This window comes from Podarcis erhardii (assembly GCF_964252035.2).
Source record: "Podarcis erhardii genome assembly, chromosome: Z".
Taxonomy (NCBI): domain Eukaryota; kingdom Metazoa; phylum Chordata; class Lepidosauria; order Squamata; family Lacertidae; genus Podarcis; species Podarcis erhardii.
In genome coordinates, this window is record NC_138504.1 from 11,832,366 (window position 1) to 11,904,454 (window position 72,089).

A 72,089-nucleotide genomic window follows, 5' to 3' on the forward strand; every position below is an offset into this window, starting at 1 on the left:
AAAAACCATGACTGTAGATCTGTCCCAAGTATTTAGCCATCTTACTTGGAGCCAAGAAGATATAACAAACAGGTTTACGTATATTAATTTGATTTCTAACATTTTTATGCCTCCTTTTCTTTAGACATTCCGTTTGTCCCCCAGGCCACCCCACACATTGATCTTGCTCTGCACCCTTCCTGAATGCTTGAAATGTGATAATACCACCTTATTTGCCTACATGCAGGATGGAGAGAACATGCGTGCAGCTTACAGGATAAAGGTAAGAGTCATATCCATTGTTCTGTCCAATTTTGACCCCTGGAAGACTGCTGAGAAGAGAATGCAGCCCTCAAGGAGAAAAAGATTATCCACCCCCATTAACATCGCCATAAGCATTATGTGCCAACGAGTTCAGATGTCAGCAAGGCCTATGAATTCTTAAACCTCAGATGCTGCCCATTAGCCTTGGCTTACCCACCTGCGTCTTGTGTTACAGTGATTGTTTTTGTTAAATTCTCTTTTTATTTTATCATTCATTTGCTGCACTTCAGTGATGAGAATGAAAGCTTTTACCAAAGAGTGTGAAATTAGCATCCCTGTTGCTTGGGGGTAAATGTGAGAGCTGATTTATAATGTCGCAAACTGAAGACAGATGGAACTATTAAAAAAAAAACCCCAAACCCCTCACTTCTTTTCTCTCATATACATAAGTAGTCTCATTAATACTTGTGTGCCAACATGGGTCTCCAACTTTAAACTCCAATAGGTCAAATTCAAACTGTTTGACATACAAAAAGAAGAAGGTGAGGTGTCCAGGTTTGATTCCCCACCCCACCCCGGATTTATGAGGTGTAACTGAAAAGGCCCCTGGTTACAAGAAAAGTTGCTGAAGGTGAAATTTGTAGGGGGAAATGGCAACGATGAGAAATGTGGGAAACCTACATCCTGGGGGCTAGATGTAGCCCTCAAGTCCTCTTTGTCTGGCCCCTTCCCCAAGTCACACCAAGTGACTCTGCTCCACATTCTCTTCAAGTGTTTTTGCCTGGCTGGAATGTGCCCTCAAATGATCAAAATGCCTTTGGGTGACCTTGATAGAGCATCAATAGATGAGTACACACTGACCTTTCCATGGCTGGGATGTAGCCTATGTATAAAGGTAAGAGTCACATACAGTGCTCTGCCCCCTTTCACATCTGATTCTGCCCATCACTGGAATGTGACACCCAAAAGATTGCCCAGAATAAAAAGCAGCCATCTGGCTGAAAATAAAGTTCAGCACCCCTTGGTCTTTCCCAACTCCCCACAGAAAGTGGCAGTCTCCCTCCACTGATTTGCAGCTATTTAGTGTAGCGGCTCAAAGTATTGGGGGTAAAAGATAGGAATTGTTGTTGTTTAGTCATTTAGTCGTGTCTGACTCTTCATGACCCCATGGACCAGAGCACGCCAGGCACTCGTGTCTTCCACTGCCTCCCGCAGTTTGGCCAGACTCATGTTAATAGCTTTGAGAACACTATCCCACCATCTCGTCCTCTGTCGTCCCCTTCTCCTTGTGCCCTCCATCTTTCCCAACATCAGGGTCTTTTCCAGGAAGTCTTCTCTTCTCATTGGAGCCTTAGCTTCAGGATCTGTCCTTCCAGTGAGCACTCAGGGCTAATTTCCTTCAGAATGGATAGGTTTGTTCTTCTTGCAGTCCAAAAAGATAAGAAAGGATCCCTTAATTCAGAGATTAGAGAACCCTTTTCAGGTCACGCACCACATAAACCTGATGGGCAACTTTCTGGGGAGGACAGTGCTTACCAATCATGGGTGTTGCCAGAGGCAAAAGTGGGTGGAGCAACCAATGTGACAGCTTTGTACAGTAGGGTATGTTCTTGCCATGGAAAAGTTAGAGGTCAGCAAAAGTCATCCAGATAAGCAGGAAGCACCTTCAATCCAGATGGAACCACTCCTGCATGGCACAAATGAGTGTAGCTAGAGAGATTTCCAATAGTTGGGTAAAGGTAAAGGGACCCCTGACCATTAGGTCCAGTCGTGACCGACTCTGGGGTTGTGGCGCTCATCTCGCTTTATTGGCTGAAGGAGCTGGTGTACAGCTTCCGGGTCATGTGGCCAGCATGACTAAGCCGCTTCTGGTGAACCAGAGCAGCGCACGGAAAAGCAATTTACCTTCCTTCTGGAGCGGTACCTATTTATCTACTTGCACTTTTGTGCTTTTGAACTGCTAGGTTGGGAGGAGCAGGGACCGAGCAATGGGAGCTCACCTAGTCGCAGGGATTCGAACCGCCAACCTTCTGATCGGCAAGTCCTAGGCTCTGTGGTTTAACCCACAGTGCCACCCGCGTCCCAATAGTTGGGTAGAGGGGTTCAAATTTGGCTCTATGACCAGAGGTTTCCCACCCCTGGCTTAATGAAATCTACAAGCCACATCTCTGGACACCTACCAGTTTTAGCCAACTCAGACCCCCACCCCCACCCCTCTGGTAACCATCTAACTCACAAAATGGAAGTATGCCAGGGTCCTCTGCTACCCGCACCCCTTTAATGTAAAGAGTGACTCAGCCAGGAGCTGCCAATCTTAGAATGATCTCAGCCCACTGTTATTCTCCCCCTATTGTTGAATTCCCTTTCGTTTTTTAAGACATGCCTATTTCTTCTTTGCCTTTCAGATTATATTAAGATGTTGACTCTCACGGTCATAGCACAGAGCACAAACAGCCCATCAGCACTATTACAGAGGCCTGCTGCCCCTAAGTCAATAAATGAGTTGGTTTGGGTTTTGTTTTGTTTTTTTAACCAACTGCATTATAAATGGCTCACAGTGAGAGAATGAGAAGATGCGTGGGGGGAGAGTATTTTTGCAGGACCATGTGGTTAGCATTTGGGTTGCAAATCAGTTCTAGTATATTAATCTTATACTGTCACTGTCCATCAGCATCTAAAGCACAGCATGACATAAACAGCACAGAGATGGAGGTAGAAATGGTTTTGAACAGATGTGTGAGTGTGGGCTCCTTCCTCCAGTGGTAAAAATGTGTTAGGTCTGTTGTTTGAATTTATATTCCACCCTTTCTCACCAAAGAGCCCAGAGCAGCAAACAGATATACAATTTCAAAAGAAGAAGAAGAAGGGAAAACCATTCTAAAAGACATCAAAACATTGTGAAAGCAATTATAATTAAAAATATACTTCCATACAATGATCTCAAACATTATTCTTCTGTGACCAAATGCCTCGGTAATCAGCAATGTTTTCAAGTTCCTCCTGAAAGTTAATAGTGATGGAGACAGGCAGTGGCGTAGCGTGGGTTGTCAGCACCCGGGGCAAGGCAAGTGATTTGCGCCCCCTAACCCGTGGATTTGCGCCCCCTAACCCGTGGATTTGCCCTAACCCCAGAAGTTGCGCCCGGTGCGGCCGGCCCCCCCTGCACCCCCCAAGCTACGCCACTGGAGACAGGCACATCTCACTAGGGAGAGCATTCCACAACCAGGGAACCAGCTCTGAAAAGGTGCTGCCATGAGTCAGTGCCAACCAGACAGCCACCAGTGGTTGGTATTTGAAATGGTTGGTATTTAGGTATCCCATACTCATTGTGAGAAGGAACTGGGTTGTTATGAGAAAATATGGGGATATTTAATGTGTTTACCATTCACGTGAAAAGGATAGGATCTCACAAATGTTTCCTGAAGGAAAGGAAGGGAGGGAGGTTGTTTGATCAGCCCTCTTAAGCCCAGGCCTGCAACACCTGAGTTCATCATCTGAAGCCCTTCTATATGTGCCTCCTCCACGAGAGGTCTGGAAGGTGTCAATAGAAGAACGTGACTTTTCTGTGGTGGCTCCCTATTTGTGGAATGCTATCCCCAAGCAGGTTTGCCTGGCGCCTTCATTATACACATTTGGGCACAAGGTGAAAATGTTCCTGTTTAACCTGGCCTTTGGCTGATTTACATGTGCCTTTTAAATGTGTTTTGAGCAAGGCATTTTTTCAGCCGGAACTCACTGGAACTGAGTTCCGGCACCTCTTTTGTGCATACCAACATCTCTGTAGGTGGCTATGGGTGACATGACAGAGGCTGTGGGTGGCAGCCATGGAGGGGGCAATGCAGAAACCCGCGGTAGGGTGCTCCCCCCCCTAAAAAAAGGTCAACATGTCCCAGCACCTCTTTTTCTAGAAAAAAAACCCTGGTTGTGAAAGGGGGTATTATTGTGTTGTCTTCATTCTTCTTATTTTTATTATGTATTTTGTGTTTTTTATATATTGTAATTTTATGTTGTGAATCACCCTGGGATCTACAGATGAAAGGTGGTATACAATTTTTAATGATGATGATGATGATGATGATACAAACTGAGTCCATATTTAGTGGGTGTGATTAGCATTTCAAGAGACCCAGATGTCATGAAGCCCTTGAACAGAGGTCCAGTCAGTCATCTCAAGGCCAGCACCTATGACCATAGAGCACATGGGAGTTTATAGCCTGCTGTCTGTTCTTAGGTGCCACCTGTTGCCAGAATGCAGAGCTGCAGCTCTCGACTGAGTTATCAGGGGACAAAAAGGGACCATTCCGTCGTCCTACAAAGCCTAAAACTTTATGAGCTATTCATTGCCTGAGCAGTTCAGTGCCTTCAGTAAAGACTGAGCTGCTCTTGTCCTTTTTTTGTCTGTGTTGTCAATGCCAGTTGCTTGGTCAGTGCTTGCTTTGCATCCAGAGGAGCTTGCCAGGCTTGGCAGCACGTTTTGTTCATCTCCATTTAGCTAACATGCTATATTCCATAAAATGCAGTTGGCTCAGAGCAAAGAATTTTTACTTCTTGGCCCGCTAAGATGAACCGTTTGCTCCTTTTCAGTGCCGCAGCCTAGTAAGTCCCCTCTTGCGTGTTGCAATGAGATACCACATGTTATTTTCGAAACCTGACTGTGCCGTGTGTGACAATAACTTGTTACATGTGGCAGACCGAACAGTTGGCTCTCAAGATTAGGTTGGGCAATAAAAGGTAATTTTATATGTCACTGAAAAGATAATTAATTTTTTTTCCGAAGGGAACTCATCATCTGAAGAAGTAATCTCTGCATCAGGAGCCTGAGGCTACCTCATCTGCTTCCAGTACACTCTTCATGTTCAAGCGACACAGCAAGGTCACCCCTCTATTACAGCTTCTCTTGTTAGGCATGATTCTAGTGATGACAGCATGTGCCTTGACTGTTTGCCTGCTTTTTTGTTTCTTATTTGGGTATACACAGAAAACGTTCCTCAAACAGCAATGATCAACGATGCTTTCGCTATGTGGAGTGCATTGCTGTGCAGGAAAATCTTCGTATATTGTCACTTTGAAAGGGTGGCAATGCACAAGGGCTTGTTTTACTATGAGTATACAATTTCCCAATATTTCAAAATACATGGGATCTGTTCCTTTCCTGGTTACTGCTCATTTTTCCCCCACCAGGAGATGCTCAAAGAATTGTTGCATTGAAGCCACAGACACAGCAGTTATTTATTAAAAGTACCAGCTGGGACTGCTCAGCACTGCCTGGGTGTTTTATTTTATTTTATTTTTGATGTGATTTTAAAATGGATAGTGCAATTTGTGAGTTTGGATCTGTCAGCGTCCTGAATTGGATAAATCAATCCAAAGTCATGTTTGGGTCTACTATCTTGATTCAAAATGACAGCAGGCACTCAAACACTAATAAAGAGTGCCGCCCCCACCTTAGGAACGTCCGTGCCAAGTTTGGCAACAATATCTCAAGAGTCAGCAGAACCTATTCCCGAAAGCAGGTGAAGCCATGTGAAAATCATCTTGGTCTGCCGACTTAAAATAAAATGTTGCCCAGGCCTCAAATATAAATAGAGACTGTTGCCTCTACCTAAGGACCCACCATGCTGAGTTTGGCAGTGATATTATGAGAAACACCTGAACCCATGCCAAAAATGGGCAAACTTATGCTAAAGGCATGTTTTGATTCAAAATGGCACTTGGCACACAGATGTCAAGGTAGGCCCTCACCCCTATCTTGGTGATGATAACTTGAGAGGCAATTCAGCTTGATTATTGCAACATGCTTTGCTAACTTCAAGTTAACCAACCTTGGGTGGTGAAAAGAAAAAGGAACAAAAGATTGCAGCTGTAAGTATGGACTCTTAGAAATCTGATCATTGGTGCTGCCATGAGGACTATGAAACAGGTGAAATAGATGGCACCTAGAGGATGAAAGGCAGTTTTGTAAATATCAAGTCATCTCAGAGTGAAGGCAGGAGTGCAAGTTCACCTACATTTCAAACTTATTTGTGGGAAGTACCGTAGATTCATTTCGGCTCATTAGTAATGTTTAAAGCCAGTCAGGACAGAAAACTTTAGGAATCAGCTGCAATGTGCATCCAAGAGTGACTTGGGGAGTTCAAAATGAAACCTTAGATACTTGGCCTGCTATGGCCAGGCTAGCAGTCCAACTAGCAGTCTTTTCACAGCCCAACCAAGTGGAACTCCTCACAAAACACTTTACCACACAAGGCACATGTTTCTGTGTTTTGCTGACAAGATGACTCAGAGGCAACCAAATGCACCAACATTAGCTCCATTTGAGGCCAAGACATTTTTTGGCACAATCTAGCATCACCAGGAGACGCCATACAATGGGTGCTCTCTACATCTTGACAATGTCTGCATTGCTGAGACACTGCATTCCATGTACTCCGCTCTAATGTGAATGATTTGCAATGGAAAATCATAACAATTTGGATTGTGTCTGCTGTCTGCATGTGTATTCAGGGACTTTAATTTATCTACCCTCTCTTCTTTGTTCATTTTAGGGTGATTATAATGTTGGAAAACAGCTGCCTAAGATAATATTGTGTGTGGAGGGGGGGATGCTCTTGAACTTTCTGTACACTTTGAGAACATTTAAACAACTACTGCCATTCACTGGGATGTTTATTTACAGAGGCTAATACACATAAACAGCTTCTGTGGGAAGATGCCCTGTAGCCTCTAGTAGCTTTTAAAGAAATGTTAGCAAACTGTGCATGGCAAATCTACACTAATCTTGTATGCTAGAGTATATTATTACAATTTTGTTTTAAACATTTCTATACTGCCTCTCACATCAAGTCTCAGAGCAGGGTATAGCAATTGCATATTAAAACATTAACAGGAAGAAGATGCAGCTGAAAAAATTGGGCAGAGTTAGAACTATGATGTATCAAGCAGAGGCCTGGGAGCACAGATGTGTTTTTAAAAAGACATCTAAACTTTATTGCGGATTCTAGCTGCCATCAAGTCAGGGGCTGATGGAAGAATTGTGTTGCAGGGGCCGCCCTGTCCTACTGGCCTGGCCATTGTCACAAACTCTGTTCCTTGATCTGAATTACAGCTCCCATCATTTCTGGCCACTGGTCAAGGTGATGGGAGTCAGAGTTCTGCAACATCTGAGGTCCAGGTTGCCCACACTTACAATAGCGTGAAAGGCACTCCTTCAGGTATCTCACCATATTCAAGCATTTTACTTACTGGCTTTTTTTTTTTAAAGATACTTTATACACTAAAACGTTCTATGTTTTTATATGTTAAAAAGAAAATTCTCTTAACAGTTCACAGGTATTACTGTAAAACCAAAATGCAAATGAAATAAGATATTACAGATAAAAAATTTACAATTATAATTAATACATTGCAGAAATTCCATTAATTAAAATAATTAATTTGCATTAGATGATCTCCGTAGTCCCTTCCAACTCTACATTTCTATGATTCTATGATTCTGTGTATTGTTATTGGCCAACCCAATCCCTGCCAAGCCATTCATTATAATCTAGGGGGCATGACTCTCAACCAGGGTCTGTACTCCTTTGGAGAATTGAAGACACAGTGGCAGATTGTGCTCTCCCTAAAAGAGGGCACATGTTGCGGTGAGACCTGGAGACCGACCTCCTGTGTTGTGGGTGAGTGAAATTGGACAGCCACAACACCCAACTGGTAGGTCCTTTGATGTTGGGTTTAATCTGGCCAATGGGGTGCAGTCCAAACGGATTGAGGGACCTACATATACCCATGCATGTGACCCAGAGCTTCCTCTTTCGGCTTGTGCATTCGGAACACCCGCCTACCTCTCCCTACTTTTAGGGAATTTTTTGCGATTGATCTTGCTATGCCGTCGTGTGTTGTCTGTCGCTGGACAGCGGCATGACAGGGATTTCACCCACTTGGCTGATTGGCTGTTGTCATTTGGGTTTCGCCTGCCACGTAGCAAATTGTCACAACTTGTAAGGTTGTGGATAGGCACTGGTTCAGGTGATAGGGATGGGAGGAATTCAGGGACTCAACTGGTTTGGTCAACACCCGAGAGGGGGCTGTGCCCGTGCCTGAGTCCAAGGGGGCATCTGGGTGGTGAACATAGTGGCTTTTTGCCTACTCAAGTGTTCACCCTTGGCTGATCTATGCTGGTGCCCTGGGTCAGCACTACCTCCAAGGCAGGGAGCTAGTCAAACCAGAGCCTATGCAACCACTCACTTTCTGTAATCAATAAAGTTGTGGCCTAAATTCTGCCAAAAAAGCAAAACTAAAATTTGAGTCAAATGTGTCTTTATTTAGGTGGGAGATCTCTGGGTCTGAACATGCAACACCCCCATTTGTGCCATGCCAGGCGCTGCTGCTGCCGGGGAAGTGAAAAGTGATGGCTGCTTCCGGCAAAATCTCACAAGATCTCATGGAGCTGCTGCCTCGCACTAAGTGAGGTTTTAGCAAGGGACTGGGGAAACCTCCCTCTTTCACCTGAGGTGGTAAAACAGGATGGGCCTTCCCCGTGTGCTAATGATGAGTCCAAAAGACACACTCTGCAAACTTTGAGAGAAAGAGAGATAATGTGGATGCTGAATACAAGGAGAAATTGTAGGCCCTGCAGGTATAAACAGTCACATTTATGAAAACAGTTCCCTGACACGATTCTATCTCTCCTCTTCAGATTTCGACTGCCATTATCTTGAAGTAGGGGAAATGCTATCTCTTTGTGGAATACATTTGTTTCTCGGGATGCTCAGTACCGATATTGTAAGACTATGAGACAAGCGTCCTTTTGGCAGACGTTCCAGTTTGTGCAAGAGGGGCCATTCTGTTAATCAGAGCCCATCGTGCTGCTTCTTTTTAAGCAAACTAATCGTATTATAGAGATAATATGTACATGGAGCTTGCTTGAAGCCCCAGTTTGTTCAACATGAGAGAGATTTGGTTGATTCCCCGTGTTAGTCCTTTGCAGCACAAACCCACTGAAATTGATAGAAATGATTAAGTTAGGTTTATTAATTTCAGTGGGTCTACTCTTGACTAAAACGTAAGTTAGATACAACCTGTTATAAATAAAGTCCATAAACCAATGTTCTGAACGCATTGCTTTCGGGACTTTATAATAGGTTTCACAACAGTGTTCTATATTTGCATAATGCTATTCAGCTGCTCCTTCCCTTTAAATATATAACCTCTTGTACTCTTCTGTAAACCTCTCCTATGAACATAGGAAGCTGCCATATACTGAATCAGACCACTGGTCTAATTCAGTAATGTCTACACTGACTGACAGCCCTATCTGGAGAGTAAGTATGGAAGTTTCTGCATGCAGCACATATATTCTACAGCACAACTGTGACCCCTTCAAATGTGTACTTAGGCAAGGTCCCTCTTAGGAACAGAAGTAGCTGCTTTATGACACATTGGATTATTTGTCCACCTGACACAGGATTGTCTACTCTGACTAGCAGTGGCTCACGAAGGTTTCAGGCAGAGTTCATTCACGACACATCTTACCTGGCATTTTAAACTGGAGATGCCAGGGAAGGAGGGTGGAACCCCTTTTGCATGCCAAGTATGTGCTGTTCAGCTGAGCTACAGCACTTTTCTTCTGAAGGTCTGACACTCTCCAGAGTGGAATATGATGGGACACTAGGGGCTACAGATGGATGAAGGAATCAGCAATCCTTCTGTGCAAGTAGAGAAGTTCCTAAATGGCTGCAAGGGGGTTTTTCAGATCCTGGCCAGAGTTGGAAACAAACATGGCTATTCCATGTTTTATAATAGCTGGTGCATTGACCTTCACAAATAAAAGATGCAATTGCCATATAGGGCACGGGACTTTATTATTATTATTATTTTAATAATATTTATTCAAAATTTTGAAAGTTACAAAAAGAAAAAAATAAAAAATAAAAATAAAAAGACAGAAAAAATACAATCATTTTAAAAAGAAAAAGAACAAATTAAACCTTTACATAGCTTTCTTCCTTTACTTATTTCCTTGACCTCCTCACACCTCCCATTTTTGTATTCTAGTTCAAGTTATTATTTCAGCAAATCCTTCCAACCTTGTTTTTATCTTAATAATTTGTTTTAATATACTGTAATTTTACGTTCTCTCTTTCATCAATTCATTTTTACTTAATCCTTTATATCATTTCTGCCAAAACCACATAATTTTCTTTTTCCAACATCTTTCTAACAATCCTTAATTTTACAATATTTTTGAAGATAAACTTTAAATTTTTTCCAATCTTCTTCCACCGACTCTTCTCCTTGGTCCCAGATTCTGCCAGTCATCTCAGCCAGTTCCATATATTCCATCACCTTCGTCTGCCATTCTTCCTGGGTGGGTAGATCTTGTGATTTCCAATACTTTGCAATAAGTACTCTTGCTGCTGTTGTGGCGTACATAAAAAAAGTTCTATCCTCCCTTCGCACCAATTGGCCGACCATGCCCAAAAGAAAGGCCTCTGGTTTCGGGCACGGGACTTTACATGCCTTAACTAGGCTTCGCAGTGCCACAGCTGGTTGAGAACATATATATTAGTGATGAATCCAGTAGACTTTTAGTGAAAAGAATAAAGCATGAGAACAGTTGCATTAAAAATGGAATGCACAGCATCCTATTAGCAAGAATGTTGCTGCAGAAGACATTGTTCAGATCCAGTAGGGCAGATTCAAAAATATATTTCATAAATTATTCCTCCCATGTGAATATATTCCATCAAAATTGCGGCTGTGTTAGGAACTCCTCACATATCCAGTTCCACTTGCACCCCAAGTATAAATCTCAATCCTCAGAATCATAACTATAGAATGCCAAATGAAGCCATACAGATCCAACTTCCCGCACCCTCTGCCAAATATAGGACATTTAGCATGTATTAAATTTTAAGTCTTGACACTTACATTTGTATGCAAGTAGGCCCAACACGTACTGTCCTTTCATGACATTTTACAGTGGGCATGAGTGGGAACTATTTGTTAAATCTTGGTTCACATACACCCATAAGTAGAGAAGGAGAGCATGCAAACTTAAGGATTCCTCCACAAGAAGGATCCATAACTCTTTAATAAAGCAGCTGTTTGACATGCAGAAGGTCACAGGTTCAATCTCTGCCATCTCTAGCTAAAAATGAAAGAAAAAAGAAACCAAATGATATGGTTTCTTGATATGGTGATATGGAAGACCTTTCTGCTGGAGAGTCACTGCCAGTCAACGTAGAAGATAATTGGTTTTCATCTGGAAGGTTGAAACTAGGGCTAGACCAATACATGGGTAAATAAGGTGTCCTTACTCCATCATAACAAGGCTGGGAGTAGACCAGCAACACCTCCTATTCATTAAGAGGCCACTGTAGAGGTGATATCAAAGGGGAGATCTGGCCTCCAAGGAATGTGCCACAGCTGTTGCTGCCACTGTGGCAGCAGCAGTGAGTGATGGATCTCTTGCCTCATGGATAGGCCAGTCTGGCTGGGACCCAGTACCAGGTGGGTTGAAAAACAGCACTACCCACATATAAGTCCATGGGGTGGGGGTGGGGGTGGGGGTGGGGGTGGAGAGAGATATGGGTTCCCAAATGTATGTTTGAGTTAAAGGTGAGTACTGGGTCAAGAAAGGCTGGATACTACTGGTGTAGATAATCTGCACTAAATAGATGGTTTGACCTGGAATAAGGCAGCTTCCTGTGTTCTCATGTGAAACAAATGCACCCAGGAAAAAAAGAAAATCAACAAAAGGCTTTATTGCATTCCCAAAGCATCATATATTTGAATATTCAAAGGACACATTTGCATATCTGCAAATGTAATTATTAACTGCTTAATGAGAGATTCAAGATGGTTAGAACACAATTTGGTTTCAAATGTTTGCCTTAAAATTCCTCCTCTTGCCTTTCTTCCTTAACGGAATATTGCTATGCATTTTGGTAAGACACTTGTCATTTTGAGTGGTTCTGATTTTTGTGTGATCTCAGATGAGGACCCAAAACGAGAAACCAAAGAAATTACAAAGTATAAGGCAAATGAGCAAGTCGTGTAAATGATCAGCGAAAAGTCCATTATGAATGATATTGCTGATGTCAGTTTAATGTTGAGCTGCTCTAGTTATTGGTGCCCCGAGGCAGACACAGAGCTTCTGTCAAATCCAATTCGCTCACACAGCCAGTGACCTTCATGCTTTTGTACTGTGGTCTGTGCTATACATAGGTGGCCTGATGCAACCAGCATCAAAGGGTAATAGTTAGAGGGGTCCCTACTCCTTTCTTCCTGAAGCTTAAACAACAGAAGCAGCCTTAATTTCCCAGGAATAAATTCAACATTGGGGGAAGGGCTCTGATTTGCCCAGTTTATCTGAAGTTAATATTTCCTGCTGCACTGGACATGGGAACAAGGAATCCAGATTCACTTTCTTCCTTTTCTTTCATTACTACAACTGTGTTCAAATGCAATTTTCACACTTAGCAAATGGGAATACACAATTCATTTGACTTTCAAAACCACTACCAGGTGAAATTGGTCTGGAATAGGTATATGTCTCTCATTGCCCTGTCCCACCTCTGCCACATCCTCACTACACTCCTGGAATGCCCCTTTTTGGACTCACACTAGCATAAGTTACATGGTCTTATGGGCTGCTGACTGAGCCAGGGTGACTTAGCCTGGTGCATCTCCAGCTCAGCTGAGGTAAAGGGCTTTAGATCCATGTAAGCCAAACTCTCTCATCCTTCTCATATCTTGTGTGTGGACTGTGCTGTTAGTGTAACTAACCCAAAGCAAAACAATCACTTCCCCTTTCCCTGCCTACTCATGCCTCTTATTTCCCCACTTCCTCTGTGTCTGTTTTGGATTATAAGCTTCCTGATGAAGGAATTCCATATATTAAAGGTCCATGTACATAAATAACATTATTATTATTATTATTATTATTATTATTATTATTATTATTATTATCTCTCCTCCCTGCCCTGTCTCTCCTTTCCCCCTGCTTGTCCTGCCACTGCAACCTAAAACAACTTCCTGAACTATTCAAGCTATTGCAAATCATAAGGACTGAGGCACAAAAGCTGAAGGTAATGCACAGCTACCGTGGCCTCTGACAGCCTTCATGAAGTTGTCTATACCATTTCTAAAGCTATCCAAGTTGGTGCTGGTCACTACTATATCTTGTAGTAGCTTCATTTGACTATGCATGGTATGATGAAGCATTCTCTTCTGTCTCTTCTCTTGAGTATTCCGCCGTTCAACATCAATGGATGGCCCTAGGTTCTAGACTTATGTGAGAGGAAGAAAAAAGCAACAACTATCTACTTTCTCCACGCGATGCATCATTTTGCACATTTCTATCATATTCCCAATTACACAGCTCTGCCTCCTGCCCTGCATCACTTCTGGCCTGACTATATTGACAATTGGTCAGGCTCATTATGCTGCAGCATTGGCAACAAGCCCCAAACTCTCTGGCTCCTGGCTAGGGTTGGCAGAATCTATTCATTTCAGTTTGTCTCAGTTTCTCATATTTGTTTTTTTCCCCAGTCTTGCATTTAGTTCTTCACATTTCCTTGTCAGATTGCAATTTATTTATTTTTTTAAAAAGTACCCATGAAAATTCACCAGCATTTAGATGCAAGTTTATCCCAATATACACATACTTTTCTTTTAATATGTACATTTTTGAAAAGCAATTTCCCTTGATGTAATGCATTTATATATGTTATTTTCTCTGATATATACATTTACATGCACACTGTACCCTCATGTATTGTGTTGGAAAATGTGAAGTAGATGTGTTTGCCTTTAAATGTGAACTGAGTTGAATTTCTCACCCAGCTCTGCTCTTGGCACAACCTCAGAATGAGGCTGAAAGAAATAAAACAGCAAGAAATATACAGAAGAAGAAAAAGAAGACAGCGGTACACTGTTCACAAAAGGTACAGAATACACAAAAGAAGTGCAATAAATAATATAAAGAAGTTACCAATTCAATCATAAACACAAACAGAACTAGGCAGCAGTAAGAATGATAATTAAAATGTCCAATTTAAACAGATAACAGGAAAAAATACCAGGGTATTTGAAAACAACCAGATGTTGGAAATGTTACAAGAAGGGAATTATTGGACAAGGCCTGCTGCTGCTGCTTGCATCTTCTGGTGAAAGATTTGAGACGCAGTGTTGGTGCTGCTGGTGAAAATTGTTTATAAGCCAGTCTTAAGATAGTCAAGTGAACATGAAGAGAGAATGTGTGGTGATAAACGTTGGTGCCTCAAATTTCAGCGACATCCTGTGTGATGCCAAAATTTGGTGTCCTCCCCCTTTCCTGCTGCTTATGCTCCACTCTAAATCATAGTTGTGGCACCCCCCAAGGTCTGGTGCAACTGAACCGGTCACGCTCCCCTAAATCTGCCTCTGTGAGCACTGATATCATGGCTCAGTGCGTAGAACTTGAGACTCTTTATCTCATGGGTTTCAACCCACACTGGGCAAAAAAAATAATCCTGCATTGCAGAGGGTTGGACCAGATGGTCATTATGGTGCCTTAAAATCCTACAATTCTATGATGATCAACACACCATCATCAGTAAAAGAATTCCTTGCAACCTTGGTTTTCTCCTGCAAAATGCAGGCATCTAAAGGCTAGGCCAGGAGTGGGACCCTCCAACTGTTTGTTGCTCTACCTTCCATTATCCTTTGCAACTGGCCATGCTAGCTGGAGTTGACAGGAGGTTGACTGCTACAATGACCAATGAGCTAAACATTTCTCACCCCTGCTCTAAGCAGTGACAAAATTCCAGAAACTCTTGAAAAGCTTTCTGCTTTGCTCTGCCTCTGCCCCACTGCACTTTTATTTCTGGTACCATAAGGTAGCAAAGTGTTTCTTCTAAATTGTAGACCTCAGCAAAAGCACCCTTTTCTACTCTCATAATGGGTTTTTAAACGAAGATCCTCTTTCTCTCTCCTGAAGATGTTCCCTTTCTTTGATGCTGTCCCCTGCCATCCCATGAATTATTTAAATTCCCTCAGCAGATTTAATTTGTTTAGTGTTTAAAAGTTGTTTGTGTCCTAAGGCAAGGAAATGTCCCTGCCCTGAAAAACAAAAAAAGATTAGAAGTCTTGCATATCTCCCAGATGTACCAAGGGGGTACGCCTTGGGACAGGCTGCACTGTGATATATAGCAAGGTCTGATGACTCCAGTGTCTATGCAGCAACCTGAATGTGCATTTGGATCTCTAAGTGAATAGAGGTTGCTTTTTTATCTTCAGTGTTGGGGACTGGTCCATGTATAGAATTGCACTTAGGTAGAGCATGCCCTACACACATACACCACAAGCCTGGTTAGAGTTCCATATGTGCAAAGGGGACCAAGAGCTTCAGATCACAGTAATTCCATTTTAGAATGGAGAGACTCCATCAGGCAAGGCCTTCTTCCACCTGCCTTGTCCCACCCTCCAGTCTCTGCTTCTCAATTTGTATTGTATTATTTTATGCACTGTGGCTTGCTGTTGTTTTATTGATCGTAGTTTTCGAAATTATCTATTGTAATTGTTAAGAGTGGGTTTCTGTTTAATTTTTATATGCTGATATTATTATTCTATACTATTCTAATGATTGTTGAATGTTAATTTATTTGATGTAGATTGCTTATTTTAAAGCTGTTTTATTATCTTCACATTTTTGTATTGCATTAGATTGTTATAAGGTGTACATTCTTTGTTTCTTCATCTTGTAAACTGCCTTGGGTATTGTAAGATAGAAAGATGGTATACAAATTAAAAGTGATGATGATGATGATGAGAATTCAGAGAGGGGTCGGGAGATGGGTTGGCCTTGGATCCACAAAGTGGATGCAAGTTGCATGAATGTGTGTCTCCTCAGCAAAAATAAAAATGCATAGTCATTTTCCGCTGAGAAGCTCAAGAATAGTTAACCTGTGGCCCTTGATATGTGCTTGGGCTACAATTCCCATCATCTCTGACTACTGGCCATATTTGCTCGCACTGATGGGACAGCAGTAGATGGAGTGCTACTGGTCTAGGACATCCAGTCTTAGTCTACAACTGGAAAAGAGACATTCCATTACGGCCTGGGAACAGTCTCTGCCCCAAGTGTTTAAGACTTCTATTTTTGCTGAGCCTTGTAAAGCTTTATCTTTTTGCCCAGATGTTCCCCGACCCATAACTTTTGTCCCCCGTTTTATGTGTTTGAATCTCCTGAAATTCTGTTTTGTTTTTATGTGCTCTTAAGTTGCTGTTGTATTGGTTTTAATGATATTGTTTGTTTTTATATTGTATACTGCTTTAGAGATTTTTAGAATGCTACACCACTGATGTGGGGAATTCCAGATTTTGTAGGAATTAAATCCTAGTTCCCATCTGCAGAGTATGCAGAAGTCAGCCCTCACTCATTTGACCCTTTAATTAGTTCTCTTTCCCCATCCTATAAAAACTGTGCAAAACACTTCTTTTAAAGTTTTTTTAAACAAACAAACAAATAACTTTTACTTATTGTGCTTGCAGTTGCAGATTAAATATACAATGCAGGCAGATGTTTCTTAAATTGCTAATTTGTGTGGCCACGTGTGCTGTTTTTTCAGGACACATCCTCTTTTTCAGGATAAAATTTGAGACAAATTGCATTTATTTGCTTTGAATGGCCGTCACAGCGTCCCCTCTCTTTTGCTCTTCAAAATATGGCAACCCTAACATATATGACTAACATTTACAGGCTGACTGATACTCCGAGGCAGACAGCAGCACAACTTAACATGCTTGCTGCTCTAACCATTAAGACTGTTTACTAATTGCCATAACTGTACCAACTGCAAATAACTGTCTCAGTCTTATGGCATCACAGAGTTCTACAACTCTTGCAATTAACACTTTACATATGCATTTGGGATGCTAACATCCCATAGATTTGACCCCCCTGGCCTGAAATTCACCACCCCTGTTCTGGGGATGGTGGGGGTGCTGTCATCTTGTAGTGTATCTTGTCAACCATGTAGTGGCTAAGAGCGGTAGTCTCGTAATCTGGGGAACCGGGTTCGCGTCTCTGCTCCTCCACGTGCAGCTGCTGGGTGACCTTGGGCCAGTCCCACTTCTTTGAAGTCTCTCAGCCCCACTCACCTCACAGAAGTCTCTCAGCCCCACTCACCTCACAGTTGTGGGGGAGGAAGGGAAAGGAGAATGTGAGCTGCCTTGAGACTCCTTAAAGGGAGTGAAAGGCGGGATATCAAATCCAAACTCTTCTTCTTCTTCTTCTCCTCTACAAAACGGCCAGCACTTGGAGAATGAGTTCACCATACTTTTACCACCCACCAATTGGGCACTGCATACTTCCTGTGTTTGCTGAGTGTGGGCATAGAGCTGTATCCTCTTCTCCCCTTCTTAAATCAGTTGTTAATTTGAGAGCCCCAGATATAAATGGTTACAGAATTCCGGTCCAGGGAAATAACTTTAGAAGACCAATAGAAGATAAGTGTTTGCACTGAATAATAAAGCCCAAATCCGCATTTTTAAATATGGGATTAATTTAATCACATCTTAATTACAAATTAGTTAAAGAAAGAAAAATACAAAGAGAAAGTTTTTAAAAAAGGATGACTCAAACTAGATAATGAGATCACTGGTTTGTAAAGGAATGCTAATTATGCATCACAAGTGGAGATCTTCTAAAATTCTGTGTGTGCGTTTTCACAACACCAAACACTGCCTGAAAATTCCTTGCAGAGAGAATGTACCATAGAATTAATCTTTCTGCAGGTGACACAAGGCACAGAGTGGAATGTTTTAATAAATGTTTTATTTAAAGACAGGCTTGGAGAGTCTGTGGGAGTAATTGCCAGTTTGTCAGCTGAATCATTTTAGCCTTTGAAAGAGCTTTTTATCATTATATTAGATGATTCCCGATGTCAGTCCAGAGTGTTTTACTGGATAAACGAACCCCAATGTCACTGTGCTCCATTACTATACATTAAAATTGCAGATTGGGGCTTGTTGTACAATGTCGCTGCATCATTCCCATATGAATTCCCATGCTTTTTAAGGCTGGGCAACTGAAACCTCATGTTGCTTTGGCTAAATAAATATCATTTGTCATCTGACGTACACTGGATGTTGCTTACACTAAAATGAATGAAACATTTGCACAAATGCATTTGTACACAGATATGCTTGAGGATTTTCGTCTTGGCAAATTCCAGCCTGACCTGACCTTCTGGACCAATGCATGGATCAGGTTAGTCATCCATGAGCTTTCACCCTTCCTAAACTTTTCTATGCAATTTTCCTTGAAAAATGCAAAAAAAAATATGTATGTTTGTTTGTGTTTTAGAGAAAAATGTTTAGAACTGTTTAACATGTATTTAGAAATCTGTATTTTAAAAGGGAAAACATTCAAAAATTGGTATTTAAATATATATCTGAACGTGACTTTTTTACAGGTTTTTTTATTTTATTTTTTAAAGAGGAGGGTTCCTTGGCATCTACTTGTGCTGGTAAATCTTTGTTAACATTTCAAATGTCTGCTTTACATAAAAGAAAGAAAAACCCACTGAAACTCTCTGCTGCCTCCTATCATATGCAAAGTTCTCCATCTCCTGAAAATGTATAGAATTTGTATCCCCTTTCCCACTTTCCATAAAAGAGGATGAAAGCTGCCTCTCTTTATAGGACACAAAGGTTGCAAGTTTGATCCCCATATGGGACAGCTGTGTATTCCTGCACTGCAGGGTGTTGGACTAGATTATCCTCAGGGTCCCTTCCAACTCTACAATTCTATGGTATCTATGGCCTCGCTAGGGCCCCATCTGATCTATGCATTTAAAACACTGATGCCACTTTAAAGAGTCACAACTTCCCCCAAAGGATCCTGAGAACTGTAGTTTGCTAAGGCTACAGAGAGAGCCCTATTCCTTCTCAGAGAGCTGCAATTTGCAGTTTGGTTGTGGCTTTGTGGGTTAAACCACAGAGCCTAGGACTTGCTGATCAGAAGGTTGGCAGTTTGAATCCCCATGACGGGGTGAGCTCCCGTTGCTCGGTCCCTGCTCCTGCCCACCTAGCAGTTCAAAAGCACGTCAAAGTGCAAGTAGATAAATAGGTACTGCTCTGGCGGGAAGGTAAACGGCGTTTCCGTGCACTGCTCTGGTTCTCCAGAAGCAGCTTAGTCATGCTGGCCACATGACCCGGAAGCTGTACGCCGGCTCCCTCGGCCAATAAAGCGAGATGAGCGCCGCAACCCCAGAGTTGGCCACGACTGGACCTAATGGTCAGGGGTCCCTTTACCTTTACCTAAACAGTTAATGCTCCCTCTGGGAATTGTAATTTCTTGAAGGAATAGGGGTCTCCTAACAAATCTCAGCACGCTTAACAAACTACAGCCCCCAGAATTTTATTTTTTTTGGGGGGGGGGAGCCATGACTGTTAAATATGGTATGATGCTGCTTTAAATATATGCCACAGATAGGACCTAGAACTGGGGAGAAATGGAGATTAAACAAAAATTGTGGAATTGATTGAATAATTAGAGGAGAATTTTTTTTGGACAAAAACAGTCCATCTCCCAACTTTGTTTCTCCAGGTAATTTCATTAATTCTTCAGCATATGAACTCCATTGAATTCAGTGGGCCTACTTCTGCTTATACATGCAAAAACGCCCAATCCCTCCCCCCAAAAGAAGCTTCTTTCTTGGCATGTATGTTGCAAGACATTCTTAGAAAAAAAAAGAGAAAGAAATCCAAACATAAAGAAGTTTGCCCTAGTAGTTCAGAGTTAAAAATAGGGTTGCACAGAATAGCACACTGTGACTTTGTATTTCTAACAAGCCTACTTCAATCACTACCCTTTCTTTATAGGGATATTCAGCACTATACCTCTTAAATAAAAAGAGTTGCTGGATGGATGGTCTGCCCACTCTGTAACAGTGTGTATTTTTCTGCAGATATTCAACTGCTGTCTGCTAGAATGGTGAACTGGCATTTGTAGCAAAGGAGGCAGTTGTGTTTTTTAATCCTGGTAGCCATTTTGAATGCCCCAAAATTGAAAGAATGGCAGCTCCAATTCTCTTCACCCCAAAAAGGATTTCACCTCATTGCCCAAGTATAGCTGAAATGAAACAACTGATTTTGAAAGGGTGCTTTCCAATTCTGTACAGTCTTAGGCACCACAAATGTAGAGTGGGTCCAGAGATCTACATTGTTTGCTTGTTAGGCATTCATTTCTGTTAAGTATTTAGACAAGCAAAATTAGAGCTTCATTGCCAGTAAGAAGAGTTGCATAAACAAACTTAATCTAGCATTCCCTCTGCTTCACAATATTCTTTTCTTAAATAAGCCACTTCACTTGCTTGCTTGATTTATTTATTTATTGTATTTCAAATTTATTTTTCAATCTTTTGATTTTTCTTATCTTCAATTTTCAATTCTTTCAATTTCTTGATTATATATATATATATATATATATTTCAATAGATTTTTATTAAGATTTTAAAGGTCACAAAAAGAAAAAATAAAGAACATATTTAAACAGAAAAAAACAAAGGGAAAAAAGAAAGGGAAAAAAGATGCAGATAATTAAAAAAAAAAACAATCCTTTACATAACTTTCTTTCCTTTGCTTATTTCCTTGACCTCCTCACACCTCCCTTTTTTGTATTCTAATTCAATTAGATATTTCAGCAAATCCTTTCCATCTTTATTTCTATCCTAATGATTTATCTTAATATACTATAATTTAACGTTCTGTTCTTTCACCAATTAACAATCCATTTTTACTTAATCCTTTATATCATTTCTGCTAAAACCACATTACTTCATTCCAACATCCTTCTAACATTCCTTAATTTTGCAATGTTTCTGTAGATAAACTTTAAATTTCTTCCAATCTTCTTCCACCAACTCTTCTCCTTGGTCTCGGAGATTTTATATATATATATATATATATATATATATATGCAGGTTTTGGTGTCCTCGGGTGTCTTCCCGTGTAAAAGTTGGGGTGTCTAGGCGACGTTTCGACGAGGTCTCACTCGTCATCTTCAGGCTGGTGCTTTCGGCTTCTTGTTACTGGAACAGTAACAAGAAGCCGAAAGCACCAGCCTGAAGATGACGAGTGAGACCTCGTCGAAACGTCGCCTAGACACCCCAACTTTTACACGGGAAGACACCCGAGGACACCAAAACCTGCATTCCTGTACCTGTGAAAATCTACGAAAGCATATATATATATATATATATATATATATATATATATATATATTTCTTGATTTTTGATTTTTGATTTCTTGATTTTTTTATTACAAAATCCAAAAATCAAGAAAGCAAAAACCGAGAAAGCAAAAAACAAAAAACATATAAAAAAGGAAACAAAATAAATAAATAAATAAAACAAATATAATCACCTGCTTTTTTTTTTTAAAAAAAAGATAGGAATAAATTGCTTCCAAGTATATGTGTCATAACATGAGCTAGTCTTTCCTTTTTATCTAGTTGTTTACAAAATTGAAAGTAGGCATTTTGTTGGTCAATTTGTTCAGACATGATTGTGTCTGAATGACTAGTCTCTGTAATAATATACACTATACAATGACGAGGGCCTGCTCGCCATAAGAAATAAATCAGTCTCACACCAAAATGGTTTCAAAAAGGCCTAGCCAGCAACAACTGAGCTGAACTGAGCTGAGCAGAACTGATCAGGCCTGAGCATGCTCAAACTGCTGCGGCCTAGCATTTTATTATTTCACAGAACATTGTATCAACGCAACAGTAAAAGACAATACCATATAAGGAAAATCACACCACTATCAGGGCAGGCTGTGTAGACCAATCACAGGCCAGCATGGGGTGTCCACGCGCTGATCATGCTTAACACAGCCTGCCCTGCCAAAAGGTCATGCTGTAGTACATTTCTACCCATGTGCCCATTTTCCCTATAGGTAAACCAACCATATTCCCACAATACAAATCAGTATAATTTCTCCATCCTTTTTATTTCAAGAGCCGTCAGTCTCAAGAGATGAATGAATGCATCATTCATTACCGTATTTCCCCCCCCCATAGGACGCACTTTTCCCCCTCCAAAAATGAAGGGGAAATGTGTGTGCGTCCTATGGGGCGAATGCAGGCTTTCGCTGAAGCCTGGAGAGCGAGAGGCATCGGTGCGCACCAACCCCTCTCGCTCTCCAGGCTTCAGGAAGCTATCCGCAAGCCTTGCAAGCCCGGCGGGAGTTGCCGCAGGCTCACAAGGCTTGCGGGCAGCAGCCTGCAGCCCCGGCGAGTGTCCACAAGCCTTGCGCGCCCGGCGGGAGGTACTGCCGAACGCGCGAAGCTTGGGGCGGCAGCCTGCCGCCCGAAGCACGGTGAGCCCTCCGGAGGGCTCCCTGTGCTTCGGGCGAGCGTCCACAAGCCTTGCGCGCCCGTGGGAGGTCCTGCCGGGCGCGCGAGGCTTGGGGCGGCAGCCTGCCGCCCAAAGCACGGGGAGCCCTCCGGAGGGTGCCCCGTGCTTTGGGCAGGTGTGCACAAGGCTTGGGGCGGCAGCCGCAGCTGGGGGGGGGATAAAATTTTTTTATTCATTCCCCCCCCCAAAAAAACGCAAGCTCCGGGGACAGTTGGGAGGCACAGCGCGTCTTCCCACTGTCCCCGGACCTGGTCTGAAGGCGGGCGGCGGGGAGAAGAGTGCTTCTCCCCGCTGCCGGCCCCACAAGCGCCTGGGGGGGAAATAATTCCCCCCCCTTTATTTCCCCCCAAAAAACTTGGTGCGTCCTATGGGCCGGTGCGTCCTATGGGGCGAAAAATACGGTATTTCATCTGTTAGCACTTTGTACCACGCCCAGTGCAACTGAGATGTTTGTGGAGGAAACGTTAGAGTCCCTATCAAGAGCAGGTGATCTCCCAGCCATCTGGTCTAGGGAACCACCCACTAACAGTGCCCCAGTCTTATTGGGATTGAGCTTCAGTTTGTTGGCTCTCATCTAATCCATTACTGAGGCAAGACCCTGGTCCAGCACTTCCACTGTCTCACCTGCAGATGTAAAGGAGAAATAGAGCTGAGTGACATCAGCATACTGCTGACAACGTGCTCCAAACCTCCAGATAACCCCACCCAGTGATTTCATGTAGAGGTTAAGCAACATGGGGGATAGGATTGAGCCCTGCAGAACCCCACATTGAAGGTTCCATGGAGCTGAATGCACTCCCCAAGTAACACCCTCTGGGGACGACCATCTAATTAGGACTGGAACCACCGCAAAGTGGTGCCACCCACCCCCAGTTCAGAGTCACTCAAGAAGGATACCATGGTTGATGGTATTGAAAGCCGCTGAGAGGTTGAGAGCAATTAACAGGGACATGTTTCCCTTGTCTCTCTCTTGACAAAGATCATCATACAGGGCAGTTTCTGTGCCAAAACCAGGCCTAAACCCCGTTCCAGGAAATCAGTTTCTTTCAAAAGTGCCCGGATCTGGTCTGCGACCACTCACTCCAGAACCTTGCCCAGGAAAGTGGGACAAGCAACTGGCTGGTAGTTAGTTAGGTTTTCTGAATCCAGGGAAGGTTTCTTAAGGAGTGGTTTTACCACTGCCTCCTTCATACAGGCAGGGACCGCCCCCTCTTGTAAAGATGTTAACAATTGCACCCCTTATTCTGAATCAAGATCAAGGCCTCGACAAAACCCAGGGCTGGATTAATGATTAATCAAAATAAGCACATTCTTAGGACATCAAGGGATGGGGGCACCACAGAATTTTCTATTACCATATTTTTAACTTTATTGGTCACAAATTGATCAACTGGGTGTTCATTTGTGCAGCTGAAGTATATTAAAATTCCAGCAGAACAACTATGCAACAAGGGAGGCTGGATGCATCAACTCTACTAAGTATAGAAGCAGATATATTATGTAAGATTAGTTCTGATCAAATACCTTGCAATTAGAAAAAGTAGGCGAGTTTTTTCAGATATAAATAAAGTGAAAATATGCAAAGATAAACATTATTTGCATTTTTACTGTAGGTTTTACTTCATTTTGAAAAGCACAATTTTATTTTACTGTTTATTATTATTGTTTGGGGCCATCAAAACCTTTTAAGTACTTAGGGCCTCGAAAGGTCTTAATCCAGCCCTAACAAAACCACATCTTCCTGCCACTCTGTTGATTCTGTGCTTTTGTGTACCATATAATGTACCATTCAGCAAGGCAAAGCATGTGGCTTCAGTTCAGGTGGCAGAATGGATGGAGATTGCAGAAACGGATGGCTGAGTAGTCCAGCAAGACTTTTTAAGCATGCCCAGCTTGGGGAGGAGGGAGATGTTGGTGCTCTCCTTCAGGCCAGCACCGCCTGGGATTTCCCTGCTACGGCATCCCACCCCACCACAGCCTGTAAGATATTGAAGCAAGGCCCTGCTTAGGAACCATTGCTCTAATGTTTGGCTTGCAGAGCTAATTAGGGCTCGTGAGATCTCACTGAAATCTTGCAAGATCTCTCAGGCTCCATGCAATCTCACAAAATTTCAGCAAAATCCCGCGAGATGTTGGCATAAATCAGTGCTGATCCTGGTGCTGCTTCTCTGCCAGTGGCAGAGGTGGTGGTGTGGTGCCCACATGGTTGCCTCTTTGGGGGTCTCTACCCCTGAAGTGGCTGCTTCATCCCATCTCATGAGCAGGCTGACCCTAGACCCAATCAATATATACTGTACAGGGAACCATTGTCCATTTTAAGAACCAAATGAAATCTGATTCTTTTCCTTCACTGGTTGGATTTTTGAGGCTTCTCTACAAAATTCTGCAAGTAGGAGAAGTATGAAATATGCAAAGGTACAGGTACCCTTGACATACTTTTTCCATTATCCATTCTTTTTGGCGACAGGTAAACTGAAAAGGGAAAAAGCTGAAGAATGCCAAAGTACCTCTGGCCAATAGGAAAATGGAAGCCATTGGAGGGGGTTTTTTTCAGAGTTCTTTTCATTAAAAAATGAAGCCTGTTTTCATATGATGTCTTTTCATATGAGTAAAATGATATCTGTGAAAGAAAGTACTGTAGAAAATATTACAGTAGCATTTAGGGTACACCTTGTTGAATCAATCCCATTTCTCTTTTATTAAACTGCTGAGAATAATATTCCAGCAACCAATTCTGGTAGTAGTACAATATCATTGTAATATTACTGTCACACTCACCATTTTATTTGATTTTGTCCCTTCCTGTACTGGTACTTATCTTTGCATGGTTCCCACATGAAGACGCTTTCCCTCCTGGTATAACAGCTTAGCATTTTAATTTTCTTCGCTAATAAATGCTGAATTTGCAGACTTGTTTCCTAACAAATTTGCTAAATAATGCTTAACAAAAAAAAAAAAAAATGCAAAGCAGCCAGACTCTAGGATAAGGGATGACAAGTGGGACCTGCAGCAAAATCATGCAGTGTATCCTTGCTTCCTAACAGCAGTGCTACAGTTCAAGGTTTTCAGCTAAGTTTCCCTCAGAGAAGACTCAGTTAAATTACTCAACCTATCCTAGGCCCCATCTGCACTAGACATTTAAAGCAGTATCGTACTACTTTAAACAGTCACAGCTTCCTCCAAAGAATCCTAGAAATTGTAGTCTGTTAAGGGTGCTGAGAGTTGGTAGGAGATCTCTATTCCCTTCCCAGAGCTAAAATTCCCAGAGTTCCCTGGTTAGAGGTACACTCTGCGAGTTGTAGCTGTCGTAGGTGAATAGGAGCAGCCTTCTACAACCTTAGAACATTAAGAAAAGCTCTGCAGAATCAGTCAAGAATCCACCTAGTCCAGCATCTTGTTCTCATTGTAGCCAACCAGATGCCTATTATATGTGTGCAACAGCAAACACCAGACTTGTAATTCCCAGCTCCTGGCCTTCAGAGGCACACTGTTTTCAATAGGGAAAGTAGACCATAACCATTATGGCTAGAAGCCATTATTATCCTCCATGAATTTGTCCAATCCTATTTCATTTCACTATATGAACCCCAGCCACCATGGCCAATAGTCAGGGTTAAGTACCTAAGAAGAGCCTGCTGGGTCAGGCTACTGGCCCATCTAACCTTGGATCCTGTTCTCACAGTTGGTAACCAGATGCCCATGGAGACTGCAGAAGGAGGAGCTGAATGCAACAGCATTAGTCTTTCCTGCAATTTTCAGCAATTGATCATCAGAAACATACTGCCTCAGGCAGCGGTGGTAGAACATAATGATCAAGATGAGTAGCTGTTAGATAATGGAAGTCCTAGTCTAAACATCAGGAGGACACCAGGTTAGAAAAGGCTACAATAGAGTGTGTGTATTCTTCCAAACAGATGGCGGTGTTTATAGCTGCTTATCACTTAATATTTATTTATTTTCCCCGCCCGAGAAGCAGAGCATGAACCGTAGAGGAGTGTGCAAGAAGCCAACCAGATCTATGGAGCTGCACACAGCCAAGTGTCTCAAAATATATTATTGAGCTCAAGCAGCCAAACAATTTGGCAAGCTATTCAGCTAAAGCAGGGAGTTCCGGCTCACTGCCTCTCCCCCCACCCTCCGCTTGCTGCTCAAAGAGGCAGTATGGAAAGCATCACCTGTAAACTGCAAGTGGTGATGTCCGTGCGTACAGATGCATTCAAAACAGGGAGAGGCATTATACTGAACTTGAACTGAGATTGGCAATTGACAGTCCTTTTGCGGTGCTCTGCTTCCTTCCTCTGGCTGTCGGGGCGTGATAATGAAGTAAGCTCTGCAACACTGCATAGCAAGTCAGCAGCATGCAGTTTCATTTAAGAAGTACATCTATGGCAGACCCTGTAGGATATCACAGCTTTACAGCTCCACAGGTTATAAGAAAAACAAAGGAAGGAGGGGGGGGGATGCAGTAAAGCCATGGAGGCTGATCCATTAGGTCAAATGGGGACTGCCTAACCACCCCCAGTGTGCTCTCAGCCAGCCACCACTTGCCTGCCATCTTATTTGCAGTCAACTCAGAAGGTGGCTCCGCCTGTCATTTGCTTTTGATCCAACTACCATTGGCCTCCCTGCCTTGCACCCTACTAGTTCCAATAGGCAACAGTCAGCACTGCCGTTGTCAACATATACCTCCTTTGTTGTGTCAGTCAAGAGCCACAACATCATCTCTATTCTTTCTACGCAAAAGGAAGAAATCTGATTTTACAGACTAGGCAGAGATATGAACCAAACTTTATGTGAAAAAGCCATTCCAGGTGGGGAGCATGCTGGGTGGGGAGCAGGCTGGCACAGTGAGCAGTTCAGTTGCTAAACTAAACTCTAACCACATAAATTAACCCATTGGCCTGATGACTTGGGAATTCAGCAATGGATATATAGAATGCTTGCCCCAGCATGGGCAATACAGAGTATTTTTGGCCCCCAAACTTTCCTCTTCACTCTGGCATGTGATAGTATGTGATAGTGTCTTGTCGCTGATCAGCGGTCTTTGTTTTTGGTCAACTGTAGATTCGTCTAGTCTTGATTCTGTTGCTTTTCTTTATGGGGTAAGTGCTTTTATTATATGGCTTCACTGTTTTTTTATTGGGTTGTATCCCACTAAGTTATACTGAGACCAGACCCATTTAAATTAATGTGCCCAAGTTAGTCATGCCTATGATTTTCAATGGGTCTGCTCTGAGTAAGACTAGCTTTCTATGCAGCCCATTGTTTGGTTTTAAATTTTGTATTTCTATAAACTTCTGCATTTGTAGGAATTTGATCGAGTGTCGCAGTGCCTCTACTTTGGAACTCCCTGCCTATTGAGGCACCTTCACTACCCTTTCTGGTGACTACTAAAAACATTCTTTCTAAGCATCTGGGCAAGCAAGCTGTAAGAAGGTCATCTTAATCTGTTTTAGTATTTCAACACTGATATGTTGTAAAGTATAGTTGTGAATTCTTTCTCCATTTTATTGCTTTATCTTTTTGTGATCTACTTTGAGATTTGTTGGTGTGTGTTTTTACAATCAAGTGATGGATAATATTTTACAGGCTCACAAGGCAGTTTACAATATAAAAATGCAAAAAATGCATAACATAGTAACAAACCAAAGCACTAATTCCCATAGTGTTATTATTTTTTATTATTAATTTTATGAAGTAAAGTGTGTGTGTGTGTGTGTGTGTGTGCCCACCCTTGGGTCATTTTTTAGAACGGTGACTAAGAAATGTATAATAATAATAATAATAATAATAATAATAATAATAATACAGTCGCCAGGAAAATATATCAAGAGCAACTGTTGGATTAATTTAATACAGACAGACTTCACAGTGAGGTTTCTGAATAGCACAGACCCATTTTGCTCTAGTGTAGAACTAGATAATAGGCTTGCATTTCTAAACACTTTCTGTTTGTCCAAAAATCAATGCCTCCCTGATTAATTGGGGTCTTAATGATATTTTTTCCCCTATCAGTGTGCTTCTTTGATTACAGGGAGAGATGAAATGAGTTGGAGTCAAGTATCAGTCAAATAATTGGGCAATTGCAGGGAGAAACAAAAGGTGGAACACAGTTTTGCAATCCTTAACAATTTGCTATATTTGATACTTGATGGCTCTCTGCTTAGTAAGGATCATACGCTGATGGGAAACTGATGTCCTTTAACAGCTTTTCATTGAATTATAAAAAAAACCCCCAAATACTTTTCTCACTGCTGACATCTATTTTTCCTTTAATATTATTAAACATTGGATCTGATTAAGAACACAGGAAGCTGCCTTATATTGATTCAAGCCATGTAGCTCAGTATTGTCCACACTGACTTGCAGCAGCTCTCCGTAACTTCAGGACCAGGTCCTTCTCGAGTCTACCGGACATGCTAGGGATTGAAGTAGGGACTTTTTCTGCATGCAAAGCAGGTATTCTCCATCCCCACGTGGATAACTCTGGAGCTTAAGCAGACCAGACCTCTGGCCTGAAGGTAAGCACTTCTCTTCCATTTCACAGACTCTTTCCTAGGCACTTCCTGCACCACTGGACTGGTAATGTACAGTGTGAGGCATATCACAGCCCAGGAGAAGGGTTGTGAGGGTTTGGGTTCTGGCACTGCATGTCTTGGTGCTCAAGTTCTTGGTGCTCAAGCTCCTGTTTGACAGCCTCATGTGCAGTAGTCTTTTGATCTCCAGCAGTCAGTTCAGAGCCCTGAGTTTGGCCTGTTTTCTTAGCTGCTGTGGATTCAGGAATCATGACAATGCTATTTACCTTGGCTATTTTACCCACTATTCTCCACTCTGAGTTGCAGTGGCATGCAGTAGTGTTGAACACAGGTCACCTAATCCTTTTGAACTGGAGAGCTATCCATGGTCCTGAAGCCTCTAACTTGTCCTGCCACTTTCTCTGTGGGTTCTGGCTTTGAACCAGAACTCAACTCCTATGTTCCTATCTGCACTTTACTACTGAACTAGGACTCGTTCCCAAATTTATCCAGAAGGTTTATTTAGTGCAAGGTTTTATACACCATAAAATTGGTGGCATGACCTAGCTAGATCTTGCAACCAGTTTTTTTTTGTGGTACAGATCTCTCACTGGTGAACCGACCTGGATAAATTAGGGGGAAAGATTAATTTGCTCACTTCAGTTAAACATGTTATCTAAATGGTTTGTGCTTGTCTCTTCTTTTTTATTTTATTTTTCTAGGCTATTCAAAACAACTAAGGAAGTGTTGTGAAGGATAAAAGAGTGGAGGAAAAAACACACTTTGAAGGTTTTAAATTAAACATTTTTGTATTATTATTCTTTTTAAAAAACCACCTTAATGGTGGGATTAAGATGCAAATGAAAAGAAAAGAGAAAGCCAGTCAGAAAACATGAAATCACTTCTTTCCTTTGACCCATTCATAAGCCATAAGCAGGCAAGTTAACAGATTAATTATTTCAATATACCTATTTAAATGTCACCATACTGTAATTAATTTTGAACATCACCACAGAAACACAGCAAATATTATTGGGAGGGGAAGACTTTTTATCTTGCTTTTGGGGGGGATGTCGTAATGTTGTAATGCATTAATTAGTTCTTTAAATGAGTGACAGCCAGAGCAGCCTTGAACAAAGTTGTCGCCAAAAAGGTCTGTTCCTGTCAGTTCTCTTAAAAGTAGATTTCTTTCCTTACGAACTACATCTGCACCCCTCCCCCCACCTGTTCTTTTCAAACATAGCTAGGAAAATTTTGTGGCTTTTAGGAAAAAATAGATTTTGTGGGAGTAAAACCTTTTAAGGATGTAGCCTTTCTCCCTCTTTATTCTTTTAAAAGAGACTGACAAAATTCATTTGATGTATTCCAAAGCAAGGGAAGCCAATGCCGTGCTCTCCAATTTAGTTGGATTATTGTTTCATCATCCCCAGCCAGCATAGTCTATGAAAAGTGAGGATGGGACTTAAGGCCCCTCTCACCATGTTGGCTACTCCTGTTCTAAAGTTCTACTGACTAAAGCATATGGAGTTTGCATCTCTGTTTTCTTCTCATGATCACATATAAGAGTGAAAGCATTCATCCAGGTTGGGTGGGATTCCTTGGGGAATGCCTGCAGTTCAGTGGCAGAGCACAAACTGCTCGCCAAAGGTCCCAGGCCCAATCCCATCATCTCCAGGTATGCTAGGAAAGACCCATGTCTGAAAACCTGGAGAGATGCTGCCAGGCAGGGGAGACAGTGCTGAGCTAAATGGACCAATGATCTGACCAAGCAAGATTCTTTTGCTCCTTCTTGCATTGTAGCTCCTCCTTGTCTGCCTTGACTCAGTAGTAGAGCCACCTCCAGAAAACTTACACATCTAGCACTGGTTTTATCACTTGGGAACACTAGGTGGCTGTCACAGGCAATGCTTCCTCCTGGGGGTGGGATACCTGTGTACCTGAAGGAGCATCTCCACCCCCATCATTCAACCCAAACACTGAGATCCAGCACCAAAGGCTTTCTGGTGGTCCCCTCACTGTGGTAGAAACCATCATAGGGAGACAGTGTAGAGAAAAATGTGTATCTTTCTCTCATAACAGTAGAACCTGGGTGTCATCCAAACAAGTTTAATGGTGGGTGGTTCAGGAGTGACAAAACAAAGGACTTCTTCACACATTGTCAAACAATAAGATTGGTTTCCACAAGATGTGGAACCAACCAGACAAATTCATGGAGGATAAGGCTACTAAGTGGCTGCAAGTCACAATGAAGCCCTTGCTCAGCATTTTATACCATTTCAATAAAGATCAGGCTTTTGCCCACTGATGTCATTCAACAAAGCAAACATGTTTGTATTATTGGCCCCTCTGCCATTATCTTGATGAAAATTTCATGACCTGCAGTGACCTTGCTCATAATATCTCTTGTGAAAACCAGTCTTAAATCCTGTAAATCTGCCACTTTGGGAATCTTCAGAAAGAAGACACTGACCACATTGATATATATATTTGGGGGGGGGGGCACACGTGTGAGACAATATGACATCATAATTAGAGTTTGTACAAAAACTCATTTTGCTGAGATTGGGAGAAGGTGATTTGGGGTCAAATCCAGAGTTCCTGATTATTATTATTATTATTATTATTATTATTATTATTATTATTATTAATACCCCACCCATCTGGCTGGGTTTCCCCGGCCACTCTGGGCTGCTCCCAACAGAATATTAAAAACATGATAAAACAGCAAACATTAAAAATTTCAGATGTCTTCTAAAAATCAGATAGTTGTTTATTTCCTTGACATCTGATGGCAGGGTGTTCCACAGGGCGAGCGCTACTACCAAGAAGGCCCTCTGCCTGGTTCCCTGTAACTTCGCTTCTCACAGTGAGGGAACCGCCAGAAGGCCCTCGGTGCTGGACCTCAGCATCCAGGCTGAATGATGGGGGTGGAGACACTCCTTCAGGTATACTGGACCAAGGCCGTTTAGGGCTTTAAAGGTCAGCACCAACACTTTGAATTGCGCTCAGAAATGTACTGGGAGCCAATGTAGGTCTTTCAGGACCGGTGTTTTATAGTCTTGGCAGCCACTCCCAGTCACCAGTCTAGCTGCCACATTCTGGATTAGTTGTAGTTTTCGGGTCACCTTCAAAGGTAGCCCCACATAGAGTGCATTGCAGTAGTCCAAACGCGATATTACCCCATAATGCCAATTGATTTCATGGTCCCAATTCAAAATCTCTCTCCAGGTATGCAGTGGTGCCTGGTCACCAGTGGCTATTGAAACCAATAGGGTGGAAGGCAAGGAGGTGAAGTGTAGGTAAAGCCAGAGCTAATTACAGGCACAGCCAACTCATCTAAGATTTGTCCCCATTCTTCTCTCAGTTGAGTTCAACAAGGGCAGCACTGATAATAAGGAGAAGGGAGCTGACTGCCAATGACACCACTATGACAAGTTGTGAGAAGGCAAGCATAGGTTCTGGCTGAGAGCAGACTGGGTTTGGTGGAGAAGTGCCCCAGTCTCCCTAAAAGAGGAGCCACCACCGTAAATACATGTGTACAGTTCTATCTATAGTCACAACTATGTATTTTCTGTGTGTTTTTAGTTCCTAGACTACAAATTATATTGCAGAAAGATCAGGGGTGAAACAATGATGTTTCTAGGATCTTGTTTATTTATTTGGCGAAAAAGCTATAGTGTGCCATGCTATCAATCTTGACATGTACCCAATGAATGAAACTCAGGTTAGGGGTGACTTTAAGTGTAAAAAGGGTACCTTCATGTCATCCAGAGGCAACACCAATTAAAGTGACCTATGCCACCTTATCACACCCTGTCTGGCATTCATATACATTCCCCAGAGTTTGCTGTTCAAGGTATTCCAAGCAGCTGCTCTGATCAACATGAGGAGCAGCTCCATGCAATAATGAGCACATTACATTGACAGCTTCCCCATTAGGGGTCTACAAAAGGTTATTTCCACAGTTGGAAGTGCCTTGAGTGGTGTGCTTGATGTGGCAATCTTTCACAGGAGCAATGTGGGGGTCACTGTATCTCGCCTTCTTGCCAGATTTTGTGAATGCACTCTCAAGTGTCAGCAAACCACCACTGAAATTGTAGGGGTGCAGACTGGTCACTCTGATTCCACAGCAATCTTTTTGCTGCCCTTGTATTTATCTGAGGCACAGCCACACTTGAAAAGTTCACATTTCTTGCTAGCAGACAACAGAAAAGCAAACCTGTCATTTTCTTCTATGCATTTTCCCATCGGAAACTGTTAAATGTGTTCTGCTCTGACAGGTCTCCTAAAGCCAGGCTTTTGATGTGAGCCCTGATCTGATTGACTCAACTTACAAAGGTGGCTATGCTTGCAGTTGTGTTTTGTAATTTTCAATGTAGGTTTCTGTATCAGAATGAGAGTAGGATGAAAGCCTAAATTGCAGAGCAGGAGAAAGATTCCATATAGTTGTCTGCATCCTTATCTTCCCTACCCCACCTGCCATGGACCAAGTCAGACAGATGGGCAGTGTGGGCCTCCCACCTGTCATTCACCCAATGACATCTGGTGACTCGGTTTTGCACATTCAGTGTGAAATTAAACAGTGAGGGCAAAGGCACAGCTGATTTTCAGGACTTGAAAGTACAAACCACACCCCTTTGGCCCATCCACATCCTGGCCTGCCTCACAACTGACCTCGTATATAATAATAATAATAATAATAATAATAATAATAATAATAATAATAATTTTTTATTTATACCCCGCCCTCCCCAGCCAAGGCCGGGCTCAGAGCGGCTTACAAGCAATAATAAAAACAAGATGAATGATTACAACTTAAAAACAAAAATAAAATACAACATTAAAATAATGGAACATTAAAATATTAAAATGTAGCCTCATCGCAGGAGGAGAAGGAAAAGAAAAAAAAGAGAGAGGGAGGGAGGGAATCAAATTGGCTCCAAGCCAAAGGCCAGGCGGAACAACTCTGTCTTACAGACCCTGCGGAAAGAAATCAGATCCTGCAGGGCCCTGGTCTCATGAGGCAGAGCGTTCCACCAGGCTGGAGCCAGAGTTGAAAAGGCCCTGGCTCTGGTTGAAGCCAATCTAACTTCCTTAGGGCCTGAGACCACTAGGGTGTTGTTATTTATGGACCTTGAGGCTCTCATCAGGCATACCTCAGTTAACTATGGCAAGGCCAAAACAGACTTGTGGGGCAAATGGGGATACTTAATTACCTCCATGGACTGAAGGATCTTCACCACTGTTGTAGAGCACTGCAATAATAATAATAATAATAATAATAATAATAATAATAATAATAATAATTTATTATTTATACCCCGTCCATCTGGCTGAGCTTCCCCAGTCACTCTGGGTGGCTTCCAACAAAATATTAAAATACTGTAATACATCAAACATTAAAAGCTTCCCTAAACAGGGCTGCCTTCAGATGTCTTCTAAAAGTCTGGTAGTTGCTGTTCTCTTTGACATCTGGTGGGAGGGTGTTCCACAGGGCGGGTGCCATTACTGAGAAGGCCCTCTGCCTGGTTCCCTGTAGCTTTGTTTCTTGCAGTGAGGGAACCGCCAGAAGGCCCACAGAGCTGGACCTCAGTGTCCAGGCTGAACGATGGGGGTGGAGATGCTCCTTCAGGTATACTGGGCCAAGGCCGTTTAGGGCTTTAAAGGTCAGCACCAACACTTTGAATTGTGCTCGGAAACGTACTGGAATAAAACAATTAGAGCTCTGCCATTTTTGGGTGTGCAGTTTTTGACCATTCTGCACCAATTATTGAGTAAAAGAAAATGTACACCCAAAACATCAAAATGGAAGGAAAATCTGTCTGCAATTCTCATGGGTGGGGTACAGGTTCCTTTTGTCACTTTTTCTTGTTTTCCAGGTGGGAAGGGGGTGCTTTTCATTCGACAATGGTCTGCATTCTGGAGCCTTTCCATGGATCCATGTTTCCTGAAAACCCAGCCTTTTCTGTAAGTATGGGAGGGCAGGGAGGCTGCTTACTGTGCACATGACGGATTTTTTTTTTTTTTTTTTAAAAAGAAGTGGATTCCTTAAAATGCACCCTAGGCCACCACCAAGGCAACACAATGAACGAATAGTAAGAGAATCCACACAAGTGACGCTGACACAACCCCCCCCCCCGCTAAGTAGAAAAATAGAAACATAACCACCTGACCCCACTCACCATTCCCCCTTCTTTCCCCCTCTTTTCTTCCCAACCTAACATTGTATGTAATACTAATGATTCACACCAAATGAAACTGAATTGTAGAAAACACAACTTGAAAAAAGAGACAACACATGTGTTTTTGTACACAAAGAAATCTTTAATAAAAATATATTTTTATTATTATTATTATTTTAAATATATATCTTTCTGTACTGGTGTGTGTGTGTGTGTGTGTGTGTGTGTGTGTAAAGGTACAAAGTAGATTTTCTCCTAAAAACTAAATCAGCAAGGCACTAATCCCAGGCATTCAGCAGACAATAGACAGTCTCTCTAGCTTCCTTTACTAATTAATTAATTAAGCCAATTGGAAGTGCAACAGTTGAGATCATTCAGCATGTAACTTAAAAGGTTAATTTTGTTCTCAGTAAGTCAACTCGCCAGGACTGAGTAGGTGCAAGTCCAAGATAGCAACCATGGTCTGGGTGTTCACTGTGAGAATGGGATGCTGGATTAGATGGGTCATTGGCCTGATCCAGCCATGGGACTCTTCTTATTGTCTTTACTGAGGTAGAACATGGTCAGCTGTTGGTAAAGTAAAATGCACAATTGAACAGTAGTACCTTGGCCAAGCACCTAAGAACAAACAAGGAAAGAGCCTGGCAGGGCTTTAGGGTCAGTGAATTCCAGAGCGACATAAAAGTGAAATAAAAAGTGACTTGGAAAGTAGCAGAGGGAAACAACCTTACTGCATTTCAAACTTCTAATGTACATATACATATACATAGTTTTAGTCATTCTCAAAGTAGCCTCATTAATGGTGGCACATTATTGGAAAGTCCTGAATAATTGGATGCCAAATTATGGCAAACTGAACTGACAGAGAAGCTCACTCTGATGTTTGGGATATTAGAAGGAATGAGTCACACAGACACTACCGATAGGCATGGTTTTATGTTGCACACCAATAAACTGACAAGCAACAGGAGCATAGCAGCTGCATACAATAAATATACACAGATATGAGCTCTTCACAAATGTAAATAGCTCTTCTTCAACTAATGGACATGAAATCTCAATCTTTGGGCTATTTCTCTGAAAGTAAAATTAAAGAAATATATGTGACAGTGGCCAAAAATACACTCTAGTTTTGAACTACTCAATCGGTTATTGATTTGTGTGGTGTTATGTAAAAAATGTGAATAACACCACCATCACACCCACAAAGTAGACAAATTAAAATTAAGGGTAGTGATTAATTGAGGTTCACTGGTTTTAATTGGTCTACTCTGAGTATAATTTCATTGGATACAATGAAAAAGTCATGAAATCCCTGGATCAGGAATTTGATGGTCTTTGTCAGAAGGGTAAAATTGACTACATCTTCTTTGACAGCCATGAAGATACAACTAAAGTTAGGTTGAAAGCAGACAATTCAGATCAGCAGTTCCCCAGCATCATCAAAGAATGGCATTATTCTGTGTGCAGTGAGCCAGGTGGAAGATATCTTCACTCTGGATAAAGGCTCGAGAGAAAAACCAGCTAATAGTCTTGTTGATTTCATGAACAAGGACATTGATAAGAGCCTGCAGGAGATCATTCCACAAATGTTAGCACTGGCTGGGAGGGTGGTACCATGCACTGGGTAGCTTAGTCATAAGCATCTGGTTGGTTTGTGCTCTCCACACCAGTGAGTGACCCCTGTGACACTTGATCACGATGCTTAATAGGAAGATCTTTTCTAAATAGCAAGTGGGCAAGTAGCACTGGCAAGATGCTATAGATCTTGAAATTGATCCTTCATTTACCATACTCTCAACTGGAGAACCTCTTACTTCACTGTCATAAAGGATCTGTCTGCATATGGGTATTGGATCACACAGGCCATAAGGACAGGAAAACTTCACACAGATCTGGCATTTCTTAAAAATGGTCCAGTGAGCCATTCAGGGTGGTTAACAACAGTTAACAAGCTTTGTTGTATATGGGTTTCAAAAAAGGGTCTCAAAGGCAAAACCCTCAACAACTTAAGACTGATAGTAGAAGGCATTGTCTGCATGTACTACCCCTGCTTGTTCAACATCAAAGTAAAACAATCTTGGGTGGAAGGCCCACACCACGCCTTGTTTCAGGCTGCAGAAGAAGGCTGTAGTGGATGCTGTTTTGCCAACCCCACAGCGGTATGCATTCAGTGAAATGACTTTACATGGGGAGATTTTCTGTACCCCTGAGGAAGACATATTCCATCAACCCTAGTGCTTTGTCCATGTTGGAGTTGATAGATTGATCTGATGGGGTATATGGACCTCCTTAGACATGTAAACTTACTACAGTGAAAATTCATTGATGAAACCATGTAAGTTCTACAGTGGTCCTGTAAGATGTAAGATGTAAGTGTTCCTGTCCTGCTCAGTCTATAGTGAGGTGTGTGAAACAAGTTATAGAGGTAGCAGGCACGTAGGGACTGCATCACTTTCTGCATCCTGGGGACAAAAGAGTAGGGAAGATTTCTGCTAGGTTATTGATTGTGGGGCCAGGGAGAAAACAAAGCAGTGGCACCCCAATGGCATCTCTTGCTTTTAGAAGAGATTTGGGAAACAGGTGATAACAGATGCAAGTTTGTACTTGGCCTGAAAACATGGCAAAGCTCTATTGCATCTTTCAGTGCAAGTCTTGTATGCACAGATAGGGATGCTTCAGTGCAGACTGAGGCGATTCATCACTAACCAAGAGGATGCTCTTCCACATCAGCAATTGTTCAATTTCCAAGCTCGTTCAAGCATCTATCCACCTATCATCTCTTCATGTCCGAAGAGTAGCAAATCCCAGTTGAAAAGCAGTATTTTATTTTTTTACAATTTGATGGATAGACTTGGGCCAAGCAACTTATTTCAAAGAGGGCACCATGTTTCCAATGCTCTTTACATAACACATGGCCCACAAACAAGAAGTTAGGAAAGGGATGAAAGCAGCAAATGAATCACCCTGAGGCAGAATAATAATAATAATAATAATAATAATAATAATAATAATAATAATTTATTTATTTATTTATACCCCGCCCATCTGGCTGAGTTTCCCCAGCCACTCTGGGTGGCTCCCAATCAAGTGTTAAAAACAGTACAGCGTTACATATTAAAAACTTCCCTGAACAGTTAGGATGCTCCCTGATCATAGCGTGCTTTGCTTGGGATTCTCTTCTAGCATCATTGCCCTGTGCTATTCCTTGCCAAGCAATCTGTCCTTGTGGATCAAAGTGGCACAAGCATATTTATATATTGGCTTAGGATTCACAGCCCAACACCATCAAGTAGTGCTGGGATGAAGCATGGACAGAAAAGATATTGATTAACTTAATTCAGTCCTGTGTTGTGTTTTCCTTCATCAATTATAAAAATATAATTGTTTTAAGCAGCAATTGTTTTAAGCAGCAAAGTCAAAGAAGTAAGCCTTCTGTATTTATTCTGTCCCTCAACTGCCTGATATGCAGCCTGACAGAATTACAGGAGTTGGGAGGAAATGCAGAGATCATCCCATGCCGATGCAGGAAATCTACTGTTTCACCATACCCCAGCCTCTGCTAGAAAACCTCTAATGAAGAAGAGCTTACCACCTTCCAAGGCAGCCTCTTCTATGTCCAGCAGCACATACCATCAGACAGTTCTTCCCAATGCTGCTGCTTTGAAAATGGAAGAGGTCCTCTAGGCCCCTCTTCCTGCTGTTTCATGTCTGTTTCCAAAGTGAACAAGACACTACAGTGATATTGCCAGAGACTTTTTCTGCCTCCAGCAATAGGGCTTGAACTAGTCTACAAGCCTCATGTTCCCTGCCCTAATTGCCAAGGGAATAACATGTAAGTGTGTTAAGCCTTAAAGTGGTTACCAGTCTGTCATTCATGGGCATCAGAAGGCCCACCAGCAGGCCCATTCAGAGCTTGCTTGAGGCACTGGGTGGGAATCTTGTTAGAATAAAATTATAAATTCAAACAAAAAGGCAGCCAAGTCCCTGGTGGGGCTCCCTGACCAGCTTAGCCCTCTATGTCCCTGAGCTCCCCCTTCCTCTCTGCATGGGTCTAGGGTGCCTCCTAGGGTGTCTGTAGAATATCTCAGTAACTATCCCCTCAAAACTCAGCATTACACAAGAGACTGTTTGCTTTTCCTCCTCGGGTCCTGCATTGAAGATGCTCTCCCTTGAACATACCCAATATTCATCAGATGCCAAGATTGGATGCCTACTCTCCTACCTGTTCTGAACAGGATGGGTGGGCAAAGAGCTTCTATCTGTGAGTGTGCCAGTGGCCTTTCCCCCACTGATGGGGTGGCTGTTGGGGAAAGCATCCAGTTTTGTGGTCCTGTATTTTTTCTGTTCTTTTAGTAGTGGCTGTCATTATGCCATGGCCCCTCTTCAGCCATTTTGTGATACGGCACAGATATTTTGTGACTTACGACTGTTGGACTTTCTCAAAATTCTGAATGTGCTCATTGAATGTGCGCAAAAGGTTGGCAACTTTTGCATTTTGTAACATTTCAAATTCTGAGCAAGTCTGGTTCTCTTTCTCTAACCCTCTAAACACTTAAGGGTTTTCCATAACTGTATAACGATCAGTCCAAAATTCTGACTCATATAATTCTGCCTCAATCCCTAGTGAGGTTTTGAACAAATAGCACAAATTTGCAAACTAACAGGGTTCATAGACAATATTATGCATAATCTCTCTGTCTAGGTATAAAAGATCTCAAGATGTATTTGTTTGAATTGCTGTGTACTATCAACGTAGGCTTCTTTATACAATTGTCACATTGTGGAAGGAGTTTGCATCACTCTTCACATTTCAGTGCTCCCTTTTTAAAAAACAGAATGCTAGGAGTCACGTTGCCATGACAATGCGTTATGTTTGTAAAATGAAGTTGTGACACTTCCTTCGCTGCTTTTCATTTATGACGCAGACATTGTTCCTCCCCATCACTGCACCTCCAGCATTTAACATTTGCTAGGTTTGGCAACTAAAACTGAGGGCATCATTTAGGAAAGACCTGGGCCCCATCTGCACTATAAATCTAAAGCAGTATCACACCACTTTTAACAGTTGTGGCATCCCACATAGAATCCTGGCAGCTGTGTTTTGTAAAAGATGTTGAGAGTTGTTAGAAGATCCCCTATTCTTCTCACATAACTTCAGTTCCCCGAGGAATTGATTGTTAAACCACTCTGGGAATGGTAGATCTGTGAGGGAAACAGGGGTCTCCTAGCAACTCTCAGCACCCTTAATTCAAAACAGTTCCCAGAATTCTTTGAGGGAAGCTATGGATGTTTATAGTGGTATAATACGGTTTTAAATGTATGATGAAGTTGGGGCTCTAATGTGTTTTCTTCTTAATGAAAATGATACGGTGGGGCGTCTTTGTACAACAAGGGTAGAGAAACTCAAGCCTGGTGACTACGTGACCCTCCAAACCTTTCTACCTGGCCCTCAGAATTCTCTCTGGGCAACAGTCCCTCCTCCCAGGCTGCTTCTTCTTATCACCTTTGCTCCGTGCCGTCCTCAAATGCATTTGCCTGACAGGAATGCGTGTTCTTGAACTGTGATAATGCATTTTGCTTACCAAGATGGAGGAATGAAAGGAGTGTGGGTGGGTTGGTGTTAGAAACCTCTGACTGTCTGGAATGTAGACTAAGGAAAGAGTCGCATCCAATTCTCTGCCCACTTTTGCATCTGGCTTCACATGCATGGTTTCCCACAAACCAGTGTGGCCTTTGGACTAAAAAAATACCCCCACTCCTGCTATACAGGAAAACTGGCACAACTGAAGCGGGGAAATTCAGCCAGAAGCATCACCTTAATGGCAACAGCAGTCTGCAGAAGAATCATAACAGAAGAATATGAATCGGGAATGCTATTGTCATGCTCAAGTCAAAAGTCTATGTAAGGAAAAATAGGCTAAGAGCCCAATTTAGGCAAAGGGCTCTCATTTCAGACCCTCCAACTGTCTCTATTTTCCAGGAACAGCCCCAGATTTACAGAAGTCATCTTGGTTTCTGATTTGATCCTGGAATGCTCCACTTTTTCTTATTTTCATGGAAGAAATTTGGGAGGGTATGGAGTTATTCGACTCCAATACTGAGCGATCTGAAGACAGCCGTGTATAGGGATTTTTTTTTTTAATGCTTAATGTTTTATTATGTTTTATATATGTTGGAAGCCACCCAGAGTGACTGGGGCAGCCCAGCCAGATGGGCCAGATATAAATAGTAAAGAAGTTGTTGTTGTTGTTGAATAGGACATCCCTATTTTCATTGGAGAAATGTTGAAGGGTATGTGACTTAGGCTGCACACTGTTTGCATATTTTATGTCTATAAAAAATGCCTTCTCATAGTCTAGTGATTTCGTTGTTCTGTATGGGACAATGACAATAAAGATTATCATATTGTATTGTATCGTATCATATTGTATTGTAGTTCCATTTGGAAAACAAAAGCTTAATACAGATTGATTCTGCACTACCCCATGCTGCCCCAGGTGTGTCCATTGGAATATGGATGTAGTAAGTCCTGGCAATTGAAAGTGTATCCCCACATGCCCTATAATGTTCTTCAGTCACCTGGTAATCTGCACAAGCTTCTGTTACAGAAGCTTTTTGTTGCTTTGTTTTGCTTTATTGTATTTCATTTCAACAACAAACCACCTTCCAACAAACCACCTCAGAACAATTTCACCATGCAATTAACAAATTATAAAACAATTTGCATATATAAAAATAGTTTACATATCAGCAGTTTACATAGCAACAAGCCTTTCCACGTGTAGGATGAAGGCACTAGCCATTTGATCGGGCAAGATTGGAAAATGAAGCCACCATTATCCTTGTCAAATCAGAGGCTTCTTGCATCATATGGGGTCAGACATTGCACCAAGTTATTACGCACTTCAGATGTAGAGTCCTTCACAGGTAGGTTTTCATATCTCTTTCTATCTCTGTCTCTATAAACTGAAACTCTTCTGAAACACTCCAAATCCCATTTCCCGATATCTTGCCTTTTATTTCACAAGAGGGCCCTCCCCCCCCTTCCCTACAGAGTAAAGAGCTGCTGGTATTTTGTTTACTCAAAGAGGTGGGGAAACAACTCAGATATTTCTGTGTGCACATCAGCCTCTGTACATATGCGAGTGTGTTTAAAGTGCATGCAAGTTAACTGAGCTAATGAGCCTTGGCAAAGTTAATTTAAATCAATAGTGAGTTTAGTAACAGGTAAACAAATTAAGGCAGCAAAGAAAAATAGCAGCAGCAAAATTTTTACTCGAGACACTTGAAAGGATGCATAAACATGACCCAAATCTGGTGAAATTGCCAAAGGAAGATGTGCAAGTGACTTGTGATGTGTTTCAAGGGAACAACTCTCAAAGCTTGTTGCAGCAGATCCTTCCTTTTGAGAGATCCGAAGTGAAAGTGATTAGTGTACATCTGATGTTCCTCCCCAGCTTTAAATATCATGTTTTTATAACTATAACACTTTCTCTCATGCACACACATGAATACCTGTACACACACTTTTTGCCTTAGCAAATGCATTTCCCTGATCTAATGGTTTTGTGGAGTAGCCATTGGGAACATAAGGGAGACCACTGAAGAGGTAATCTGCATCACAGTGATGTGGTGAACTTTACCCCACATGCTAAATGTCTGAAAAATAAATGATTGTATATTTTATGCTCTTATTAGTCTATTTGACATATTTTCTCCCAAGTAAATACTATTGATTTTTTTAAATGGAATTTTAAAACATTTCAGAATCATCAGATAGGAGAGTTCAAATAGGTCAAGTGAGCATGCTTATTGAAACCTTATTTAAATTTCCAGTTTATGCCTGTTATAATTTCCACAAGATTTACACCAACAGGAGGAAAGGTTGCTATTTCTTAGGCAAACACTTGCCCCTTTCACTCCTCTCTGGTCTTGCCTATGTGAGCAGATGGCAGCTGACTACCAGGCCAAGAACCAATTGCCATACCATGGAAGCCAGTATGGAGGAAGCTAGGACCTGGGGTGTAGTTCACTAGTGAAGAGGGTCAGTGGCGGAGCTTCATGCTCTGGTGGGGGGTGATGGAGAGCAGGCGGAGGCAGGGCTGGTGCGTGTCCCGGGGGTGTGGCTCGCCGCCTGCAGGGGTGTGGCATGTGTCCTGGGGGCGTGGTGCCCAGCATGGGCAGGGGGGCAGCCGCGATGGCACCTCACCAGGATCGTGCTGCCAGGGGCGGTGCGCTCCCCCCACACTCCTCTTCCTCCACTAGTGAAGAGGGTAGAGCTTTGGGACTGGGTAAGGAGCTGAGCCCTCTGGAGGGACATGGTGAAGCTATCCTTACCTCCACCCACTACTGAAGTTATTTTCTCTTCCATGGTCTCATAGACTTTGGGTAATATTCTAGGCTCATTTCTGAATGCAAGCACAGCTAGAGGCCTGCAGCCAGCTGGCTCATTATTTAGATCTTATATCTGAAATTCCTCAAACCATCCCATTTTACTGCCTCTTGATTATCAGGATTGTTGCATTCCATGACATCCCAATATCTTAGGAATAGAAAGGAGAATTTTAATATGAATCTACATTATCTGTACTTCTCAGACCAAATGTGGACTGACACATAGCTATCCTTCTGCAGTCAAACAATATGTACGTAAATGCACATATTAAGGGGAGAAAGTGGATAAAATGCATATTTTAGTGAAAAAGGCATACAGGAATTCATGTTATTAGGGGAAATTGCTTTTGGGAAATGTGTATATTACATAAAACTGTGTATAAAATGTGTTTATTAGGAGAAATTTGCACTAAAATGCTGATTAATTAAATTAATTGGACCTGAGAAATTGCTGTGGAAATGTGGAGCACTGAATTTAAAATTGGAAAAATGATAAACCTAAAGAAATGAAATTGACAGATGTATTGATCCCTACTTAGGGACAGCCACCTTGATGTCAGGAGCTAGAGTCAGGCATAGGTCAGCAATAAAGCAATAAAGCAACCAGTGTCAGTGAAATTAGCTCTTTAATCAAAGAAACCTCAACAGAACATTCCTAGTGATCACAGCAACTCTTCCCAGTAGGTTTTGCTACAAGGATCCCCTCCTGGTTCCTTTCCCAGCAGTCTAAGGCTCTGTCGTCTTGTCTCTCATTGCTGCACCATCTTCATTTCTCTCTGTGTTCTGGGAAATCGGGGTGGAGGGGAGGTGGAGCTTCCTGCTCACTAAACTCTGTTGCCTTTTCAGCTTCCAACTCCTTCTCCCCCAGGTCTGCTCCGTCTTCTCCCTCTGACCATGCACCACCAATCTCCTGGCTCTGAGCCTTCTTCCCCTGTGGGTTCCTGTGGGAGTCCCCCAGCTTGGGCCTCCCACCACTCTCTGCATCCAGCCAATTCATGACGCTTGGTTCCTTCCAGACAGAAATGCCAACCTGTGAGGCAGATGGGGGGGGAAGGGTCAATGCCATATCAGGACATTGGGAGGAGCCAGGGGGCAGAGGAGAACATGGTGGCAGCATGGGTTCAGTGGCTGGCGGTTCCTCCTCCTGCTGCCACCACCCCCTGCCAGGGGCTGCTTCCACAGCAGGAGAAGGATAAGCTCACCACTGAAGCTGCACCATGCTCATCTCTGCATTTGGACCTGATCTTTTTGAACATAGAGGTGGTCCTCCCCAGATAAACAATTGGGGGGGGGAAGCATTGGGACCCCAGTACATTGTGCCCCTGCTTCCAGATGTTGACTCCCATCATCTCTGTCCAGTGGCCATGCTGGCTAAGTCTAATGGGAGTTGGAATCCACAACATCTGGAGGGCACCTTATTGGCTACCCCTGCAGCAGCTCAATGTTAATCTGAGAGGCTTCATTGCCACATGTGTGATACAATATAGATGGCAGCCATAGTGAAAAATATACATTGATTTACTGCTTCTGAGCTTGCTTTCCCCCCCCCAGATGGCCAGGGTGTTTCATGGGAAATAAATCATTGTTCCCCAGCATATAGCAGTAAAGGAGGAAGTGGAAAGTGAGTAGGGATTAAACAAAAAATGAGATCATAAATTGGTGGTGTTTGCTTATTCATCCCACTATTTGGAATGGAAAATAATCTAGTGAATACATTCAGTATTAATTGCTGTTATTTTCGCTCTGCATATGATGCACCATCTACCATTGCCTGGTGTTTCCTTTGCATGGAGTAGAATAACATAATGACAATGTAATGAAACTTCACCACAGTGGATAATGTAGTTTTGGGTGGAAGATGATCTGTAGTGGAACAGAAACAGTGTTGCATGTGCTGAAGGCATGATGGAGAAGAAAACAATGCCTTCTTACATTTCTCAGGATGAACTCATATATTTCCAGTCTACAATGTATGATGCAGCATCAACTTGACAATAAACTCTGACTTGCATTCTCTTCGGTTCCAATTGCTAGATATTCTGCAGTGGTCATTCCTTTCCAAGTGCATCTTTGGTGACAAATGTTTGAATTAAGGTGCTTATGCCAAGATTCAGTCTGTTTAAGAAGTCAGTCAGCTAAAGGTGAATCTTCACTGTCTCTCCATTATCTCCCTTTGCAAATATTTCTTCTGCAGCAGGATGTCTGTCTCATCACATTTCTCCAAAACAGAGAAGGATGTAAGTGTGGGAATACTTTGGGCCTCTTAGAACTCTCCTATCTATGGATGACTTTGGAACATTTTATGACTCTCTATCTGTTCCACTTCAGAGGTTCCTTTTGACACTTCAAAATTAAATGCAAATTCCTTAGAACATTTAGTTGTAATAGCTTTGAAGAATTAGGCAGTTAAATTTGGGCTTTTTGCAGCAAAGTCACTGGAGGCTACTCCATTAGGAGAATGGGGCACTTCCCCATTCCCTACCTATCCCCGTCTGCCATCAGCCAGCCCCAATGTTCCTGCTGTCTTATTTGCAGCTTGTCATTGATCTCCCTGCCTCCCACCCTACCAGCCCCAATGGACACTCACTGAGTAAAGTTCTACTGACTCTGAAAAGTGAAGTGTGTGTGCACTTTCTCTCTTCTTGTCTTTCTGTGTGGGGAGGGGCATCCACCACAACACGCTTTCAAAACTCCAAGTGTGCCCATAGGCCTAAAGAGGTTAGTTACCCTTGAGCATCCCCAGGTTTGTCCTTCACTGCCTTTGTTGAAGGAAGATTCCCTGACTTCATGCATGATGATAGCTTTGTGAACTGTTCTCAGTAATTTGGTTTCATTCAGCTAGCACCTAGGTGGGGATCCTGTCACCCTCCAGATGTGGCTGAACTACAACACCCACCATCAATCTTGAAAATTGCCCATTGTGACTGTAGCTGATGGGAATTAAAGTCCAACGACATCAGGGGAATGTCTACAGTCTCCCTCTATCCAGCGGTGGAGGAAGCCGCTCGGGTGCCTGGGGCAGCGCACCCAGGAGCAGGGCGAGCCACTCATAGGGATGGGGTGAGGGTGGGACGAGCTGTCCTTTGGGGCAGGGTGCACCACAGGGCCTCTGGAGTCTGCCTGCCTCCCCCTACTCAGCCGCCCTATAGCTGGGGGGGGGGAGGCAACGGGTGGGCAGTTTGGGCAGCATGGAGCCTGTGTGCGCCCAAGCCACCAAGTCTTTCCCAGGAGAGACGCGTGGCTCAGGTGCACTGCATGCCCCATGGTGAGTGACATCTGGCATTTTGTCACACACACCCCAGTGGTGACACCTGGGATGGCCTGCACCCACAGCACCCCCCCTTCCTCCACCCCTGCCTCTATCCTAGCAGTATGTAACTAAACTTGTGGGAGTTTTTAATAAGCCACTCTTTCACTCCCCTTATGGATTCAGGAATAATCATATAGTCAGTTGCTTCCTCATCAATTTATGACATATTTGCAAATAACAGCAAAAAGCAATCATTGGTTAGATGATGTGACAAGATTTTACTTCCTCCCATCCCAACTTTTTATAAGCTTAATCATTATGTTTTGTGCATCAGAGTTCTTCATACTGAACTTAAGCTTTTAAGTAAAGGCAAAATGTAAACAAAGCTTTTAGGTTTTCATCAGATTCTTCATTAATGGAACTCAAGTGGACATGTGGACATCCCTTAATTGCGTCACTCTAATTCAGTTATTCCTTCTTGTAATGCTTTTGAAGATCTTTTAATAATTGCTTTGCCTTTTTGTCTTCACTTGTGCTGATAATAAGAACAATGAGTCACTTCATGAATGAAATGGCCATTTTTTTAAAAAACAACAACACAATACTTAAATGCATAATAAAATAAAAGTCCTAGGAGGAGAAAGTAAATTTGCACTCTTTTCTAGTCATATTGATAGGCATGTTTTATGAAGCTGGATAATGTGCTTATTATCTCTTCCTATAGAGCAGGGATAGGGAACTTGTGGCCCTCCATATATTGTTGGACTGCAACTCCCATAATCCCTGACCACAAGCCATGTTGGCTGTGGATGTTGGGTGCTGGAGTCCAGAAACATCTGGAGAGGCATAGGTACCCCATCCCAGCTATAGAGCATCTGGATCCCCCCAGTATCATTTCTATTCCAATAGACATATCTGTTTTCCTGTAGTACAAGCAAAGGAGTGAGCACAGCTCAGTTTAGAATTGAATAATCTAGAATGAGCAAAACAGGATTAGACTTTAAATCAGGTCTGAATTGGTTTGCTTTCATCTTTGACATTCAGAACTTACTACGGTCAATCAGGTATATGAAGACGAGCAGCAAAGTCAGTCCTCAGGGAATGTGCAGGCGACCTTGGAACGGACAGCTCACGGAAGAACCCCGACCAAACCTAAGAGGAGGCGTGTAGTGGTGATAGGGGATTCCCTACTGAGGGAAACAGAAGCAGTGATCTGTGGGCCTGACAAGATGTCTCGGGAAGTGTGCTGTCTCCCTGGGGCTAAGATCCAAGATGTAACTGAACGACTACAAGGAATCATAAAACCCACTGACAAATACCCCTTCCTCTTGGTTCATGTGGGAACCAATGACACTGCAAGCAATAGCCTCCAGAAGATCAAAAGAGAGTACGAGGCTCTGGGCAGGAAATTGAAGCAATTAAATGCACAAATTGTCATCTCATCTGTCCTCCCAGTTGAACGACGTGGCCCAGGGAGAGAGGGGAAAATAGTGGAAGTGAACAGCTGGCTTCGCAAATGGTATAAACAGGAACGGTTTGGATTCTTAGATCATGGACCGCAGTTTCTTGAAGATGGACTTCTGGCAAGTGATGGGCTGCACCTCACAACGGTTGGGAGGAATGTTTTTGCCAAAAATCTCAGAAACCTCATCAGGAGGGCTTTAAACTGACTAATGTGGGGGAGGGAGACAGTGCTCCTGAAGGTAGGAGTCTATCAACTGATGAAGATGATCATCCAAATGTCATAGACCAAATGGAGCAAACAGCACGCAGACCTAGTGGTGGGAGGAAAAAATCCTTAAATAAGAAACACGGGGGGAATGATTAATGGACTTCAATGTCTGTACACTGATGCGCAAAGCATGGGAAATAAACAAGATGAGCTTGAGCTCTTGGTACAGCAAACTAAATATGACATAATAGGCATCACTGAAATCTGGTGGGATAAGTCCCACGATTGGAATGTAATAATGGAGGGATACAATCTATTTCAGAGAAACAGACCAGACAAGAAAGGAGGAGGAGTGGCGTTATATGTCAGGGATGTGTATACCTGTGAAGAGATCCAAGATTTAGAACCTCAAAGCCAAAGTGAGAGCATTTGGGTCAAAATTAAGGGAGAGAAGAATAACAGTGACCTCATTGTGGGAGTTTACTATAGATCCCCAAGCCAAACGGAGGACATAGATGATGCCTTCCTGGAACAGATGGCCAAGCATGCAAAAGGAAGGCAGATAGTAGTAATGGGGGTCTTCAATTAACCGGATATTTGCTGGATGTCAAACTCAGCCAAGAGCATAAGGTCAAACAGATTCCTCACTGGCCTTGCAGACAACTTCGTTGTCCAGAAAGTGGGAGAAGCAACAAGAGGAATAGCCATTTGAGATCTGGTCCTAACCAATGTTGATGACCTGGTTAGTGGGGTAGAAGTGGAAGGATCATTAGGCACGAGTGATCATGCTCTTCTGAAGTTTACTATACAGCGGAAAGGAGCAGCCAAGCATACTAGGACTCAATTTCTTGACTTTAAGAAAGCCGACTTCATAAAACTTAGGGAAGTGCTGGGTGAGATCCCATGGACAGTAATACTAAAAGGAAAGGGAGTTCATGATGGCTGGGAGTTTGTTAAGAGGGAGATAGTAAAAGCACAACTTCAGGCAATACCAATGAGACGGAAACATGGAAGGTGTCTAAAGAAGCCAGGGTGGCTATCTAAAGAACTTTTAACCGAGTTAAGATTAAAAAAGGATGTGTACAAAAAATGGAAAAGGGGGGAAACCACCAAAGAGGAATTCAAACAAATAGCCAGCACGTGTAGACACAAAGTCAGAAAAGCTAAAGCAGAGAATGAACTCAGGCTTGCTAGAGAGGTTAAAAGCAACAAAAAGGGCTTTTATGGGTATGTTCGTAGCAAAAGGAAGAACAAAGAAACAGTGGGGTCACTCAGAGGAGAAGATGGTGAAATGCAAACAGGGGACACAGAAAGGGCTGAACTCCTCAATGCCTTCTTTGCCTCAGTCTTCTCTGATAAAGAAAACAATGCCCGACCTGAAGAATTTGGAGCAAATGATTCAGCAGAGGAAACACAGCCCAGAATAACTAAGGAGATAGTACAAGAATACTTGGCTAGTTTAGATGTATTCAAGTCTCCAGGGCCAGATGAACTGCATCCAAGAGTATTAAAAGAACTGGCAGATGTGATCTCAGAACCACTGGCAGTCATCTTTGAGAATTCCTGGAGAACAGGTGAAGTCCCGGCAGACTGGAGGAGGGCAAATGTTGTCCCTATTTCCAAATAATTACCGCCCAGTCAGTCTGACATCAATACCAGGGAAGATTCTGGAGCAGATCATTAAGCAAACAGTCTGTGAGCACCTAGAAAGGAATGCTGGGATGACCAATAGTCAGCATGGATTTCTGAAAAATAAGTCATGTCAGACTAACCTGATCTCGTTTTTTGACAGAATTACAAGCCTGGTAGATGAAGGGAACGCAGTGGATGTAGCCTACCTTGATTTCAGCAAGGCATTCGACAAGGTGCCCCATGATATTCTTGTAAAGAAGCTGGTAAAATGCGGTCTTGACTATGCTACCACTCAGTGGATTTGTAACTGGCTGACTGACCGAACCCAAAGGGTGCTCATCAATGGTTCCTCTTCATCCTGGAGAAGAGTGACTAGTGGGGTGCCACAGGGTTCTGTCTTGGGCCCAGTCTTATTCAACATCTTTATCAATGACTTGGATGATGGACTCAAGGGCATCCTGATCAAATTTGCAGAGGACACCAAACTGGGAGGGGTGGCTAACACCCCAGAGGACAGGATCACACTTCAAAACGACCTTGACAAATTAGAGAACTGGGCCAAAACAAACAAGATGAATTTTAACAGGGAGAAATGTAAAGTATTGCACTTGGGCAAAAAAAATGAGAGGCACAAATACAAGATGGGTGACACCTGGCTTGAGAGCAGTACATGTGAAAAGGATCTAGGAGTCTTGGTTAACCACAAACTTGACATGAGCCAACAGTGTGACGCGGCAGCTAAAAAAGCCAATGCAATTCTGGGCTGCATCAATAGGAGTATAGCATCTAGATCAAGGGAAGTAATAGTGCCACTGTATTCTGCTCTGGTCAGACCTCACCTGGAGTACTGTGTCCAGTTCTGGGCACCACAGTTCAAGAAGGACACTGACGAACTGGAACGTGTCCAGAGGAGGGCAACCAAAATGGTCAAAGGCCTGGAAACGCTGCCTTATGAGGAACGGCTAAGGGAGCTGGGCATGTTTAGCCTGGAGAAGAGGAGGTTAAGGGGTGATATGATAGCCATGTTCAAATATATAAAAGGATGTCACATAGAGGAGGGAGAAAGGTTGTTTTCTGCTGCTCCAGAGAAGCGGACACGGAGCAATGGTTCCAAACTACAAGAAAAAAGATTCCACCTAAACATTAGGAAGAACTTCCTGACAGTAAGAGCTGTTCGACAGTGGAATTTGCTGCCAACGAGTGTGGTGGAGTCTCCTTCACATCAGAGTGCTCTGATGATGTTTCCTGCTTGGCAGGGGGTTGGACTCGATGGCCCTTGTGGTCTCTTCCAACTCTATGATTCTATGATTCTATGATTCTATGATTCTATGATTCTACAACCCTGGTGATGAACATAAAAGGGAAAAGGGAAAGTCAATATGGTTAAAATGTTATAGAATGCTTGGGGATTATTCAGTATCAGTATACTGTACCTGAAGGAGCGTCTCCACCCCATTGTTCCACCCAGACACTGAGGTCCAGCGCTGAGGGCCCTCTGGTGGTTCCCGCGCTGCGAGAAGCCAAGTTACAGGGAACCAGGCAGAGGGCTTTCTCAGTGGTGGCACCCGCCCTGTGGAACGCCCTCCCACCAGATGTCAAAGAGAACAACAGCTACCAGAATTTTAGAAGACATCTGAAGGCAGCCCTGTTTAGGGAAACTTTTAATGTTTGACGGACTATTTTATTTTAATATTTTGTTGGAAGCTGCCCAGAATAATAATAATATTATTATTATTATTATTATTATTATTATTATTATTATTATTACAGTAATAGAGGTTTGACTAGAATGTGTATTGCAGAACAGGAAAGGCACTATACAAGGCCAAGTGGGTGACAGCGTGGTTACCTATCAGAGGCAAGGAAGCTATTAGAGGCAATAAGAGAATTAATGTTCAAATGCAGAGAACCAGAAGAAACACAAACTTTGAAAAAAGGAAATGCTAGCAAACAATAATGGGTGTAACAATAAAACCTTGCCACCCAACCATGGCAATTGAAGGCTGTCTCCACCCAGTGCAGAAAAAGTCAGGATCTCACCAAATTGGCATGATTTGGTCCTGGTGCATAGCCCTATCCAAATACATCATTAAAGCTGAAAATATCAATTCAAAATATCATATCAGAATCCATATAAACAATTCACTTTGCTACTACTATCATTACAACATTATAACATTTTAAATTCATTGACAATAGGAAATATAAATCCAAAAATAAATTAGTTGATATTGTTTATGCTGGCATGTTAAACCAGAGTTTGTTATGAAAAGGGGAAAAAATTCAGTTTAGACAGGTATTAACAAATAATATAACCAGCAGACAGTTCCTCAAAAGTGTCAAATGCAGGAAATGGCAACCAGATTTCTCAGAAGCTGCAACAGCTGATCTCTCACATACCCCACCCCCAATAATATGGTGTAGCTCTGAAAAACTCCAACAGGAACAGAGACATGGGGAAGAAGGAAGGTTAAGTCTCTTCTCACTAGCCTTTAAAGGCTCTTTCTCCATAAATTTGTCTAGTCCTCTTTTAAAGCCATCTTAGGCTTCAGCCAGACAGCACCCTATTCCATTTTCCTGATGATTGCTTACATGTTAATCTTTGTGTTTTGTGTGATCTTTCACATGAGGCATGATCTTTCACTTCTGAAAACCAACAGAATCCAGTAGAATTTCAGCACTCATTTCCATGCTAATTGCTTCCAGAAAATGTCTATTTACAACCCTGCTAGCCCAGAAAATCAGGGGACAAAATTTGGGGAAGTAACATACAGTTATTTCCTGCAGTTTTTATGGGTGAATCATGGGGAAACATAAGCTCACATACACAAAGTGTTGTGTCTGATGATGTTGTGTCATACCACACACGCTAGTTTTAGATCACAACATGTTAGTATGTTGGTCAAGAAAAACACAGTTACACAGCACAACAGGTAAAAGGGATGTTAGAAACTCTTTTCATATGAAAAGGTTAAATAATGTAATAATGCGATAGGATCATTAAGAGTGCAGCTGTTGACCAGTGATAATTTTGTAAATGCAGTAACATCAAGAAGATAAGGTCACATCAAGAACAGCGCATGGAAAGTCACTTAAACAAAATTGTATTAATCTGGAAATAATTTGTAAAATTTGTAAAATTGGGTTAAAATCTGGTAATTCAACAAAAAATAATGGGGGGGGGGGAAGGAATGTTAGAAATTCATCCAGAACCACTAACATTATAACCACTAAAACTAATTCAATAATCTCCACAACTGAATGCCCCCTTAGTTGGTGGCCATTGCTGCATCTTCTGATAGTGAATTCTATAGCTGCCCAGTATATCCTCTACACACCTCTGCAAGTGATTATCAGTATTGTAGCCAATGTCAAACTTGCCTCATACACAGAGACCAGGTTTCCCACAGAGATTGGCTGGCCACTATGAGAACAGGATGTTGGCCTCGATGAGCCATTGGCCGTTGACCTGGTCCAGCAGGCTTTTCTTATGTTCTTATGGACTGAGGGGGGAAATTGCATTTTGCCCAAGGTTATCCAGACATTCCTATAAAATCTTAATGGAATACTGGGCTTCCTGTTGTGTTGATGCATTTGTTTCGTACACATAAACAAGCATGCCATCTGTCAGAAAGATGATAAAGTAAGGCTAGAACATTTTGTTCTAGCTGAAAATGCTGCTTTTGGCTCAAAGCAAACATTTGTTTGCTTTGTAATCACAGATGTCTCGGATCCAAAACACACAAAAAAAGGTCATAAGACTCTCATTTAATCATAGGTGGTATTGCCTATGCTTATCACTGCCTTATGAACAACATTTTCTATGGTGGAGTGCTTCTGAAATACTCCTCAGCTGGGTTTTTGAGTTTCAGAATTCCTGGTTCATTGGACTAGTGTAATAAACCATGTGTAGGTTTTGAGGATGTTGCTTGGAGCAGACGTGGGGAACCTGTAGCCCTCCAGCCACTGCTGGAATACAAATCCTATCATCCCTGACAACTGGTCATGCTGGCTGGGCATGGTGGGAATTGAGTCTATGACACCTGGAGGACCAGGTTCCCCATCCCTGATTTGAAGTATGGAATGTTAAGATAAGGAGGAAGGGGCAGCTGAAAGGAAAGTGGAACAACACTTAGGATGGTGATGGAAATATAGGAAGATAACAGTAGGAAGAGGGAAGAGAGTGGAAGACAGAGGAGAATGAGCTGGCTGGGACTGACTTTGGATGATAACTAGTTCTGCTTGGATTCCTCCCAGACACAAGTGCACGACAAATTTGTTAATTGTTAACCCTGGGAAAATATGCTAAAGGATTTGAATATCTACCCCAACACTGAGTAGAGATGGAGGAGAAATATGACAGTGGTACCTTGGTTTTCCAACAGCTTAGTTCATGAACAACTTGGAACCCGAACGCTGCAAAACCGGAAGTAGGTGTTTCGGGTTTCGAACTATTTTTCAGAAGTCGAACATGCTCCGTTTTAAGTCCCCGTGTTTCCTGTTGTGATGCTCATTTGCTTCCCTCTATTGTTATTCAAGCCTTCCATTTCCGATTGCAGTGCTCTAAGGTGATATTTGGAGCTTATATTTGGTGCTTTTGTTTTTGCTATTTATTTTGCTTTTTGGTTTTGAGGCTTTTTCAGTTTGAGGCTGACTGTGTGGATCCCAGTTCAGCTACTGAATGACTGATTGATTGATTGATTGATTGATTGATTGTGTGACTGCAGAAATGGATAAAAGCCCCCCATCCAAACAATGACTATCATCAGTGCAGGTAAGAAAAAAAATAATTTTAATTTTTATCATCTACAATACTGTTTTATTTATTTTATTTCATTGTACAGTACATTGCTTATTGCTTTCATTTTAAGGATGAATGGTCTCATTAGATAGTAAAATCCATGTTAAATTGGTGTTTTAGGGGTTGTTTTTAAAAGTCTGCAATGGATTAATCCATTTTGCATTACTTTCTAGGGAAAAGTGCACCTTGCTTTTGGAACACTTTGGTTTTGGAACAGACTTCCAGAACAGATTAAGTTTGAGAACCAATACCACTGTATTCAGTTCCCAATTAAAAGTAAATCTACTAAATTCATATTTTTTTATTCCTGGAATGTTTCATTTTTATTATTAATAATGTAATTAAAAAAACCAAAAAAACCCTTGACCCTGAAGTTCCAGGGCAGGTTACAACACTAAAATGCAAACAAGAAAAACCAATTTAAATCGCAATAAAATATGTGAACAGAAGCATTTATTTACTCTGACCTTTGACATCTAAGATGTGTTTCTGTTCAGGGTCATCCTATTCCTCTGGCTGCAATATGTTTCAACTGATTTTAATGTTAAATTGTTGAAGCCTGCCCTGGGACCTGCTGCTGAAGGCAGGTAATAAATCATCCGTCAAAATTCACACTTTTTGGGATTTTGCAATGCAGTTCTCCAGCCCAGTAATGGGTGCAAAAATAGGCACCACAATACTTTGTTGCTTTAGTTTCTGATGACTAGCTGGTTGATATCAGCTGGGTGATATGATACTTTCATTTTCACCTGATCAGAAAATGCCAAGAAATTTCCTGTTGACTGAGATCATGTAAACTAAAATATTTATCAATGGTGTTAGTCCACACATGCAGCTGCTGTTCATCAGGCAATTCTTCCATCACATGTGAAGGAGAGAGTGTGAACAAGCCCAGGGTCAGGGGAGAATTTTTAAAGGCATTCATTCCAAATCTGGCACCCATCCATATGTTTCTCGATGACAGCTCTCATTTTATATCTGAATATTGGCCACACTGCCTGATACTGATGGGAGATGTCCGACTCCAAAACATCTAAAGTGTCTGAATTTGTACAGACTCCAGCTAGATTGGGAGGTTAAGGTGGAAGAAGTTAAGGATGTGATGATTAAATGGTCAAAGGACTTTGGTTACTCCATCCAGATGGACAATTGGTAAAAATTATGGAAAAGAGATATAATGCTGGAGATGCAACCAAGCGGAAAGAACAATGTGCCACATGTGGTGGGGCTGTGAAAAAAATAAAAAGTTTTGGGGTGTTGTTTATGACGATTTTTTTTAAAAAAAAATGTTTAAACAAACATTTGTGAAAAACCTGAAGCTCTTCTTCTAGGCATTTTAACAACTGATGTCCCAAATGATAAGAGGAGGGTTTTCTTATATGCAACAACAGCAGCGAGAATGCTGATTGCTAAAAATTAGAAGGGAGAGAAAACCCCTACGAAGGAAGAATGGCAAACTAAATTATGTGAATTCCTAGAACTAGCAAAAATGACAGAGGCAATCATAACCAATCAAACCAAAAATTCAAAATGGAGTGGGATTGTTACAGAGCGTGTTTAGAAAAACACTGTTCCCAACAAAATCATTAATATGCTTTGTTTAACTTTTGCAAAGTAGATAACAGATAAATAATGTACAGTATGTAAGATGAATGAAGAAAAAGAAGAAAAAGGACACAGTTAAAAAATAAGGAATGGGTAAGGAGCCACTCCTGGAAGACAGGAGTACCTGGCGTGCTCTGGTCCATGGGGTCATGAAGAGTCGCACATGACTAAACGACTAAACAACAACAAGGAGCCGCAATGAGGTGGAGGGAAGTCATTTCTAAAGACTTTAAGACTTAACGTAGCAGTATTATTTGATGTTGAATGATTTTGGTTTTCTTTTTGTGTGTGTGTGTGTAGCATATTATGTCTTGAATAATGAATGGAATAACTGTACAAATGATCAAACTTAATAAAGATTGAAAAAGCAAAAATATATAGAGTGTGTCTGAATTTGGGGGAGGCTATTGTGGGGTGAATTTCATTTGCTATAAAATACCTTGTCAAACCTTGATATGGCAGGCAAACAACAAATACATAAGGCATGCATAGTTGGTTTGTGTGGGGGTTGTTTTTTTTACTATTAAAAACTTTTTTCTGCAAAGGGGTACACTCTCAACAACTATAACATTTTTGGGAAGTGTGTGGGTGAGAGAGAGAAAGGTTGGGGATGTCTATGCTTTATCTGAAGCTAAGCACAAATGCCATCTGGTTTATCTTTGCCATTTCTGAAAATCTGGCTGCCTGGTGCTATTTGCAAATTTGAACTGATTGGCTAGTGAGGTATCTTGTTAGTAGGGAATGTGGTCCAGTAGCAATTGAGCATCAGACTCAGAAGGGCACTTTCTGTGCCAGGATTCTTCATGTCAGTTTCTGTCATCTTCATGTAGGGCTGGGGAAAATACCACTCTGAAACCCTGGAAAGCTGTTGCCAGTCAACATAAAGCAGCTTTCACCAAGTTGGTGCCCTCCGAAAGTTTTAGATTACTATCTCATAAGCTCCAGCCTATGACAATTGCTTGTGTAGACAATACAGAGCTAGATGGACCAATTATCTGACTTGATATTAGGCAGTTTCCTATGTTCTTCTGTCAAAATACTGCTCCTTGCATTAACAATGCTTATGCATGTCAGGTTATAATAAACCCCTTACTGAAGATTATGGTTTCCATTGTCGGAGATTTGAATTCCATATTTAGCGGTGTAACTTTTTTAGAGTAGGCGCCCAGCCCTTCATTATCTGTTCAAAATACACTGTGCAATATAATTCTCTAATACAATTGCATGCTCTATCAATGCTCAGAACAAACAAGAATATTATGAATTATAATGGTAGTTTTGCTGCGATCTAGGAATTCCCAGCCTACCACATGTCCTAGAGAATGCATATGCACAGAGCATTAGGGTTATTTCCACACACACACCCCTTTTCATTTGCATATGCGGAACTGACAAACCCTGTTTTGAACACATCTACTTGAAAGACTTTTTGAACTTTGGAATGGGAAGGTGTGTTGCTGGAGTAAAGATGAACACCTGCCGAAGCATACAGACCTCTTCCATGTGGATTTGCAGATAACAACCCTCCCTTTTACACTTTATGTGGGAAACACATACAGGGACAGAGAGGTCATGTAATTGCTGGTTACATGTTCAGTGGTGGCAACCCCAGATTATCTTGAGTGGAGTTGGGCTGCCTGGAGTAACCTGGGGCTGTCACAGGCAAGAAGAAGAGGCAGGCAGCCCCAGCATGTTCACCACATGGAGATTTGGGGTTGTCACCTCTGAACTTGACTGAAGCCCAGATCCCCCTTAATTGGCCCAATTTCAGTACAGGATTTGACTGAATCTGGTGCACAGCCCTAATATGTACACTCTGTCCACATGATTATGAACCTTTGTCCAGACAAGGTTTCAGGTCATGTGGACAATGCCTACATATATACCATGTGGGTGCGTAATGTGTTAAAGGAGCTATATAGACATGTTAAGTGGGAGTCAAAGGTGGTTGGAAGACATGGCTTAAGTTTCTGCCTATCCTTTTGGGCACTTGAGTTTCCCATTTCCTCCTAATTTCTCTCCCAAACCCACTCCAAAAAATTGGAGGCCGTTACTAATCTTTCAATGTCCCAGCAAACTGTTTTGTGATGCTGTCTGTATCTAGTGAAGCAGATCCACAATGGGACATAAATCCCACCTGCATATCAAGACTTGTTATAAAATGATTTGTGCTAGAAGCATTTCACTGGCGAGATGAGATGTAAAAAATAAAAATAAAAATGCTGTCATTGCATTCCATGAATGCATTAAAAGGGTTTTCTTAAACATCTTTGAGGATTTTAAAAACTCTCATTTATGTTCCATTCATAGCTAACAAACCTGGAATGCAATTCCTTGTGGAGTTTTAATGCTGCACAAAGCTATACACTGCACAATGCCATATGCTCTTAATGGGCCAATTTCAGAGAGGTACTGAGAGCTGTCAGCAATTTCCTATTAAACATCACTCCACTCTGCTATGTGCCACCACTGGAATTCTGTGCATCATGAAATTGCTTCTTCCCTCCTGCCCACACAAATGTTGGGCACAACACAGACATTAGGACTGTGAAAGCCCTGAAGTTTAAATTGGAGTGAGTTAAACACATACTTTAAACATTACAGTGAAATCCATATTTCAGAAGAAGCCATTGGCTTGGATCCAGACTTAGGGCTCGTCCAGACTTCTGCTTGTCCTGTGCATAGAAAACATGGGACTGAGCAGTTTTCCCCTTGCCTTATTCCTTTCCCAGGGAACCCTCCCCCCCCCCCAGTGCTCAATCGAAGCAAACATCAATCCAGAGAAAACCTGGATTGTTGTTTGCTCCAGTTGAGCACTAAAAAGCAGGTTTCCCCAGGGGAAAGCAGTGGAACAAGAGGAAGTGTGGATAAGACCTTAGATTAGGCCTGTTGACATCGATGTAATAATTTAAGGAAGAGCCATAGCTCAGTGGTAGAGCATCTGCTTTGTATGCAGATGTTAGGTTCAATCATCAGCGTCTCCAGCTATGGCTAGGAATGTTCCCTGTCTGAAACCCAAGAGAGCCACAGCCCAACCACTGAAAATCAGGGATAGCCAATGTGGTACCCTCCAGATGTTGTTGGACTCCCAACTCTCATCATCCCCATCCAGCATGGCCAATAGTCAGGGATGATGGGGGTTGTAAACCAACAACAGCTGGAAGAAACCATGTTAGCAATACTGAGTTAGACTGACCAATGGTCTCAGTATAAGACAACACCCTCTTTTCCAAGGGATGTAAAAAGAACTTGGTTTGTTCAGAAAAGGGTCCGCCTCAATGAGCATTCTGTTTTCAACAATGGTTGGTTCTGGGAAGTCATGATAGTCATTGGTTCAAATACCATTAAATGGAAAATGTCCTGCCCTTTGACCACATCCAGCAGCTCAGTCTTTTTGGGAAGTGGCACCCAACAGTGCATGCTCCTACAGTCAGGGAAGACTAGAGCATTTGTGTGCTACTGCCTGATGGGGTCTCTCTGTTTCCTTAGAAAGCAGAGCCGAATAGCAGACACTCAGGATCCAGGTGGAGGGGATAATTTGAAATCCATTGCTTAAGAATTCTGTATTCAGTAATATATACTGGTGGCAAAAAGAGAGAGAAGTATCTCCCTTGACCATAGAGTCACGGCATAAGGTCAAAGGAATGTAAACACCAAGCTGCAATGAAATTGGGAGCAGAGCACTTCCTACCCGCAGAAAACCTTTCTGTGAAGTTATAGGTTTGCTTGTCTATTCTAACAGCCTTATCTTTCCTACCTCCTTATCTCCATCTGTAAGATACAATTTGGTATATTTTTAAACATTGTACGTGTGTGGGTGGGCATCATTGGAGGCTTGCCAGTGCTAGAGTCTCTGAATTCTTGTCTCCAATCAATGATAAGCCAGGGAGTGTAAAAGATGTCAGCCTCTTCACCTGCTGTGTACAGCAGCAGCAGCACAGCTCGAGAGGAAAAGGGAGACAAAGCACAATTCAAAGTAGAATGAAATGAAACAATTCTATACATATCTTTTTGTAGCCTTCTTTTGTGCTATTTAGACCACCCAGCATATTTTTAAGAGCAGCCCCTGTGCTGCTGAGATATCATTTCAAGGAGGAAGCCACATGGGTGAGGGCTCATCACATGGGTTTTCCTTACAGAATCAGGGATGGGTACCAATTTTGTAGGTGCAGGGCCTAAGGCATGTTCAGATACATGGATGCAGCTGGGAGACCACAACAGTCCAAAGTCCAAAGGGTCAGAGGCAAATCACATGGCTGAAGATAGGCTGGTCAGTTTCTACATCACAAGGATATGCCATACACTGAGTCAGACCATTGTCTGTCTAGTTCAGTATTGTCCACACTGATTGGCTGGATTTCAGACCTGGATCTCCACCTGGGGATTGAACTTGGGACCTCCTACATGCCAAGAAGATCCTTGGCCATTCCACTGGATCAAGTAGACAATGAAGGAGGAAGCAATGTGCAGCTAGGCAAGTCTTGAGAGCCTGCATGCTTACTTAGTGAGACCAGTTGCTGAGATTGAGGAGCTGACTTATATATTAGGGTCTGGTTGGTATCAGGAGCCCTGCAGCACCATTGGGATCAAGCTTGGATTAGCAGTCTCTGATGGATGAGGAGAAATTAGGAGATGGAGAAACAGAAGAAGGAGTGAATGGTGGGAACCTGTGTTGGAAGAGGGAGGGGGTCTTCCTCTTTGGCCGCTATTTTAGCCACTTCAGAAGAGGGTGTAGGAGTGCTGGGTCTCCCTGTCAGAGGAAGCTGGGAAGCCCTTGGGTCAGCTGAGGGAGGAGAAAGAACAGGAGGCAGCAGCATCTGAACAGCAGGGTGCTGACTTCTCATCTAGAACTGGTGCCTCATTTCCACATGGGAGCAAACCCACCCATCCTGACAGAGCATGCATTTATAACCCTGACATTCCTCCTTCGAAGTGAGTGAGTCTCCCATATAAGCATACACACCCATTGGGAATGAAATAACTACATCAGCTCTAGAGCTTGTGCTGCCCCTACCCCAGACTCCCCTGTACAAAGGAGCTTTTAATCCACAGTCTCCTTGATTTGCTCCGAAGATGCCCCCTGGTGATGATTTCTGTGGCTGCTAAAATGAGGGTATCACCAGTTATAGATGGATAAAGGTAAAGGTAAAGGGACCCCTGACCATTAGGTCCAGTCGTGACCGACTCTGGGGTTGTGGCGCTCATCTCGCTTTATTGGCCGAGGGAGCCGGTGTACAGCTTCTGGGTCATGTGGCCAGCATGACTAAGCCGCTTCTTGCGAACCAGAGCAGTGCACAGAAACGCCGTTTACCTTCCCGCCGGAGCAGTACCTATTTATCTACTTGCACTTCGTGCTTTCGAACTGCTAGGTTGGCAGGAGCTGGGACCAAGCAATGGGCGCTCACCCCATCACAGGGATTTGAACCGCAGCCTTCTGATCAGCAAGTCCTAGGCTCTGTGGTTTAACCCAAAGCGCCACCCACATCCCTTTTAGGTCTACAATATCTTATGCCCCTGGGATTCTCCACAAGAGAACATAAAATTGCACCCTGCACTTCATTATTTTCCTCCAACCAGTGCCTTTTAGAACATAATTGCTGCATTTTTTTCTTTTTACAATGCTTTTATTTTTGTTTAACACCAAAACAAAACACAGCTACAAATATCCTTTTGACCATGCTGCAAAGGAGACAGAGAGAAAATGTGTAAACTGACCTACCCAAGGTCAAATAGCTAGCATGCATCAGAATTTGGGTGTTTATTCCCCAGCTGCCCATGAACATGCTTTAGTGCTGTGACCAGCATTATTTTCCTTCAGGTGGAATAATAATTGCTTACACAGTTGGGATGATTAATCACATCGGTAAGGTGCTCTGAAATAGACGGATGCTATCAAGGTGCTAAGAAATATTTTGACTGCTTTGGAAAGGGAGAACGGATTGCATTTTTGTTTACTCATAATGCAGCCCTTCTGAAGCCAGATGCAACGAAAACACTTTCTAATGAATGAGCTTGGTAAAGCTTTTCTCATATTGAAGCCTCTCTCATCTTTAGAGCATTAGCAACATTTGCTGAGAAAGCCAACAAAATTATCTGCTAGAAACTGGAGCAAAGAATATTGAATTTGTGTGGGTTTTTTGGGAAATCTAGTTCTATGATCTACAGTATGCACCCCTTTAGAAGCTGGCCTCAATATAGTCCCCCCCCCTTTTTTTTCCTTTTTGCTGGTGGTGTTTGAAATCAGCTCTGTGGCAGCCAAGATAATTTATGGATCCCAAATCAAATTGAACTTAGAAAGTTGGAAACTGAGCAGCACCAGTCACAAATAATCTCTAAGTACATTGCACAAACTAACTTGGGAAGATACTGGCCAGCACTCTTCAGAAAGAAGATAATATACAGAAAAGAGATTAATGTCAGTTGGGCTAATGCACTGTCTCGAGTTTCCCGTATGTTCAAAGCTTTATTGATGGATAAGAATATAAGAACAAACTTGCTGGCTCAAACTGTCTAGTCCAGCACCATGTTCTTGCAGTGGCATCAGACACAAAGAGACTTTCTGTACCCTGCACACTGTAACTTGGGAGATTGCAGGGATTTAGAACTTAGGTCCAGAAATGCCATTAAGATAATGAATCTCTTCTGTTCAAAAACTGAATGTATGAAGTTGCTAACTACTGGGTCAGTTCATGGACCAAACTAGCTCAGTAGTATCTATTCAGCCTTGTCTAGTCTGATTTAAGCAGTCTTTTGTGGCCCTTCTGCATGATGTATTGTAAAAGTACCTGGCTGGGATGTTCCTTGTGCAAGGCATGTGCTTCCCTCCCCCATTGAGCTACAGATTCTCTCAGATATCTGAAAGGCAGCCTCATTCCCCACAGTTCCTCTTGGGCATTAAGATCAGCAGAAGGGGCCTTCTTGGTTGTTCCACCACCCTCAGATACTCAGGGTGGTGGTGGCCAAGGAGAGGGCATTCTCTGTGGCAGCCACCAGGATATGGGATTTTCCCCTACAGTGTTGTGTCTGCCATCCTCATTGTACAGCTTCTTCTGTATGCTGTTGACCAGGGCTGGAGAAGTTGAGGGTGTCTGCTCCCATTTACCAACGGTCAGAAAGTTGTGTTCCAACAACATCTTGAAGGACATGACTTCCCTATCCCTGCAGTAGACAAACTGCTTTGCCCTGGCCTTTGACACATGAAGGGTGTGTGTGTGAGAGAGAGTGTGTCTAACAAAACAGTCATTTTAAATACTTATATCAAAATGTTTCAGCTTCTGACATAATCAGTTGCTCTGATGAAAATGATGCTGTGTGCAGTTATAGGACTTTGAGGGTGTAAGGCTCAGAAGGGCTTCATTCAACCTTCCACACTGAGGCCATGCAGTGTTAATATGTCCAGCACATGCATCCAGAAGTTATCCCTCCTGGCTTATATTGTTGGATCTGTTGGCATCTCTATAGCAATTACTGATAAGCCCAATAGGTATATGCGCACACACACATATATGAGAACCCACTCTATTCTTTTAATTACTGCAATCTTGTATTTTTATATTATTGCACTCTGGCCTGGAACCTTATGGTGACATATGGGTAAGGAATCAGAAGAAGAGGGAGAGGAAAAGGAAGAGGAAGAAGAAGAAGAAGAAGACCAACAAGAAGACCAACAACAACAACAACAACAACAACAGGTGAATATAGAATATAATTATTGGTGGTAGTAGTTTTGCAATGGAACCAATGAACCACAGAGGCAATGGCCTCTCCCTTACTGCAGAGCCTTCAAGCACTTAAAATCTCAATTTCTTAGTAGGGCTATGTTTAAAACTTGTTTGATCTCTGCCCTGTTTTTGAGTTTGTCTGAAACTTCAAACCTTAATTTTGTATCACTATTGCTTGGTCCTCTTAAATAGGCCTATATTTAAAACTTGTCATTGAGGTTTTCATACCTTTCTTTAACATCAGCAGCCAGGACAGCCTCAGCCCTGTTTTTGAGTTTGTTTGAAACTTCAAATCTCTATTTCTTATTACTACTGCTCGGTACTCTTAAATAGGGTTATGTTTAAAACTTTTTTGAGTTTCTGCCCTGTTTTTTGAATTTGTTTGAAATGTTAAAACCTCAATTTCTTATCACTACTGCTCGATTCTCTTAAATAGGGCTATGTTTAAAACTTGTCATTGAGGTTTTCATACCTTTTTTGTAAACGAGGAAGCAGCATTTCATTCCTGCTCTTGAGTTTGTTTGATATCACTTAAAATCTTATAATTTCTTTATTTTCTTCTGGGGAAACTGATTAGTTCAGTGAAATGAGTTTTGTAGCCGGCATCTCGTTAAGTTTTTCTTTAATTCTAGTTTATTTTTTGATTTTTATTATTCTATAGTCGATTACTTCTCGTTTCAGGGATTTTCACGGTAATTTCTTTTGTTTTGTGTAATTTCTTGGTTCCATGACTGTCTTTTTTTCACTGGAGTCTTCAAGCACAGGCTGAACGACCATTTGATGGTGAATGCTCCAGCTCTGAATTTCCTATGAGCAGAGTCAAGACAAGATGATCTACAAGGCCCCCTCCAACTCTGTGCTTTTGTGGCTCCCTTGCCTGTTTATACTTGCCAAGGAAGTTCACCAAGTATGCACTATAGACAGTATAGCCAGAGCCAGAGCCAGGTGGAGCCAACAAACTTTGCCGCCATCCTCACCCCTGTTAAGTTCTACAAGAGAAACACTGAGGCTAAGGATTAGGGGAAAGCTGACAGGCAGTGCCACCCACAGAACTGATTGAAAGACAGGAGGCAGGCAGGTGGGGCTGGCTGGGGGCAAACTAGATAGTGGGACAATGTCCCATTCATCCTAATGAACCAGCCTCCATTGACTATACAGTAAAGCCCCATCGGATTTATATAAGCATTGAAAGTAGGAGGAGAAAAACCCATTCAGTGACTCCTGTGACAGTATATAAACGTTGTTCTCTCTCCCACCTTTCTAAGTTAAAGCTATAATTTTAAGAAACATAGTTCTATGAATATGATGCTATTCTTATGGCAAAGACTGTGTGTTTAATAACCTATTTTCTAAGTACTGTTTTCATTCTTATGAATCTTCTCTTCTTTTAGATGCTATATTATTATTTTATTACTTATTATTTAGCAAATACCTATCCTGCTCTGCAGACAACAGATACTCTCAGTGCCTTTCTTGAGAACATTCACTCCTCCTCCTCCTCCTCCTCCTCCTCCTCCTCCTCCCCCGTACCATTATTTCCATTCTAGGCCCAATCCTAAGAAAGAGAGAGAACACAAAGTGTACAGAGGTTACAGCTTCTTTTTCTTCCTCTTTTCCCCACTAACGTACTCAAAGTTGTCAGGTGAACAGACAGCAACAGCAGTAAGAAGAAACGGCTGGGCCAGGATGCTCAAAGGGTTGGTAGTGGCTACCCCTAATAAGACTGTGGTGAGGAGGCTTGACATTTCCTACATTTGTAAACTCCAGAGGTAGATGGGAGGTGAGCAGTCTTCACTCTGGAGCACTGTTCCCTGGGATCCTGCCAATGGAGCTGCAAAGGTTGAACCCAGCTAACTGAGATTTTCATATATAAAACACAACTGGGACATGGAGTCTCTATCAAGAATCAGCCGTCTTATCAATAACTCAAACAACAAGCAGTAGTTTATCTTCTCATACCTCTGGAATGAATATGGTCCCACCTACCATCATTCACTCTTCATTCTACAGAGTTACTGCAAGCACTTTACCAGAATCATTCCAGAGGCTCATTTGACAGCACTTTCTCCAATGTTAGGCCAGACATGATGGCAACAGATATGTAGATAAAACATATCTTAATCATGGAGAAATGGGCTGGGTGAGGTCTGATTGAAAACATCAAGATGACTATTTAAGCAGAAGGTTATGATTTTTCCTTCATCTGCCACTTGCTGGAAGGCTCTCTGCCAAAGTAGCAGCTGAACCCACTTCTGGTACTGGAGCTCAGCTGAAAAGAAAAGTGCCTGCAATTACAGGCTACAGAGACATAAGCTACACAGCAGGACAGCAGGCCTAGAACCCATTTTCCCCCATGGACTGTTTCTCCTGTAAAAATCAGACTTTGCACCCCAATATGCAACTAGACAGATGTAGCTTTAAACTAGGAGCGGCGAATGGGATATGCATGTGAATAAATCCCTTCAGGTCCCTCTATCTGGTCCTCAAGAGTTTATCCAGTCCACACTACACACTGGCCCTGCCCCATGTTATGCTCAAGTGCTTTTGCTTAGCTGAAATTTGTCCATGAAGTGTGATAATGCTGGAATGTAGATAACTGTGCAAAGGTAAGGGTCACATTTGTTACTCTGTGTGCATTTGCCTCTGGCCATGCCCATCCTTAGGAGGTTGCTGATGAGCAACACTGTTTCTGTTCCACTGCAGGTCACTGTCATTCATCTCACTGTCAGCTGTGGCAAAATTACATGCTTTTCATCATTTAGACAATTGGTTATATATTGATTGTGTGCTAATTATGTAGTTAATTAGGCAAGTTATGTATATATTTTTACATTTTCACCATGGTAGTCTATCCAATGGATTTCAAAGCAAAGGAAAGGTGGATTAGGAGGTAGGGAACTTGTAATCAATTATGCATCATTTGTCGACTGAAAGCAGCAGCAACACAGAATACCAGTCATATTCACTGGACTGATTTCCATTCTAGAGATGGAACAGTAGGCAATAAAGTGAACCTGTTTTTGTCAGAATTCATTGACATCCCTACCCAGGTGGGAATACAGTCCTTAGCCTTTTAGCACAGAGATCCCAGTTGTAATCACATCCAGACTGGCACCTGTTGAGGAAACCCTCCATTCCCATCTCCCTGGAATGCAGTTCATAAACTTCTGCATTTGTATTCTTGGCATGGAGAGAATGAGCTTCTGTCTCTGCTTTATCCTTTTTTTAATCAGCCACTTTCTTCCTCCCCCGTAACAGTGATTGTGTGCTGATGAGCTTGTTCTATGATCTGCATGTCCATTGCATGTCGCAGCCACGCAAATCACTCCTCGCGCAGCCCATAAAGAAGCAGGCTGCTGGGCTACACCAATTTGCATGCTCCAAGAAGCCTGTGTAGGAAACAATTAAGAGGCGTAATCATCTGAAGAAAGTTCCATGAAATCTCTAGCTTTTGAAAAGACAAAAAAGAAAGAAAATCATGACCCAGCTGTTGTGCAGTGAAATCATGCCAAACCTATCACTTTGAGAACAGCTTCAATTTATTTGGGCTCGACCTGTTCTTTAGTTAACAAGATCTAGGCAACAAAAATATGAAGCATGGCACCAAATTAAAACAAGCCCTGAAGGAGGAGGCATTGGAGGGAAGTATTCAGTTCTGCCCTTGGAGTATTACAGCTTATTTAGGTACCATCTGTTTTGAAATTGCCACACACTTGTGGGGCCATGCCAATGCCTATACTGATGCCAGGTCTTGTCATTTATAAATTGTGTGTGCGTGCATGCATGCATGTGCACACCCACCCACAAAAACACACTTCTTCTTTTTTAAGTCTCACTCCAAATTGTGGAGCAATAAGGTCAGATTATTTCATAGCTCTGTGTGTGTGTGTGTGTGTGTGTGTGTGTGTGTGTGTGTTACTCTAGAGCCACCAGGGATTATTCCTGTGTTAGGAGCTGCATGACTAGGAATGGTCACCCTAGTGACAGTGGAGGCTGGTCCACTGGGGTAAATGGAGCACTGCCCCACCAACCTCAGCCTGTCCATAGCTGCCCCTCTCACCTGCCTTCCTTCCAGTCCAGGAGATGGCTTTGACTGCTAGTTTACTTCTGCTACTTAGTCTTTGTGGGATTCAACAGGGAGGAGAATGGGAATGAAGCTGGGATTAGTTAGCTCTGCCTGTCATTGTTTCTGGCTCCACTTACTGCACGGGCTCCCTGCTTTCTACCCTACCAGTCCCAATGGGCACTTGCTGCAATGAGGAAGGCAATACACTGAGAGAGGAGAGCCTATGGAAGGAATCTTGCCCCAAACCTGGAGCCAACACTCACCAAGAGGAAGAAACCATGTACCACACAGATGCTAACTCTGAGAACAGAAGAACATAATCTGCCCTTCTCTGCTTGAGCTACACAAAGTACATTTTGCAAACTGGTTGGAAGAGAATAAAAGTTAGAACCATCTATATTTTATCAGCTCATGAAAATTGCCAAATCCGATTAGGCAAGCAATCCATTGTATCCTGTAGTCCTCTGACAGGGTTTTTCAAACCAACTGAAATGCTATTGCAAATATTGAATCATGATGAAGACATGCCCTTTGTAACTATTTTTCAAACGAATTAAGATGAAATTTATAGGACATAAATTATAAGTGAGCGTCCTCTGTGGGGTGTGGGTGAGTTGTTTTTTAAGCACAAATGAATTATTAGTGCTTTTTATCATAAAGGCAAAAAATAAAGTACAGTATGTGTTGAATGCAAGAGTAAATAATGAATTCATTTAAATTAAATAGTCGGGTATTTTTAGCAAGCTGTCAGTCCACACCCACTTTTACACTTCATCCTCTCCCAGTGTTACCATGCAGCCCCAACACAGGGTTTTCCACAGGGATATGTGGCCTTCAAACCAAAATTATAGTCAACCTAGTTATGAAGGAAACTGGTAAAAGTAACATGTCCGAGTAATATGCACTATTCCCAAAACAAGCATCCCAGGAAAGGGAGTGGAGGGAGAGTAACTCTGGAGTAATGGTGTCACACCCTGTATCTTTTTTCTTGGAACATTAGTGGTGAAAGATAGGTATGAGCAAATTTCCCTTTGTGTTCAATTCCTTTCATTCTTTTGGGCTGAATCTGACAAATTCCTTATAAAAGCATAAGAAATTCTGCTTGTGCAATGGAACTTTCCCTCCCTCTTCTCCCTCTTTTGAAATCTGTTCCAGAGGGTTGAGGGGAGGGGACAATAGGGAGAGGTGAGAGTAGGGAAGTTCTATTGCGCAAACACATTCTGTTGTGCAAATGACTTTAGTTGAACCAGTGCTCTGCACCATGTTTTCTGCTCCTCCTAAATTCCAGTTAAACTAGGAGAGTTTCTAAAAATTAGTGTGGTGAATTGCAGCATGCACAGTGGACTGTAGCCTTCGCAGAATCTATACAATTGCATTGATATACTTCATTTCTTTCTTTGCATTTTTTTGGGGGGGGGGTCAATGTAGCTGGATAAACTTAGCACATAAGAAGCCACATTTTCTATCCTCACCAGAGGAGAGAACTTTCTCCTGTAGCTTACCATGTAGGTGTATCACTCTAGTCCTACTAACATCTGGAATTGTCCCTCTCTGCTTCTAAAGCTCTTCCAAAGAGTTCACTCTACTGTTGCTGTTACTACCCAGGCAACAAAGTGTTTCACTCTGTTCTTGTTGATTGCTCTGTACAATAAAATTAAAAAAAGGAACAATACATTGGTATGGTTTCTAGTGCATCTATCCTAAGGGAGACTTGATCGTATGATTAGAAATGCTAAATCGGGAACATGGGACATCAGGCCCAGGGGCCAAATGTGCCTCCCACCTGGCCTGTGGGACTCTCCCCAGCCATGTCCCCTTTCCCCAGATCAGGCCCTTCAGTGATCCTGATTCATACTCTCCTCAGGTGTCTTTACCTACCTAAAATGTGTCTTTAAATTTGCTTCTTGCTTGCATGGAAAAGAATAGAGGGGGATGTGTGAGCATGTGTAGAAGGCAGCCTACTATACAAAGGTTTGCATCAATTGCCCCCCCCCCCACCCAATTTTTATTTCTGGCTCCACCTACCACTGACACACAGATCCTGGAAGGTACCCCACCCCCCCACCCCCCAAAATGTAGCCCTCGGGCTGAAAAAAAGTTTCCCCAACTTTGTGATAAATGTTAGAATCAACACAGAAATTCAGATTAGGAGTACCACTGAGTTCTGTAGCAATCATACAGCCAGCTTTTATATCTAGTTATACCATTAGCATCCAGTTATTGTGTACCCTGGAATTGCTTAGTGTAGGACTTTGTTGAGTTTTGATGCCAGCCAGCATTAAGCACTGCTGATTTATCCCCTCCCTGCTCTTAGTCTGGAGGGAAAGTACTGTAGGTACTATATGCTATATACTTAGTGGTATATACCACTAAGCAGGATCCACACCATACTAGGAATCATGTGTTCCCACAGAGCCAATTCAGGGTCACTACCTGCTCCACAGCTCTGATACTGTGCTGTCTCCAGACATACAGCATGCTGTTGAGAGGGGCCACCAGGCTGTATCTCTGTACCTCATTTGCTGCCTGTTTACTTCCTTGATTCCCCTCTCACTTGTCCATCAAAAGCACGAACAGTTGGTCTCATACATGACCTTGGCAGCATGAATCTGACACTGGACGCTTGTTGCCGCTCACTATGGAATACAGCTATAATGGAGAAAATCACACATAATTTGAGATTTTGACAAGGACTAGAACTGCTAGACACTTTTTATATGATTCGGCATTCCTTTATGATAGATACAGCAAAACCATCATTTTCAAGACAGCCCTCGTCACAAGCCTGGCATATCTGGAACTATACAACCTGATGAAGTTGGTAGTCCTTACTTGGGCTTTGTTATTTTAACTCATTCTATGTACCTGTTTTATAGTATTGTTTTTCAGCTTTTAATTTTTGCCTGCTCTCTGTTTTTATATACGTTACAAAATTTAAATGGTAATAAAAAAAATCCTTTACCACCACCACCCCAAAAGCACAAACAGTTACACTAGAAATCAACCAAACAATTAACCTCTTGGCATTCCTTGTCCTTTAGGTGACTGGCTGAGGCCCTCCCTGCCTTCCTACACTTTCTCTAGAATTATGAATGTGTGGGCAGTGGAGCATTATTTATGTCACCTTTTGTCAGTGAGAAATGTTTGCTGTGTCCGTGTCTCTGATCTGGCTCTTCTTTGTTCACATCCCACCCCCCTTTCCGAGCAAACACTCTTTGCTTGCTACCATTTGAACATTAGTGTTAATGGCTACTTGAGCATTAATGTTGAACATCTGCATTTGCTTTGACCTCTTTTTGAACCCAGTCTGCAATGAGCAGATATAATTGTGTTTTCAGGCCTCTTGTCATTTAGTTATTTGGTGCCAAATGCAGTGGTTAGGAGGAAGAATTCACTGAGGCCAGCAGGACAAGGTTGTACAAAGTATGCCAAACCAAACATGACTGGCAAAGCCACTAACAATGCATTATTTATTTGTTTTTGTTTAAGGGATTTTTCTCTTGGCTTTTAGCATGTTCCTGGGTGGAAACTTTTAATAGAATGGGGTGGAGGAAACAATGGATGAATCTGTCATTTTCATTTTCTCTCTGTTCCTCAT

At 42.3% G+C, this 72,089-nt stretch overlaps 1 long non-coding RNA gene across 1 annotated transcript; it reads left to right on the plus strand.

Annotated features, from left to right (window-relative positions):
- Positions 1–18,182: 18,182 nt before the first annotated feature.
- Positions 18,183–35,161, plus strand: LOC309334106. The gene is made up of 5 exons (XR_014152880.1): positions 18,183–18,496; positions 27,960–28,078; positions 29,039–29,171; positions 29,888–29,954; positions 35,045–35,161. It is a non-coding gene; the product is annotated as an uncharacterized lncRNA (long non-coding RNA).
- Positions 35,162–72,089: the final 36,928 nt, after the last annotated feature.